The following is a 72,089-nucleotide window of genomic DNA, read 5'->3' as shown; positions in this document are numbered from 1 at the left end:
AGCATGTTTTCTCATGGTTTTGGGTCATTTTGCTTGTAAATATGTAAGTTCGAACAAGCTGCAGCGTTGCAAAGCGACCGCTCACCGAACCGAGCAAAACAGCCCCAAAACAGCCTAAAACAACTCCGTTTTCGCGTGCCGCGGGAGGTGAGCGGAGAGCTGCCTCCGCTCACCAAAATGTCAGCCATCTCAGACCCCAGGAACCCCCCGGGTGGCACATGGCTGGATGGGGCTTCGGTTATATACCGGGCGTTGAACACTCTTTCGCAAGTTCGCACGTGACCTTTACGGGAACTTGGTTTTGCGCCCGGGACCAGGTGAGCGGCTGTTTGTGGGCTTGCAGCTATTCGTTCATCCTTGAAAGCCTTGTTTTTCTCCCTCTCCCTCTTTTCTCTTGTGCACACAAGGTGTTCGACGAATTGCTTGTAAAGCTTCCTTTTTCGCGAGACTTCGGGACTTGTCCGTTGCTCGTTCTTTCGAACTAACTTCTTTCTCTTTTACAGGTCCTTCGGGACCTGCGAGAGGTTACAAAGTGGGCTGATCCTTGCGGAGCAAGATCGCAAGGGCGAAGCGCGACTTAGGCAATGCAAGCTAAGTTCGCGTCTTTGCCACAAGGGTGACTCGCGACTTAGGCAACGCAAGCTAAGTTCGCGTCTTTGGCCGCAAGGGTGCCGCACGCCTTAGACAATTCCAGCTAAGGTCGTGACATTGTGGTATCAGAGCGGGCAAGCTCTTCGATCGAACAGCGAACGAACTTCGCAACTTCGCCATGGCAAAGCATCGTGGCGAATCAAGCAAGACGGGGCAAGCTGGACCCTTGCCCCAAGCAGCCGCAGGTGGGCTGCATGTGCACACTCGCTCTCATGCTGTTGGAGCCGCTCACGAGGATCGCGGCAGCGAACAGGATGAGCGAGAAGTTGGCAACTCTCCGCGAGCGGAGGAAGCGCAATCTGGTGTGCTAACTGGGAAAAAGAGTCATAAGGAGAGACTCACGACGGCGGAAACCCGCTTGGATGTTCTGGAAGCGAGCATGGAGGAACTCTACCATGGCCAACAAAGACTTGTTGGGGTAGAGAGCTCGCAAGAGGAAGCGGAGTCCAGGATCGACAAGGTCGAGGCCCTAGTCGACCGACTGTCTGATGACACCAAGAACTCCGTGCAGCACTTACAGGATGTTGTGGCGGAACTCACTGCAAAGGTGGCTATGCTCACAAGAACGCTAAATGCGGGAGGAGGCAACACCCGCATTGCACCGCCACAAAACTTGAGGGCACCTGAGCCCCATGGATATGGAGGGGCCAGAGATGCCAAAGAGCTCGAGAACTTTCTGTTCGACATGGAGCAATACTTCCGAGCTACGAGGCCCGATTCTGAAGATACCAAAGTTTCTATAGCAATAATGTATCTGAACGGAGATGCGAAACTTTGGTGGCGAACTCGTTGGGAGGAGATCCAACAAGGTCGGTGTCGAGTCGACACATGGGAGGACTTGAAGCGGGAGTTGAGAACTCAGTTTCTACCAGAGAACACAGAGTTCGTCGCAAGAAGGAAGTTGAGACAACTCCGCCAAAGTACCACCATCCGAGACTATGTGAAGCAGTTTTCTGCACTAATGTTGGACATACAGGACATGTCCAAGAAGGACAAGTTGTTCAGCTTCCTTGATGGTTTGAAACCATGGGCTCAACAGGAGCTGAATCGAAGGAATGTTACCGATGTAGTCGGGGCAATTGCAGCTGCAGAAAGGCTCACCGACTTTGTTTCCTCTGAAGACCCAGCGAGAAGGAAACAATCTTCAAGCAATCGCCCTCCAAAACATTCTCGAGGGAAGGAGCTCGGGGGCGAACAGAAGAAGAAGAGCTCCCACAAAGGCCCGAACCCGAAAGGCAAGGCCTCAAAACCTGGAGGATGCTTCTTGTGCGGAGGACCGCACATGGTAAGGGAGTGCCCACAAAAACAAGCACTCAATGCTTTAACGGCTTCCATACACCCCCCCCCCCCCCCCCCCCGATCGGACAAGGGCAAAGCTGTTGCTCTTAGTTCGAGCAATTCAGAATCCAGCAGCGACGACAAGGAGTCGCAAGGACCCCGAATGGGAGCAATGCGTTTGTTGAACGCTATGCGGGGTCAAGTGGGGGAGAACATGAAGACAAAGGCACAAAAAGCAGGAAGCAGTGAACTGATGTATGTGGACATCAAGCTGAATGGCCAAACGACCCGTGCAATGGTGGACACGGGCGCTACCCACAACTTCATAGCCGATCGTGAAGCACAGCGACTTGGGTTGACATTAGAGAAGAGCCCAAGCCGAATGAAAGCGGTGAACTCGGAGGCCAGGCGAATCTCCGGGTTGGCGAAGGGAGTTCCCATCAAAATCGGAATATGGAGCGGGAACACCAACATGATGGTCGTGCCACTGGATGACTTCCAAGTGATTCTTGGAATGGAGTTTATGCACGCGGCGAAGTTGGTGCCGATGCCGTTCTTGAATTCCCTATGTATGATGGGAGGCGATGACCCCTGCGTGGTTCCCGTCTCTCGGAGAGGAACCAAGGAGCCCCAACACATTTCGGCATTACAATTGAAGAAAGGGGTGCGAAAAGGTGAACTAACATTCGTGGCTGCTATGAAGCTAGAGCCACTCAACGAGGAGGCCATTCAAGAACCTACTGTGGTGGCAAACGTCCTGAAAGAGTTCAAAGACGTCATGCCACCCGAGTTGCCAAAGACTCTTCCACCACGCAGAGGCGTGGATCACAGTATCGAGCTGGAGCCAGGAGTGAAGCCTCCAGCAAGACCACCCTATCGCATGCCTCCGCCAGAGTTGGCAGAACTCAGAAAGCAGTTAGGTGAACTGCTAAGCGGTGGTCTCATCCGCAGCTCAAAAGCACCTTTCGGAGCTCCAGTTCTCTTCCAGAAGAAACAAGATGGGAGCCTCCGATTATGCGTCGACTACCGAGCCCTCAACAAAGTAACAGTGAAGAACAAGTATCCCATCCCGCTCATTGCGGACTTGTTCGATCAATTGGGCAAGGCGAAGTATTTCTCAAAACTCGACCTTCGGTCGGGATATTGGCAGGTGCGCATTGCTGAAGGCGACGAAGCAAAGACTACTTGTGTGACTAGATATGGAGCGTTTGAGTTCTTGGTGATGCCTTTCGGCTTAACCAATGCTCCGGCCACATTCTGTACTCTCATGAACCAGCTATTCAAGGAGTATTTGGATAAGTTTGTGGTCGTCTACCTGGACGATATCGTCGTCTATAGCCAAACGCTCGAGGAGCACGTCAAGCACCTGCGGACGATTTTCAAGGTTCTCAGGGAGAACACCTTGTTCGTAAAAAGGGAGAAATGCTACTTTGCTCAAACTGAGATTCTATTCTTGGGGCATCGAATCGGTGATGGCTCCATTCGAATGGATAAGTCGAAGGTGCAAGCAGTTGCGGAATGGCGAACTCCAAAGAAGGTGCCAGAGTTGAGATCCTTCCTTGGTTTCGTCAACTACTATCGACGCTTCATTGCGGGATATTCGAAGCGGGCGACTCCACTGACGGAGTTGCTGAAGAAGGAGCAACCTTGGAAGTGGTCTGACAAATGTGAGATAGCATTCCAAGATCTGAAGGCTGCTGTTCTAGAAGAACCAGTGCTTAGATTGCCAAACTATGGAGAGCCCTTTGAAGTCCATACAGATGCTTCAGACTTCGCTATTGGGGGAGTACTCATGCAGGAAGGTCATCCGGTGGCCTACGAGAGCCGCAAACTCAACGAGACCGAGAGGCGGTATCCAGTGCATGAGAAAGAGATGACAGCAGTGATCCACTGTCTACGAGTTTGGCGACACTACCTCCTCGGGTCGTGATTTGTGCTAAGGACAGACAACATCGCCCTGAGCTATTTCCAAACTCAGAAGAAGCTCTCCCCAAAGCAGGCACGGTGGCAGGACTTTCTGCTGAATTTGATATGGCAATGGAGTACAAGCCTGGGAAGGCGAATGTCGTGGCTGATGCGCTGAGTCGGAAGGTGGAATGCGTGAATGCTGCACAACTGGAGAGCAGAGGCCAAGCAAGTCAGTTGCACTCCAACTTCCTTTCCCGAATCAAGGATGGACTGTATAGTGATCCCCAGGCAGTTATCCTGATGCAGCTCATCAAAGAAGGTAAGGCACGACGATTTTGGATCCAGGAGGGACTTGTTTACACAAAAGGGAATAGGGTCTATGTTCCCCGAGTGGACAATTTAAGGCGTGAACTCTTAAAAGAGTGTCACGATTCCCTTTGGGCTGGACACCCAGGCATTCACAGAACATTGGCTCTCGTAGAGAGGGCCTTCTACTGGCCGAAAATGGGGATTGATGTGGAAGAATATGTTCGAACATGCCTTACTTGCCAACAAGACAAGGTGGAGCAGCGGAAGCCGGTGGGACTTTTGGAGCCGTTGCCCGTACCAGAAAGGTCGTGGTAGAGCATTTCCTTAGACTTCATATCAAGCTTACCACCTGTAGGGGGACTCGGATCGATACTCGTAGTAGTCGATCGGTTTTCAAAGTATGCAACTTTCATTGCTGCTCCCCTACACTGTTCAACAGAGGAGGTGGCCAAGCTGATGATGAAGAATGTAGTGAAGTATTGGGGAGTCCCGCACAATATCATTAGCGATCGAGACGCTCGGTTCCTGGGACGATTTTGGACCGAGCTGTTCAAATTGTTGGGGTCAAAGTTATACTTCTCTACAAGCCTCCACCCCCAGACGGATGGCCAGACTGAAAGAATAAATTCGCTCTTGGAGCAATATCTTCGGCACTACGTGAGTGCCAACCAACAAGATTGGGTGAAGCTGTTGGACATTGCCCAATTCTCCTACAACTTGCAGCGGAGCTCTGCATCCAACAAGAGCCCCTTCGAGATTATCACAGGATAACAACCGTCGACTCCGCACACCATGGCAATTGGGTATACTGGGAGTAGTCCATCAGCCTATCATTTCGCAAAGGAGTGGCATCGAAATGCCGATATTGCGCGGGCTTACTTGGAGAAGGCGGCAAAAAGGATGAAGAAGTGGGCAGACTTGGGAAGGCGACTGCAAGAGTTCAAAGTTGGCGATTTGGTGTTGGTAAAGCTCCAACCAGTATCACTCCAATTCTTCAGGAACAGAGTTCACAAAGGATTGGTGCGTAAGTATGAAGGGCCCTTCCCAATTATCAGCAGGGTAGGCAATGTTTCTTATAAGTTGCAACTGCCGGCGTGGTTCAAAATTCACAACATTCTTCACACCAGCAACCTGAAGGCCTACCATTCGGATCCACAAGATGCTTCTCGAAGTGTTCCAACTCGGCTACCTCCCATCACAGCCTCCTACGAGAAGCGAGTGGAAACCATTCTGGCGGATCGCAAGATAAAGCTACCCAACGGAGCGGAGCAGACAGAGTACTTGGTGAAGTGGCGAAAGCTTCCCCGAACTGAAGCCAGTTGGGAGCCTTAAGACGCCCTGCGACATGAAGAAGAAGTCATCAACAACTACCAACAAGCGTCGACGAGGGCATCAACATTTTAAGTGGGCGAGAATGTCACGAACGGTCGTCGCGCACCCGCAACAACTTCGTTCAACGAACCGTTCGTTGCTCACACCCGCATGTACAGTTGCTTGACAGCATGTTTTCTCATGGTTTTGGGTCATTTTGCTTGTAAATATGTAAGTTTGAATAAGCTGCAGCGTTGCAAAGTGACCGCTCACCGAACCGAGCAAAACAACCCCAAAACAGCTCCGTTTTCGCGTGCCGCGGGAGGTGAGCGGAGAGCTGCCTCCGCTCACCAAAATGTCAGCCATCTCAGACCCCAGGAACCCCCCGGGTGGCACATGGCTGGATGGGGCTTCGGTTATATACCGGGCATTGAACACTCTTTCGCAAGTTCGCACGTGACCTTTACGGGAACTTGGTTTTGCGCTTGGGACCAGGTGAGCGGCTGTTTGTGGGCTTGCAGCTGTTCATTCATCCGTGAAAGCCTTGTTTTTCTCCCTCTCCCTCTTTTCTCTTGTGCACACAAGGTGTTCGACGAATTGCTTGTAAAGCTTCCCTTTTCGCGAGACTTCGGGACTTGTCCATTGCTCGTTCTTTCGAACTAACTTCTTTCTCTTTTACAGGTCCTTCGGGACCTGCGAGAGGTTACAAAGTGGGCTGATCCTTGCGGAGCAAGATCGCAAGGGCGAAGCGCGACTTAAGCAATGCAAGCTAAGTTCGCGTCTTTGCCACAAGGGTGACTCGCGACTTAGGCAACGCAAGCTAAGTTCGCGTCTTTGGCCGCAAGGGTGCCGCACGCCTTAGGCAATTCCAGCTAAGGTCGTGACAAGGCGGTGCCACCGCCTGGCTAGAGCGGTTGCACCTCCCAGTCTCGCTCGGAGACTGAGCCCAGGCGGTGCAACCTCCTGCCTTGGGTGGTTCAACCGCCTGGCAGAAATCAGGGTCCAAATGGGTTGATCCATTCGGCTCAATTTGGGTTTTTCAGGGGCCCAATTGCCCCAAGATTAAGTTAATGGGATCACCTCCCATTTACAACTTAATTATTGTGCTAACTACGATTTTTACTAAGACATTTACTGCAACTTGCTCCGGTGCGTCAATCGCTTCTTCCGGCGAGCTTCCGGCGAACTTCCGTCGATCATCCGATGATCCCTCGGTGATGCTCCTACGGACTTCCGGCAAACTCCTGGACTTGCGACGATTCACTTGGCAAGTTCCGACGAGCTTCTTTGGCAAGCTTATGGACTTCTCGGATTTGTTCCCGCAGAACCTCCGACGACTGTCCAAACTTCCGTCAAACTCTCGAACTCCCAACGTGATCATTGTCTTGACTCCGGCGCAACTCCTGCTGCATGTCTTACTTTCATCGTAGTTAATCCTGCACACTTATCTCAACATATAGATTAGATAACGAATGACAATTGACTTCATCATCAAAATCCGAGATTCAACAAGTACTACTAGAGCCACTTGGTTATGGTGATAATACCGTCCAATGTTGATGGTAGGATCGCTCATATCCCAAAATTTTAGGAATTTAAAATTTTGACTTTATTCTTGAAACCTATAAATACCTCACTCAAGCTTGGTTGATAGAGCATCTAAGCAAAAAAATATTATAAACTCTCATTTTGAGCACAGTTTGAGTCTCTTTCTCTTATTGATTTTAGTTATAATTCTAAGTTATAGGAGGTGAGAGATTTTATGTAAAAAGAGAATATGAAAGTTATCTCTTTAGCTTGAAAAAGAAGAAAGTTATAATAAGGGTAGTTGATTTTTGTCCATTGGAAAGAAGATCGATAGTAAAAATCGATGACCTCGGGGGAAGTGGAATCAGGAGTCGATATAGATCGAGAAAACCAAACCACTATAAATTGGTTTGACTCTCTTTACTTGCCCTTTACTTATCGTTTAATTTTATTCTCTTTACTTACAACTTTAACTTAATGAATCAAGTTTTCAAAATATGATGATTTATCGATCGAGTTTTTAAAATTGAATAAAAATCTTATTACACTAATATTATTGGAAGAATGGAATGATTTTAAAAAAATGAATTTTTGTTTAAATACTAAAGCTTTGAATGCTTTATTTTATACTTTAGATAAAAATAAATTTAATCGAGTTTCTACTTGTGACTTGACATATGATATATGCTACACACTTAAAATCACTCACAAAGGCATAAGTAGAGTAAAAGAATCCAAAATTAATCTTTTAGTTCATAGTTATGAATTATTTAAAATGAAGTCAAGCAAATCTATTGGTGACATGTATACCCATCCATTTTATGAATATTACCAATAGGTTAAAAGCTCTTAGTAAAACTTATACTAATCTTAAATTGATGAGTAAGTTCTAAAACTCTCTTCCTAAAAATTGAGATCCAAAAGTAACTACAATATAAGAAGCTAAAGACTTAAATAACCTTCCTCTTGAAAAACTCATAGCATCTTAATGACCTATGAAATGATATATAATGAAAAACATTCCAAAGAAAATGAATAATATTGCTCTCAAATCTAAAGAAGATTACTTGAGCAAAAGCTCAAGTGATGATGAAGACATGACACTTATTATAAAAATATTTAAAAAGTTCACGAGGAAAAATAAGATAAATCTAACAAAAAGAGAATGTAAGAATAAAAGTGAGCCTAAAAAGATGCAGTTCTATGCTATGAGTGCAAAAAATTGAGACACTTAAAAAATAAGTATTCATATTTGAAAAAGAAGAAGCAAGCACTCAAAACAATATGCGATAAATCAAGTGACTCAGAAGGAAAAGAACAAATCAATGAAGGAGAAGTGATAAATTATATCTTAGTGGCTTTCCATAATGAGGTAATAAATTCTCCTAAAACTTCTTTATCATATAAAAAATTATTTGAAGCATTTCATGATTTATATGATGAACTCAAAAAGATTAGTAAGAAATATAATTCACTAAAAAATAATCATGTATTACTTACTAATGAATTTGATATATTAAAATTATACAAGACAAATATACATCAACAACTTGTACTCTTTGCTCTAAATGTGAAGATTTAAAAGTATATAATCTTAAACTTAAAAATAAATTATTTTAAAAATCATATACTTTTAAATATATAAAAAATAATATGATTATCCTAAATGAGAAACTAAAACATTGCTTAAAAAATTAATTAATATTAATAATATAATAGAATCTCTTAAAAAGAAAAATATATTTCTACGACAAACATTAAAAATTTTAATTAAAAATAAGTCATTTAATATGATTTTTACTAAACAAAGTCGTGTATTTGAAAAACAAGGTATTGGTTTCCCAAGTAGTAGCACACATCAAAAGTCAACTAAATTTGTAAAAGGACCCCTACTACATATTTCTTTAAAAGTTAAATGTAACATTTGTGAAAAGTTTGGTCACTATACCTATAAATGCTCTCTTAAAAAATATCATCATTAAATTAGTTTGAGTTCTTAAAAAAATCATAAATGATTTAAAGCTAAAAGTAAAAGAGATAAATCTAACAATGAATGATTGAAAATTAAATAGGTATCCAAAACAAATATCACTTTTTTATAAGTATTTCTTCAAACAAGAGTTAGAAGTAAAGGATGATATCTTAATAATGGATATTCAAGGCACATGATCGAAAATTTTAAGAGCTTCTCAAAGCTCACTAGTTGAGATAGATGATATGTTACCTTCGATAATAACAATAAAAGAAAAACCATTGGCATTAGAAATATTGGTAATATTTTGAATCTTTTATTTAAAGATGTATTTTTCGTAGATGATTTGAAACATAACTTAATAAGCATTAGCCAACTTTGTGATAAGAGATATAATGTTAAATTTGAATATTATGCTTACAAATACCAAATAAGAATAAATCTTTGATAACTTTAAGAAGTGATAATATTTATACTATTGATCTTGATAATAATGGAAGGCTACGTAGGTCAATCTAATTGTCTCATGTTTTTCGACTTTATATTATTGAAAGAGGAGATTTTAATTCGATCTCATAATATTATGTTTCACACACATACATATTTAATACATATCTACATTGCATGCAAATATATATATATATATCTAGTATGTGTATAGATAATCACACATCAAATGAGCAATCACACCAAATGATCATGGACTATAGTCTAATATTCCATGATCAGGCCCAAGCTAGTGGACCAAATCACTCACATCACAATCTATATATGCAATAGCGTATCTCCATGCTATGTGATCATTTATCTCATCTTCATCTGTTTCATTGGCATTTCGACACATCTTCATGTGTCGTAATCATCCGTCGCAATCTCGTGAGTCCCATTGTCGCCTCCACACTCTCATCATATCTCTTCAACAATTACAACATAATCACAGGTATGCAGGCCAGACAATAAATAGAAAAAACTGGAGGCTCGTAGGCCCCAATAATAATAATCACAAACACACATAAATAACACATGTACATATCATTATATAGGACTACTAGATAAATAATAATAGTTAATTAAATCTTTTAATTAACTAATATTTTTTTGAAATTCAAGATTTATAAGGAGTTTTTTTTATTTTGAGAAGGGTATTTATGTAATTTAGACCAAAAAAAGACAAACCTTAAAAATTTTAAAATTAAGAGGGTAAAATTATCTTTTCATTCAAAAACCCTAATCCCCTTTTGCGTTGCGACCGTCGCCATCCCATCGACACAGCCTTGCACAGGCGGCCATCGCCTCACGTAGGGCCGGTAGCCTTGGACGCTAGCAGCACTACCCCTGTGCTAGTGCAGTGGTGCGACCATCGCCTTTCAGGCGGTTGCCACCTTGCACAGGCACCTTGCCCATAGGTGGCCTACGCATAGGCGGCTCACCCGTGGGCATTGTGCCCGCAGGCGCTGCCCCTGCCCGCAAGTGCAACCACTACTAGTAGATAGTTGCTAGCTACCTATGGCCCTTGCCTGTAGGTAGCTTGCACGCAAGTATCCTACTGCAGGTGGCTAGACCAAGAGCTCCCTTAAGAGCTCTCAACCAAGGCTACAAGCAACCTTTGGCCAACCTATAAGGGCAGTAATAGTTTTTGCCCTTTCTCCCCTTTTGCGTCAACAATTTTGACGTCAAAAGCCCTTTCTAAAAGACCTTTTAATAGAGGAAATAGGTGCAATCTAGATTTAAAAACTACGATGAAAAACCATAGCGATCACACAAAAATAGTTCTACGTGATTCAACATAACATCCGTAGTTTATAAACTGATTTTTCGCACGAGTAATCTGGCTCTGACACTAGTATTAGAAAATCTAAGGCAGCATCACATGCATAGTGGAAGAATAGAAAAATAAAATCCTAAAATTTTTCACAAAAAAAAAGATTTCATTGTCGTGCGAAGATTAGTGCGCAAAAACCTACAAAACCAAAAACTGCACATATAAGAAAAATGTGTTACCTAGGAAAATTGTATATCCCTAAAAATCTGCAGATCTATAGGAGAGGATGAAGGAGGTCAACTGTCCTCCTCTCTAGTGGTGATCCATATGGTAGAGGCTGCAAACATGCTTCTTAAATCATTGCTTAATCCTCCTTTCCATGCACACCACATGATCAAGAAGGGGTTGGCCCTTCTTGCTGCCCACATGCCCCAAGTAGGGACTATTGGATGAGAAGGAGAGGAGAGAGGAGTACAGGAGGTGGCAGCCAAAAAGGGTCTAGCCTATGTGTTACGACTAAGTTTGCACTAAGAGGAGGGGTGAATTAGTACTTTCATAAAAGTTACATCGATTTGAAAATCTCATTCAATAAAATCGTATCGGAAAGACATTTAAACTTAAAACATTTGCAAAGTAGTAATAAGTAGGCAAAGCAGTTGCAAAATAAGTAAACAAGCAGAGAAAGGGAGGCACACCGATTTTATAGTGGTTCGATCGTCGTGACTTACATCTACTCTCGATTCCTCTTCACTTAAGGTCATCGACTTTCACTACCGATCTTCTTTCCAATGGGCGAAGATCAACTACCCTTACACTCTTTCTCCTTTTCACAGGTTCTAAAGAGAACCTTTACACCCTTCTTTTATAAGTGTTTCCTCACACACCTCCCTTAGGACTATCACTAATTTCTTGGATGAGAGACTCTATACTAAAAGAGTTTACAACCTTGGAATCATAGAGATTTTGCTCTATTTTCATATATATTCCAAGTAGGAATTTGTGGGGTATTTATAGACCCCAAATGACTTCAAAACTTGGAGCCAAAATTTAAATCCCTAGGTTTTCGAGGTACTGGCGACACCACCGCTTGTCAGTCTGACATTGGGTGGTACCACCGCCTAGTCTAGCAATACTACTACTTAACACACAGACACTAGGTGGTATCATTGCCCAGTCTAATGGTACCACTACCTGACATAATCTGAAAACTATGTCTGGGTGGTACCATTGCCCAGTTTGGGCAGTACCTTTGCCAGACACTGTTACAGGACATTGAATGGGCTAAATAGCAAGCCCAAATCAGTCCTGATTCAGGCCCATTGGCCCCTAATCAAGTTGGTATAATTACACCTAAAACCAACTCAATTAAACCTAACTAACTCGATTTAGACACATGATTACAAGCATGAATCCTATGTTGTCCGGTGCTTCATACAATACACCAAACAAACTAGTATACTATATACTCGTCCATATGATGGAGGCGGCTAGTCTCATAGCTACTCATGTGGGGACACTAGGGATATAATGCATATACTCATTAGAGAATGAGTTCACTAATTGATCCACTCACGGAATGCTGAATGGTTAATGATGCCTTATTGTTAGACAATGATTATGTTGTCCCAGTAATGTATCTAGTCCTTAGACTTGAGATACCAAGGATATCCTGTATGAGTACTCTACTCTTTGATACTGGACTTTTAGGTCTGGAAGTTCTAGATCTAACACAACCGGATCGGGAGTGGCCACCAACCTTATGAGAGCTACTGAGTATCAATAGAAAATCATCCACCCTCGATGTCATGAGAGGAATATCCTATATGTTCTGGCTTAAGTAAATCCTTGACTAGAGTCATTCAAATCGAGAAAGAAATAGTTCTCCAGGAGAATCCGATTAGAACGAAACTCGAGTAGAAACCATATGGGTCTGACAGCACCATGCCAGTATATAGTCTTTAGGATATTACATAGATGAGTGATTATAGGTATATGATAGTTAAGGACAAATAGGTCCAATATATCAAATTCTCCTATATCGTCTGAGGACTACAGCGTAGTGGCCTAGTATATCCGTAGTCAATGAGTCAAGTGAATTATTATGGAGATAATAATTCACAAAGCCAGAAGGAGTTCTGACAGGTATGACTTATGACCAACTCGATTTTGGGCTTAAAGTGTCATACACATATGGTAGGTATTGCGACGAGTAGAGGTTCGAATATAAGATATTCGCTAAAGCCCCTATCTTATTGGATATCCAATAAGCCCCTAAATTATTGGATCCTATGAATAAGATCCAATAAGAGATTATTGGGTAGAGGCCTACTAATCTAAGAGGCTTGGGTAGTTGGATGGAGATCCAGTACCCAATATAGTATGATTCATTATGGTTAAGTTGACATAGGGCCTCTACAAATATAAAGGAACCAAAAGGTCATAGGCTAGGTTCTTTTAGCTACCACCTCCTATTCTCCTCTCTCCTTCTCCTCATCAACCTGCAACCCCTATTTAGGGCATGTGGACAATAAGAAGGGGCAGCCCCTTCTTCATCACATGGTGCGCGCAATGAGGAGGATTGTGTAATTATTTTAGGAGCATCTTCGTAGCCCCTGTAATGTGGATCACCATTAGAAAGGAGGACAGTTGGCCTCCTTCATCCTCTTCTACATATTTTCATGAATTCAGAGATATACGATCTCCCTAAGTAACACAATCTCTCTTATACGCTTAGTTTTTCAGTTTTACGAGTTTTTGCAAACCAATCTTTACACAACGATGAAACCTTATTTTCTATAGGAAATTTTAGGATTTTATTTTCTGTTCTTTCGTTGCGTATACGATATTACCCCAGATTTTCCAACACTCAATATTGATTGTAGTATTGTACGTACTCTAAATTTTGAGGATTTAAATTTTTGGCTCCATTCTTGAAGCCTTTTAGAGCCTATAAATACCCCAATTAGGTTTGATTGATGAAGCATATATTTCTAAGCAAAAAAGTATTATAAACTCTCATTTTGAGTATATTTTCAGCCTCCATCTCTTGAGTTGTAAGAGATGAGAGATCTTCTTTAATACAAGAGTCTGGTGATTCTCTCCTCAGCCTAAAAAGGAAGAAAGTTATAACAAGGATAGTTAATCTTCATCCATTGGAAAAAAGATCGATAATAAAAGTCGGTAGCCTCGAGGGAAGAAAAATCGAGAGTAGACATAGGTCGAGAAAATCGAACCACTATAAATTGGTTTACCTCCTTTTACTTGCCCTTTACTTATAACTTTAACTTTATCGTTCGAGTTTCTAAAAAATATTAATTTATTAATCAAGTTTTAAAATTGATTAAAAATATTATTACACTAATTCACACACCCCCACCCCCCTCTTAGTGTTATTAAGATTCTAACAAGATTTAGTTGAGGAAATCTATATTGAACAACCTAACGGATTCACAAAAAAGGAAAAAGAATTAGGCTTGCAAACTTAGAAAATCAATTTATAGCCTTAAATAAGTTTCCAAACAATGATATAGAAAGTTTTATGATATTATTATCTCCTTTGGATTTAAAAAAAATATTGTTAATCAGTGCATATATCTAAAGGTTAGTGAGAGTAAGTTTATTATATTGATCTTATATGTGGATGATATTTTGCTTGCTAGTAGTGACCTTATTTTATTTTATAAAATCAAGATGTTTCTCACCAAGAATTTTAATATTATTGATATGAATAAGATAATCTATATTATTAGTATTGAGATATTTAGAAATAGATCTAAAGGATTGCAAGGATTATCTTAGAGGTGAAAGATTCAATGGTGTTCGAAAAATTACTTAAAAATAAATTGCATGAAGGATTATGCATTCACAGTTAGAAGTCTATTATATGTTCAAACCTATACAAGACTATATATCAGTTCTACAATTATAATGCTAGGTAAATACTAGAGCAACCTAAGAATAGAATATTAAAAAACTGCAAAAAAAATAATTAGATCTCTATAGAGGATAAAAAGTTATGTACTCACATATTGATTTTGTAAATTACCTCAATAATAGGAAGTCCACTTTAAGATTTATATTCATGTTAGTTGGAGGAGTAACTTCTTAAAAAATTATAAAGCAATTGCTAATTACATCATCAACAATAGAAATTGAATTTATGATATGCTTTAAGGCCACAAATCAAGCTTTACGGTTACGAAATTTTATCTCAAGACTTGTATGGTTGACTCAATTATCAAGACACTAAAGATATTTTGTGATAACACTACAGTGGTTTTTTTTCTCTAAGAATAATAAATGCACTAGTGATTCTAAGCACATCAAGAAAAAAATACTTGGTGGTTAGAGAAAGCATCCAAAAACAACAAATCTTAATTGAAAACCTGAGCACCATCTTGATAATTACTAATCTATTTACTAAAGCTTTATAGTCAAATATTTAAAGAATATGTTCTTAGAACGAGACTTATAGCAAGCAATAAAAGATATGGTAATGTACGTTTAGGTGAATACGATTATTAATATTTTTTACTTAATTAAAGTTATTTATTTCTATTTATGTTTATGTATATTATAGTTTAATATAATAATAGGATTGGTTTGACATGATAAATTATAAGAGTTATTATGGACTACTATATTAGGAAAAGAGTGTTGTGGTATATAGAAGAGAATATAACATTGATGACATATAACCATTATAACATATATTGATAGTGTTATTATACTTATTAGACTTATTGGCTTATTTTAGAATCCATGACCATGTATGAAATACTTTTTAACTTTTTAAAAAAATTTAATTAGGTAAAATTATTTTTAAATAATTTTTATTTTTGTTTTGATTTTATATTTCTTTTATATCTAACCAATTAGTGGGCTAAGTGGAAGAATATTAGATTATGTGGGCCTATCTAATTATGTAAGATATATTATAGATCTGATTGAATTTTGATAATGGTTATTAGCCAATAGAAAGGAAGTTCAATTCTTGTAGAATTCCTTAGGAGATGATTTTAATGGGAATGACTCTTATAATTACTTATCTTAGACCATCTACTTTTGTTTATAAATAGATAGGACCTCCTAAGAATTAAAAATATAATATTTATATATGTGAATATGTGATATTATTGAGAGATTATAAATCTTATCTTACCCCCCCTTAGTCATGTGAGTCAGTCATTAAGAGATTACAAATCTTCTCTTATCTTTCTTTAGTCATATGAGCCGATCATTGAGAGAATATAGATCTTTTCTAATCTCTCCTTGTCCATAATCTATTGATCATAGTGGTCTTATGAATGATAGGAATAGAGGAGAAGATGAGCCTAGTTCTCCTTACATATCGATATCACTATGATTTTTGGATCTAAGAACGGTTCCCCTACATATTCAAATAAAGGTTTTTTTTATATAACATTGAAAGGTACACATTGTAAAACTGATCTATTGTTATTTGATTTCAATCCTAGCATTAAGTATTTTTACATAACAATAGCATATTATGATTTTTTTATGCTTATAGAATAGGCTCGGAGTTGCACTTCATTTGTGGGTGGCTCGACATTATGGGGACTAATAGGGTGGGTAGTAATTGATTGTTAAAGGAGCGAATATAATTCAAAGTAGTAATCTATTGGTAGAGGTCACATAAGGAAAGTTTATAATCCAAGTTTCCAACACCAAGATCATAGGACAATGGAGATGTCATTAGGAGGTGGCACAGAACATCAAATCATGATGGAACAATTAGAGGCAATATGAAACACCAATAAGTCTTGAGGGACAAACATTCATAGGGACGGTTGGAGTCATTGGGAGCTTCATTTCGATGAGCAACATAATAATAAGGACTATGAACTCAAAAGGTTAGTTCTATAGTATCAGAGAGATGAGTATTCGGTAAGTGCACTAAATTTGCATTAGATAGAAGCCTTGGACATTAGTGAATGGAGGAGTATTACCATAAAGGTGAAATTTGTAAGTGCATAATAGCAAGTCCTATAAGGAAGTTGATCGTACAAAGGTATGATCAAAGCTCTTTGATGTTGGACTTCTTCAAAACTTATATTTGCTCGAGGGAGCCCTGACACAATGAGTAGAAAGGGCTAGGTGAGTGAATATTACTATCGAGGGTACAACGAAGAATAGAATCCATATGACGCTTGCAACATGATAGTAGAAGTTATGTATAAAAGTTATAATATGTCTTTTATCAATTAAGCAATAGTTAAAATGAAGGTGAACTTAGAGGGAGTGTCACGATGCCACCGTAATGATAGATCTACAATCATAAAGATAAGAAAAGAGATATAGATGAAAGGTGACAAGTAGTAGAGTTGTGGGATAAGGGATTTATACGATACCGTAAAGATGAGACTTTCGAACAATCAACGATCCCTTGCTTTCTAGTGTGAAGAGCACAAAGGTCATGAAAGGGGGCTAAGGTAGTGAAGAATGTAGTAATAGACTCTGAATATTGGGATAAGACAAAAGAGCTATTGAGAGAGGTAAAGCTTTATAAGATATATTTCAAAGGATTTATTATTAAAGAATAGATGACAACAACGATGAAGAAGGTGGTACAACCCCAAAAGGATAGACAAATCTACCAATAGTTTGCTTCAATCAAGGCAAAGTTTTGCTTTTTTGGTGCAACACTTCTTGCATTATAAATGTGATAGTAAAGAGGAGTAGAAACTTTTGAATTAAGTTTCAACTAAGATTCCAATATTTTTAATGCTCTAAAAACATGAGAAAAGAGCAAACGAAGATTAGTCATTGTCTTGATGCATAGAGTGCAACACTCGGAGGCAGCAAAGACAAGTAACTTTGATCTTCTCAACTTTTCAAAGAATGGGTAGAATTGATTGCCCATTTCTCTCAATTATCTTATAGAATAGCTTTGTACACTTTTAAAGTCCCTTCAAGGAGTTCTTAGAATATGATAATAACTATCAAATCCTCACTAATGGTGATTAATTTAATCGAAAGTAGCTTATCCACTCCATCTTTCAATAAAGTGACATTGAAAAGCAAATGTGAAGTGAGCCTACTTAGAGGTGATAACTAGATAAAAGTAAACTTAATGGGTAAATTTTACGAGGATAAGACTTCAAATTTTACGAGGCGGTGCTCATTAAAAGTCCAAGCATCCATCTAGTTCACTCAAGGTAGGATATTTGAGGGATTAATATACGACAAATAAGATCCTTTTTTTTACTAAAAGGATACGTAGATACCATCGGAGATTATCACAACTCGATTGATGCCACATTAGAGTGAGTCACTAATGAGTTAAAACAACATTAGCAAATCAAAGTTTGACTACTCAATAATGATATTAAGAAAGTCGTTGGGAGTCAACAAGGCATGTTGCAACTAAAGAATGATTAAAGATGTAGTAAACTAGGAGTGTAGTGTTTGCAAATGCTTTAACGAAGATGTTTAAAGAATACATGAGAGATAGTGTCACATGCTATTCAAAGGTGTTTGATATGATGTTTGTGCTTTTCAATTTGTCCACGTCATATGCAACATGTAATAGACTTGTAGTAAGCTTGATAACCTCATTTTTATTTAGGTTCGATTGTCATTTTTGAATTGTAATCAAAGTTTACATGTAATCATCATGTAAATGTAAATATGTCCAAAAACAAAGCCTCCATCTTGCCATTTGTTATAATTTTCTAGAGCAAAGAAATATTGTAAAATGATAATCATCTCAGCGTCCTAGAACCTCATGGGTCACATTGGGTTAAACAGGAGTGTGAGGTAGTGTCTCAGTTTGGGCCATCACTTTGTTTTGCAACAGTATTGTTTGTCTGGGCATTTATGCAACATGATTGTGCACAACTTGTTGTCTTAGACCATTTGCTACACAATCGTTAATAGCCTTTATATTTTGTAGTGTCTATAAGTATGCCTAGATGTCAATCCCGAATTTATGCTACGACAAAGGGACGATGGTAGTTTGCTCATGCATCAATGTTAACTAATTTTTTTCTCTTATAGGTAGGTCCCTACGAGATTGCATGATGTTACGAGGAGACATATGGGTATTACAATGTGTCACATGGTTTAAGCAAAATCACTTTATTCTGACATATAATTAAGTTGAATAACTTTTTTAAAAACAAAAAAGTTTCCAAGCTAAATATTGGTAATACGGTTGTGGTGATAGAGAGAGAGTACATTCTTTTAGCCAAAAGTTAAGGGTTCAGAAACTGTAAGGTTGTTTCATGTGATCAAATTTTATTTCACTTACCTTTACCAAAAGAGAAAGAACTTGTTAGTCTGAAAGAGTACATCAAACAAGTCAATGGGGAGCATAATGGAGTGACAAGAATACTCTTTTTGTGGGGAATTCGTTTAAGCACCCCGTGAACTATAGTCACAAATAGATTCATTAATAATCGGCCTCCTGGCTTTTTCACTATTCAAGCATTTTAGTTACCTATGAATATCTGTTATATATCATGTATGATTATACTATACGTTCGTTTTGAATGCGACACTGAATTGATTCATTCATCACTAAGAAGAGAGATCGATGGGGCCTGAAACTTGTACGATTCGACATGGACTCTGAAAGCGCATCATCCTCTCTTCTCTCCAAAAGAAGACAGTAATGATTTGACATGGAGTTGGAATCCTAACACACAGCAATGCTACTTAAGGAGAAGATAAAAAAGAGATGATGGGGCAGCCGACTCCGCAACTGCAACGTGATTGAAGGGAATGAAAATGCAACCACGAATCAGAACATAAATCGAGCCAAAGAGGGTCAGCTCCGTGGGCTGACCTTCAACAATAAAGTAGTTGCTGCATCACTACCAGCAGCTTCCCTTTTATGCCACAGATAAATAGGATGGCTCTGCAATGTTTTCCCCCACATTTAAATAAAATGTGAAGAATAGCATATGCAAATACCATCAATGTCTGTTGTTGCTACACCCAAGTATAGAGTCTCCACCATTGCGATTCATGCCATGTTGATGGTATTAGAATCCTCATACACCTTATAAAGAAAAAGTAAATCTCTGATTGTCAACACAAAGACACACTTGGAGTAGATTCATGACGCAGATCATTAACTAAAGCCTCAGTTGCTTCAACAGAGACGTGTTGAACTTGGCAGCAAGCCTCACAATCAGCAAGAAGAGTAATTGATCACGCAGATCACTTGCAAAAAGTCCAACGAACTGAGTTTGTAAATTGGGTTAAAGAATGTGTCTCTGGGTGTCTCAGTGAAGCCCAAGACATGTGATGCCTCTTGAAGAGAACAGACACCATTTGATAATTTTATTCATGTGCAGAAATTAATTTTGCTCGAGTTGGAACACTCCGAACTTTGAAGACCCATCATCCGATGACTTTGAATCTGATACTTCCATGAAATATTTAGAACTTTTTCTGTGCTTCACAAGAGTAATCGTCTAATGTCACTAAAGTTCGATGCCAGAGCAGAAAGGAACTTACCTGCAAGCAGAAATAAAACAGAGAAAATTGGATCCAATTCCCTTTTATCAAAGAAGAAGAATAATGTGGAAACTTACTTCCCAACTGGCCATCAAAGATACGGTGATCAGCAGACAGCTTCAAGCTCATCTTTGTTATGACAGCAGGTTTCTCAACTCCTGAAAAAGAGTACAAAGCTCAATTAAAAAATTGCAAGTTTATCAAAGCAAATACTTAATTGAAATGGAGGACATACCATCAATCCCGATGACAGGTTCAACAACTTTGTTACCTTGACCAACAGCAAGAATACAAGCCTGAAAGAATTTGATACAATTTTGTGAAACTTCGCCATCTTAAAAAAAAAAAGTCCTGGTAGCAATTTATAAAAATACTTGGGCATGATACAAGAAATTTGTTGAGAACATTTAACTTAACACAAAACTTCTATTTTCTTGGTGACATAACATCAAAACAGACAAAAGGGTTCAGTCAAAAAAAGAACCAGCTTAATAGCACATTAAGTCATATGAAATATTGTCGTATTGGAGCTTATGATGATAATATCGAGTAAGGTCAATTGTTTCCCAAATCTACAAAGATGAGATTATATACTGAAAGTATCAATTCTACAACATGTTAGATCAATTAGTACAGAATTACAACCAATTCAAGAAAGAGCTTACTTACTCCAGATTCAGCTTAGTGATGGTTAGGTCATGTTGACTCTTTAACCGAACACAAGAATCAAGAGTTCTATGTATAATATATACAGTAAGTCCATTTTAATTTTTTTGTAGAAATTTTGCTATTATTATATTGTTTGTCATTAGGTTATATCTAATGTCCCTGAGTTGAGAGTCTTATCTTTGAGTAAAAAGTAGTGTTCAGGTGAAATAGGAATTATGTATGGAAGGCTAAATGTGCACTTACACAGACTGCCAATATGGCAGCACTGTTTTATGATTTACAAAGTTATGAAGGATATAGAATCTATAAGAAAAATTAGTTGAAAGAAATCGGGAAAGAAATAAAGCACTGGTTTTCTATATTCCTCAAATGGATAATCTTAATCATGTTTCTATCCTTATATAAAAGAACGTAAGTAGACCTGAAATTGAGGATTGTTCACAGTGAAATAAGAGTGACATGACCAGGGGAAACAAGAAACTAATCTGGTTTGATGCCTTATTGCCAATTCACTTTGGATGGTCTGATTGAATTATAGTGAATGCCACTTCCACAACCACCAAAATAAGCCTTACTCCCTGTGGTGCAGAATGCTTAATTTAACCAATGAAAACTTCTACAACATCAACCCTTCTGAAGGGGCTCCCATGAGGAACATTCTTTCTACTAACAACATCTCCCATCATTTTCATTATATAATTGAATGTGATGGCTCTTTTCACCCTTCTTCAAGTTTTGCAGGCTCAGGTTACATTATCAAAGGAGCCACAGGGGCCATCTTTGCTGCTGGCCTTCTGCATGGACTTCAAAGAGCCAAAAGAGAAGGACTCTCCACCATCTCTGAATTAGATCAGATGCTCAGGAGATCAGATGTACCAAGCTTCCTTTTTGATGAATTAATAGATAGATTTGTTTCTTTCAATAAAAATAGGGTTTGCTAGATCACAGCCAAAATTACACTCTCTTTTGCTGGCTTGTTGATATCACTTTGTTCTGACTCCTATTACATTATGAGAAATTTTTAACTCCCTCCTTTAAAATCCTAGTATTTCAGCAGAAGCTACAGCAACCATCATCTATTTCCTATTCCAACAACAGCTCACCAAAAGCTAAAACAAACTGTAAGAACCATCTTCAGTACTATCTTAGATTTCTAACAATTCTACAGTCATCTCGATAGTGCTTATTTGTTCAATCCTGAAATGGAAGAAGTATGTTAAAAAAACACATTCCATGTTCGCAAAGCTCCTGCAATATGGGTCTAGAATTGCAAAGTAATACCCTTATATACACCAAGGCTCCCCTTCTACATGGAATAAGTATATTACCAATCAAAAAGGTATATAGAAGAAGAATTTCAAGACTAAATTGTAAACCCGCCACATCTTTCCCAGGCCACATTAAATGTTGTTAGAGAAAATTGAATCATGAAAGCAGAAGAGGACAGAAACAGGTCTGGTACCCGAACCAGCGATCCATGGCTTATAGTAATTAAAGGTCCACTGGAAGCTCTGATGAGAATAACAAAAAAACGAGTGGATGCAGTAGATTGGAAGAATTATGAGATGATAAAATTGTGTACATAGACTTAGTACTTTAACACTATTGACAGTTTTAAACAAGGTCATTTGTCTAAGCCCATTGTATACGAGTTATTTAATAAGGCACTTGGATTATGACACATCTATTATCATGTTTCTTTCAATTTGATAGTTGAGAGATTTTACTATAAATGATATAGTTTTTGAATGGCAAATTAGGGAGGTTGCAAAATTATATTGGAGCATGTTACACCAGTTAAGTTTATACAGGTTAACTGTTACCATACTGCAAAACCCATGCTTATCTCTAAAAGGGTATCCTATTTTTAAGCCACTGGATTATTCTTGATTACAATAAGCTTAAATACATTAGGAATTCTCAATATCATTTTCTGGTTACTAACCTGGAAAAAAGCAGATTGTTCTTTATCATCTTTAAGCCAACCTCTTCAAGTTTGTCAACTTAGAATTGTATGATATAATGGTAAATATCAGAAACACATACAGAAGCAAGCATGTCAATTTCTCAGTTAATCTGCATCTATTAAAATAAATATCTTAAGATCCTTTATTTAATGAATGGAATTGGGGAAAATATGTTTAAGAAAAGACACTTGCAATTTTATTGCTTCTAAGGTGCTGATATTCGGAGTTTATCAAGTAATAAAGAGGAAATGCAGCATAGGCATACATATAGACATCACAAAAACATTGCAAACAGTCAAGAGGGAGGGGCATGCAGAGAGACCTGTGGAGGGTTTATAATTGCACAGAAATGGTCCACAGGAAACATTCCAAGATTTGAGATGCTGCAAAAGAAATAAACAATTAAAAATGAAAGTCTAAGAACCTAAAAATATCAGGAAAAAGTAGAAGTAAAATAAAAACAACTAGTATGACCATGATATTTTGGACACTCACCTAAAAGTCCCACCTTGGTACTGGTCAGGTTTAAGCTTTCCACCTCGTGCCTTCTCAGCCAATTCTTTGACCTAAGATCATTAGAACAAGTAATTGAGAGCTCATGTTTTTTTTGCTTGTTGAAGATAAAATACCAAATGTTTGAGAGAACTTGGAATTTTACAGCAAATGACATGAAAGCACAAAAGATAAATGATGAAAATCTTTATTTAATAAAATCAAATCTGGACTTGTAGACTGGTTCCATTACTTTCATCATCAGTTTATGATGCACAAGCTAAGATTGGCAAAAGGATTAATAAGTTGTGACTAATATCTTGATACAAAAATCAACAAGCTCATTGTAGCTTCCGCTATACAATTTAGTAAATATAAATTAACTTTCCAATCATATTGTCAAGAAAAGCACTAAACCATAAACCATTGAGGTCCTTCAATTAGTTATGATTGTAAGATACCACTGGACATACCAAATAATTTAAAACGGTAAAACCATAAAAGCACAAAAAAGTCAAAAAAAAAAAGATCATAAACTTAAATAAAAGCTAACATGAGAAATTACTCCTCAAGAACCACAATCCATAAGTAATTTTCAATGAGCATTTAACTAACATGGGTACATAACTGTACCACCATTGAGGTCCATATGATCTGAGATGGCATTTTTTCACATGATTAGGTCATTGGAAAGCAGATCAAAATGAATGACCCATTCCTAGGATTTAATGGGGAAATTGGATTCCAAATTCCATTCCCAAAGACAATAAATGAAAATAAATATCTAAATAAAACAGAAATTGAATAGGATAACTAATATACAAATAATATAATATAACAAACTATATACCATAATATATAAGAGTAAAATATTAAAAAATGTACTTGCTTGTTTCAAAACTTATTCTGGTATATTTGAAATTACATTCCAATTCTAATTTCAATGAAGCAGATGCCACCTTAAGTTGATACCATATGGAAAAACTGTGGAAAAGGAAAATCCTAGTTGGAAGTAAGCATCCAATAGCAGTTCATAAACAATATTTTGTTTTCTTTATTTCTTGAGAAGCAGGCATACTGAAAAAAAGGTTATTGTTATTATATAACATATTTAAATCCACTGAAACAATTCTTTTAGCCCCTCTGAGAATAACCAAACCAACAAGTTTACCACTAACAATCAGCTATTCACTCTACTCGCCCATGAAATAAAATTCAAACAGAATATTGTTTTGTTGAACTCTTTTAAAAAATGCAAGTTAAATATTGACTTCAGGGATTGGGATCCAAAGATCCAAGCCTCTTTTTTCTAGCCTTTGAATGTTACAAACATTACAGCGCAAACACTTTGAAAGGAAAGTCAGTAGGTTCTTTGAGTAATTCATCACAAGTAAATGATCACAAAGGGATTACTGACTACAGGTTCAATATAAGGCCTCTATGGAAGAGATCCAATTCTCAAAGATTTTTTTAAGTTCGATGATTTTGACAACTTTTGACAATTTTTAGCTGTTTCAAGAATGGTTTATCTTATCGGTCTGTACCGATTTACCAACTGGCCATCAATACGAAGTGTACCAAGCCGTGCTGACATATCGATATGGTACGATGGGACGTACCAACAATACCGATATATATTGCCCATATCGATCGTCTATCAAACTGATACATACCACCTGCAGTGAGTGGTATGCTATGATATAGTGAACCTTGGTTTGACGACAATTTAGATTATTTTAATTGATTTGAACCAAAATTTGATAATGCTAAAACAAAAATCATCAAAAACATATACTCAGACTCTTTTTCTTAATTAAAGGAAAAAATAACAGGATAATATTAGCAGTATCAGATAATATTACTAATCCACATTTCAGTTCCAGTGGTTTGGGTATATTTCAACAAATTCTGAAAATGACTAGGTCAGGATATGTTGATTCAATTGGATAATCTGGATCAGAAACATAAATATAACATAAACCTCAATTAAATAAAAAGACAGATTGCAACATGGAAACAGAGAATATCAGTTGTGATTCAATTTAATGAACTAGGTCGGGATTTTAAGAAAACTCCAAAAACAATAGTTAGGTAAGGCTATTTTGTTCCAATTAGCATGATCAGAACAGCATATCGTGCAATTCTTACAACTAGCTGCTTGATTTTATATCAACAGAAAGTTGCTTTACCTCCAAGGATATTGCTGAGAGTGATTTCTGATCTGCATTCCTTATGATCGGAGTCATCAAGCCCTGTAACTCAACAATGTTGATGGTGTAAATTTAACAGTATATCTATAACCATTTTAAAGAAGATAAAGAAGCACCTTCTCAGTTGCAACTGCTACTGATATATCAATTGAGTCACATAAAGCAGGTTCTCCTTTCTCATCATTCCAGCAAACTGCTCACGATGCATAATCAATAATCTTTCAATCAGATTGAAGATGATACAACTAGCATAACATGTGAATATTTAGCATAAATAACTGCTTGAGCAAAGCCACAGAAAGAACTCCCAAAAGAAAGTCAGAAGTTGAGAAATAAAACAATATTAATAGTTATAATGTTTCAATAGGGGCCTCACAAAGTACAAACAAATATGAGTTTTCATACATTTCACATAGTATTTCATGCAACACAATTTACAAATTATTATAAGCAGATAAAGAGAGTCAACAAAATGCAACAAATAGCTAAACCATGGGAATATATAATAAGATAAATGAACCATCAAACTGTTTATATCTGAGTAGAAAAAATTATCTTAAAACAACTAGAAAGGAGATGCAATTTTATTTGCAACTTCTTTGAAAAGAAAAGACCAACATATAGTTACAAGTTGGTGCTGCTTTGTGAAGGGTGTGCTCAGTTTCCAAACCAAAAGACCGACTGCTTTCTCAAAAGATCATATAAAGGTGACCACTTTCCTGCAGTTTTTGACCTTTAAAATTTGAGAAATATCATCTTTCAACAAGAAGTAGATTTTGAAGAAAATCTTATTTATCATTCATTATAACTTATAAAGATGATTTGTTAACCAGGGATATGCTTGATGGCATGCATAAGACATGCTACTGATGAAGAAAAGGATATGATACAGCTAGGTGATGGAAACTCATGTGGCATCTCAAAACAGAGCAAAAGGATCATTCAAAAGATATTTCAAAATACATCATATTAATGTGACAAACTTAATATGATGATACCTACTGTTACACTTTAAATCAAACTCATATAATAGTGTAAGAATCCTGTCAACATTTTTTTACAGTACCCTTGTGACACTGATACCCTATTCTTTTGCACATGCAAAGGGTGATAAATTTAGTAAAAACACTGAGGCGCACATGTTAAACCAAACACTGAGGAGAGAAATAACAAAAATGAGGTGGGCAGCAGGTGGACGGGCAGCAATGGACAGTGATCAGTGATGGTGATCGCATGATGAGGAGACAGAGAGGCTCACAATTTGCAACTCTAAAAAATTGTGACTTTTAAACTTAAGATGCCGATTTTTTCATCGAACAAGGCCACGCCTTACGAAATAGGGCAGTCCATGTAACAATTCACACCCGGATCCATATATACTGGTCTATACGAACCAGTCCGGGCAAAACTAAATTCCTTAAAACACACTTAAAATGCATCCAATCTGCTACACTTCAAAATCTATGCTGCAGAAAATTTCAGCCACATATTGTTGCCTTAACACATCTATTTGCAATCTTTTTTGAATGAAATTTCTTATACACTTCATAGATCATCTTGGCTTCCATCTAAGATTGATCTATTGAGGAATTCATCTCTAAAAACGATTTTATGTTGTTGCAAATTTTCATCGTAAACTGCTGAAATTTTTCGACGAGAATTCTGCTGACACTAGAAGTCATTTTAGGTATTCATATTTTGTAAAATTTGATAAATACCAAATTTTGTACTAGAAAAGTAGTGGCACTAGATTAGTAAGTCCAAATGTATTTACACTATGATGAATACCACCATAGTGTTATGTTCTATCATGGTTTGGCACTTTGGATACTAGACTCGTGTCGATCCCCGACTGGAACAATACAAGTCCCATATGTGCTGTATCGGCACATGATATGCAAGCTCGTGTTGTGGAATCTTTTATACGGTTTGACACTTTGGACACCAGACTTGTGTCAATCCCTGACTGGAACAATACAAGTCTTGTATGTGGTGTATCGGCACAAGTTTAGCAAAATCAATGTAAATTAAGTAAAAATAGTATCACATATCTTTTTCGAACTTTGAGGAATAGCCTTGTGCAAGGTTCGTATTTCGATCCATTACGGACTGTCCCTCTATAAAAATTAAAATATCTATAGAAAAATCATTTGAATTGTTAGATTATTTTGTTACAATATAAACTTTAAAATTCAAATGAATTAAATAATCACATATGTAGATATACCTGATTGTTGATTCTACCACCAAAACGAACAACGGGCCTCCAAGGGTGGTGGATCAGGGTCCTCGATCCTATACATATGCATATCAATATGATATGTTTATTGGACCCAATCATGAAATTGATCCTATGACATAGTGCATCGATACACCGTATACCATTGGTGCATCAATATGGTGATGATCGTAAGTTGATCGCCATGAATCACATTTGTCCGCGGCAGCTCCTGAGACATATACTGGTGAATGTCAGAGCTTCTACTTTCACTACTAATATGTTGCTCTATATCATACTATTGCTCTAAGAGGTATGACCAACTATTACCGTACTGCTATTGGCCATATGATTCTCCATAATACGACGGCTATGAATACGATGAGCTTCGTTCTGTGTCCACATCATGTAGGCTCCATCACATTTGCTCAAATTCATCCACTGTCTTCCCCTTCCCCTTCCGCGCATAAACTTAACCAGTACCTTGTCGATGTCCATGATCTGAATCTTGGGTGACATGTAAAATATTATTCCTCGATCCATGTGTAAAATAAATACCTCTTGATAAAAAGTTCTTCCTTTTAGATTTCTCAAATTAGCCTCGATTCAATTCACAAATCGCTGCTTTGTAGAGTCTAGGAGAGTAAAAATGTAAGAAAAAATGAGTTCGAGGTAATTTAAGAGAGTATGAGAGTGAAATAGAGTGAAATAAGGGAGAAGATGAGTTTAAAAACCCATGAGAAAGGGATCCAACGATCATTTACGAGTTGTGTCGGGCGATAATGGTCAAAATTTCAACCGTTACCACCCGATATACCCCGGTATCGTCTGATACAAGGCGTTATTGAGCATTCCGCCTGGTACCGGGCAATCCTCGTACCGATATGCTATCGTACCGATATGTACCTTTGAAATTAAAAACCCTAGTAATTAGATCTCATGTTATTCCCATCTTTCATATTTGTTTTTTTAGCTATTATAATACCTATCTTATAGAAGTTACATGATAATGGGACTACAATAAACTTAGTAAAAGACCAAATTAAGAAGTTAAAGTTTTATAACATCAAAAGGTGTTTACTAAATATAATAATGTTGTTACGATTAGTCATGCTCTAATCACCTGCTCATCTAAAGCCATAGATGCACTATTATGTACTTCATGTGGTGACACGGTGCAAATTCCTAAATCAACTATTTAGGAAATATCATTTCAAAGAGTATGTGACAAAAACCAATATAATTACCAAGTAGAAATTTCTATTTACCTTAAATGATTCAAAAGAAGGTCATCTAAACCAATAGAATACTTATGGATGACACTTGCATTAAAAAAAATAGTGGTATAATACATGAAGTGGTGTAAAACTTATGTTTTTTAATGATACAAAGTAGTTGGTCAAGCTAACAGTCACATCTCCTAACTGATGAGATCTTCTTACCTTCAGCAAATTGAACAGTGCAACTGTTCCATCGATCTATTCATCAAGCATGCCAGGCTCACATGAAAAATGGATAAATAAAGAGGGAAGGGATTTCAAGTCCATTGTTTAGAACACTTCAAATCAAAAGCAGTGATAGCTGACTTTTCAATTCACATTAAGTTGGATGGCTCGACTGAGGATAGCTTTTTAAAATTTAGATCCGTTAAAGAATATTTTCACATTTATGTATAAGGAAAATAACAAGTTATATGCAATGGTATTCTCCTATCAGATGACCAAGTTCAGATTTCAAACTTGAGGATCTTATACAAGCACAGATGGTTCAAACTCTTACCATTTACTTCAGGTACATTTCTCAATGCAAGTGCAACAGCTTTTATGACAATGTCATTTACTGAGACTTTGACATTATATTGCTCTGCATGTTGAGACAAAAAGAACTTATATTTATCAACCAAAAAAGCAGTATATCTCGAATACACTTAATGAGAATGGATATGGTTGCCAACCTTTAAGTTCCTTTCTGAAAGCAAGTAAAGGGTCCAATATGACATCTGAAAACATGTTAAACATATAATTACAATTAAAAGGTATGAGAAATGCTAATTGAAGAATGAAGATCCACCTGAGGACAGATATAAATGTGGAATGTGTTGTTTTGATTCCAGCAATCGTTTTGCAATAACCTAAATAAAACCATATCCGCCAAGATCATCAAAGGTGTACATGAAAAAAAGATAACATGGTAAAATAACAGTACAAATTCCAATAATTGTAGGTTTTATGTTAATTACAATGAACCAAAGCTCGTAATTTCCAAGTGTAGTATCATTCAAATTTTTACATGTAGTACAGTTCAAGTGTAGTTCCAAATATGGCACCATTCATATGACTCATTATATACCATGGAAATGCTGAAAATGGGGCACAGTATACACTTTGTGCCAGTTCAACTCATGCCTACCTTACATATATACATGCAACAGAATACAGAACAACATATTGCTACAGAGGATATAGCACATAATACCAATGCGGGCATGCTCACAAAACGTGGCTCAATACAAACTGCTCTAGCCACTAGTAGACAGACACCAAACATAATGTAAGTGCCGAGGTAAGTGTCAACATATCTCAGGTGTAACACTTGAAACATATTCTGAGAACCAAAAGAAAGAAGGCTTGGTAGCAAAACACGATGGTCTACATCATTTATATGGCCAAAAGCCACATAATAAGGGCAAACTGAACCAAGCCAATCCATTCAAATGGATTTGAAAGTTAGAACTTTTGTCTTTTTTATGTGGCTTAAAAGCCTTGTGCCTTTTCGCCGACCTGTCACGGACAAACTTCTAAACAAGATATTTGATGTAATGCTTATGTATGTCCGTGTCTTTTGGCATGTTCATGCCTTGTACAGCATGTAGAGGGGCGGCCGAAGGCTTAATAGTCCCATTTTAGTTAGGTTGGTGGCCTCTTTAGGCTTGTAAATAAAGGTTGTGTCATGTGGACACGTGTGAGAGATTTTTGGTCTGTAATGGACCATTTTACCCTTTGTTGTGCAACTATTCAGAGCTTGTAAAGTCTGTTTGTAATTTGCATTGTCTATGAAGTGTTTTTTTCGGAGATGTTTGCTTGTAGATCCTGATTGAGGCGTTCTCTCTAACCCGTTCTCTCTTTTGTTGGTCCTAAGGGACAATGGGAGGCTTCGGGGAGGCTGACCTTTGCGGACGGACACGCAAGGGTGCCGCACGACTTAAGCAAAACCAACTAAGTCTGTGACAGATGGTATCAGAGCGGGACAAGCACTCATAGAAACACTTAGCATGCAAACGTGGGGGACCTAGCGGGGCTGCGTTGAGGGCAGTCAGCACACGCGCGACCGTTTGGGGGAAAACGGGCATGGAGATGTAGGGAAAAGGAGTCGGTCGGAGGAGCGGGCATCTGACATTGGCATTCAGAGGAATGGCCAACCCTTCGCGCAAGAGGCACCACGAGAACAGGCAAGCTTGGAAGAATGCGGAGCGCACAAAGGTTGGGATGGTTGAGTTTGAGCTACGGCTCAACGTTGACAACTATACTTGATGGTGCTCAAGGCAAGCGAGGCGCTTGGTAAAGGATGAGACCATGCAAGGTAGAATGAGTTGCTCAGCGATCGAAAGAGTTATGCAAAGCTCACAGAGGTGAGGGGAATTGCTAACTCAAAGAATTCGGTACTCATGCATGGGCTTGTATGCGGACGATGGAATGTTCACGGCCATCCCAAGGCGACCGAAACTCGGCGCCATGGAGCATTGAAACTTTCTCTTCGGCATATGAAGGATACGTTCGTAGGAGGCTGAAGTGTGCAACGAGTTCAGCATGTTGCTAGGCCTTGAGTGGTGCAGCAGGGGCTGTATTAACGTGGAGTCCGCAATCTAGCAAGTGCGTTTGCAGGAGGCAGAACAATGCACAGTTTGTTCAGCAGATCGGAGTAGTCCAAGGGGATGGTGGTCTCCGAAACGAAGAGAGATGTTGCTCCAATGGGACAGTTATCCAAGAGGGATAAGTCCCGGCTCTCTAGAGGGAGGAATATGTGGGACGGACCTCACAAGTTGAGGAGGAGTACCTCAACAAACAACAACTCCACGAAGCTCAATGGACTGAGCAAGCGGGGAGGAGTTGTTGTATGATCTCGCTCGAGAGAATGCATTGGTGGATGCATTGCGAGATCAAGTGGGGGAGCGACCCAAAGCAACACAAATGAAGGCACACTTGGAGTCGATATGGAGATCGGACTCAAGGGAGGGCTGACCCGTGGAATGGTGGGCACGAGGGCCACCATCGACTCAATGCAAAAACGAGGAGCGGAGCAACTTGGGTGTAACTTGGCGAAGTACCCAAGCCGCATGAAGGGAGCCAGCATAGAAGTTGGAACATGGAGCGGAGGCACAGTGCTTTCCTTAAACAGAGGTCAAGGACATGAACTCTTGCAGAGGCAAGAGTAGAATCATGTTGTTCTATGGGTCCTTCATTCTGACGGAGTGGACTCATCTTGCATGGTGCCAAAGACGAAAGGAGCTTCTGGGCACATGCACCTTATCTCGGAGAAGCATTTGATGGAGGAACTAAGGCGACTCAATTTGCGGAGGCGAAATTGGGTTCAGAAGGCCTTAGCACGGGGCAAAGGACTCAGAGGTGGGTGCTCTTGAAGAATATGCCACAGTGTTGCCATTCAAGTTGCCATGAAGGAAGCAGTGCGCAGCGGAGATTGTGCTGGTAGGGGCAGAGGCCCAGGATCCAGACAATGGTGCACAAATTACAGTGAAGTCGGTGGACTTCGGGAGCTACTAGGCGACGGACTGTCCTAGAGCGGTGCTTCATCTAGGTGTGACCCAAGAGTGGGTGGATGAAGGTCGATTGCCAAAGGAGCGAACAAAATCGAAGGTGGAAGAGACCCTGCGATGTATTGGCAGAGGCCACACATGGAGGGTTCACAATTCGAGTTCATCCCACAAGGATCAGAATGCAATAGAGATGTCACCAGGAGGCGACATAGTGCAGCGGATCGTGGTGAAACAGTTCGTGGCAAATACGATACACACGATCTAGTCCCGTGAGGGACTAGATCATATGGAGGTATGATCGGGAGCTATTGGAAGCTCCACTTCGGTAAACAACACGACGGCAAGAAGGGCTATGGATTCAAGGAGTGAAGGCCATAGTACCGCAGAGGCGGGTCTTCCGTGCGTGCATCGAATTTTGTATCGGATGAAAGCCTTGGTCATCAGCATATGGGGGCTGTGTTCCACCAAGGGAAAAGTTCGAATGCAAGTACTAGTGAGTTCCATGGGAGGGACTTGATCATGCAGAAATATGATCGAAGCAGCTGGAGAGTTGGACTGCTCCAGAGCTCATATTCGCTTAAGGGAGCCCGGCAAGTCAGAGGACAAGGTCGAGTAAGCGAACGTTGCTACCAAGGAAGCTAAGGAGAACAGAATCGGTGCAAACCCTACAACGTGATGGCAGAGGCCATGCATGGGAGTTGCAGTCTGTCTTTCCATCGACCAGAGGGAGCTGCTTGGAGAACACAGAGGTGTTGAAGCAGGGGGTCGAAAGGGGCGAGGAAGCGACGACGAGTCCAGAGGGACTTAGCTACCCAAAATCAAGCATCAGTTAGAATGGAGGTGTACTCAGAGGAGTGCCACGGAGACATATCTACTGATCGTAAAGAAAAGGGATGCAGATGCGAGGCGACGGATAGTAGGGCCATGGGCATGGTAGCGCCATGGTACCGTAGAGACGGGACTTCCGTGAAAGTCATTGATCCCTTGCTCTCATGGAGGGAGAGCGCTTGGTCGTGAAAGAGGCCGAGGAGGTGGAACATGCAAAGGCAATCTCCAAGTACCGTGACAAGGTTGAAGGGCAGAGGCCAAGGAACTTCGTAAGACCGGTGTCAACGAGTTTCTCATCAAGATAGCCGAAAGTGAAGGACTTCGGGTCATGCAAGAGTGCACGACCAAGGAACGAAGCAGGCAGTACGTGGTACTGTATCTTCGCTACTCAGGGGAGTAGGCGGCAAGGTTGATGGAGAAGACGGTACAATCCCAGAGGCGACCTCATCTATTAGAGAATTACTCCAAGTTGGGGTGAAAACTTCCCGCATTCCAGAAGTTCGATGGCATTGAGAAGGTGAATCACAGTAGCTAACTCAACGCAAGGAGTGCAAACACTTCAAGTGCTTCAGAAGTGTAAGCAAAGAGCAAGCGAAGGCTAGTAACCAGCTCGATGCATGGAGTACAAACTCGAGGAGGCGGGCGAAGTCAAGTAACCTTTGCCTTCTCAACCCTTAAGAGAATGAGCGAAACCGAGTACCCCAATTCTCTTATCTATCCAGTAGTGGAGCCCTGCACAAGTTCAAAGGCCCTTCGAAGATAATGGAAGATAATAGTTGTCAAATCCTCACCAACGGTGATCAGTGCTACTGAGAGTAGATTGTCCGCTTCATTTCCCAACGAAATGCCAATCGAAAGCGGAAGTGATGCGAACCTACTTGGATGTGACAACTAAGTAAAAGAAGAGTCAATGAGCAAATTTTGTGGAGGAAGGACCCAAAACTTCAGAAGTTTACGAGATAATGCTCGTTAAAGCTCCAACAAACATCCACCCAGTTCAAGCAACATAAGGCATTTGAGAGACTGGCACAGTAAGGATGCTCTTTTCCTTCATTTGGAGGATCCGCAGGAATCAACAAGGATCAATACAACTCGGCCAACCCCACACCATAGTCAGAGTCATTGGTGAGTTGAAGCAGCATGGCGGATCAAAGGTTCGACTACTCAAAAAAAAAAAAAAAACCAGCAGCGGAGAGCAGCTGGGAGCCAAGAGGCGAATTGTAGCTGGAGCAGAAGATTGAAGACTCAGCAATTTTTTTATGAAAAAACAAATACCCCAAAGAACTCCTAAAATAAAAAACTACATAAGGACTCATTGTAGACTCAATGACACTAATATAGCACAAATTACAATTTAACTAATCTTAAGATAAATGTAACTTGAGCCAAAATGATGCAAGCATAGCAAGCACCAAAGTGGTCACTAATCAGCATGAGATGTTCTGACACAAAGCAATTCTTGCATGGTGAAGATTTAACAAGAACTGAAGGAAATTCCAAGGTTTCAATAAATAGTATGGACATAGTTATGATTTGCTGAAGAAATAACTTACTACGAAAAATTATCAGTATTATCTGACATCCATCGTAGGAAGGAGGCAAACCTAAAAGTCGGTTATGGAAATCTGCAGACAGTGATTAACAATACAGTCAGGACCATTAAGTTAAATGCAGGGTTCTCAATTTCAATACCGGTACACGAACTGCCCTCTATCGGGTGGTACCAATGTTTTGACCCCGTATCAGGCGATACATGGTTTGTACTGGGCGGTAACGGTCGAAATCCGATCGTTACCGAGGTGTATCGATCGGTACACCTCGGATTTCGACCATTACCGAGGTGTACCGGTCGGTATGCCCTGGATTTCGATCGTTACCTAGGCATACAGGTCGGTACGTCCCAAATTTCGACCATTACCGAGGCATACAGGTCGGTACACGTCCCGGATTTCGACCATTACCGAGGCATACAGGTCGGTACGCCTCGGTATTTTTGGAGGCTTTTTTAGCTCTTTTTGGGTATACCGTCAGTACGCCCCCGGCATACTGTCACGACTTAGGCAAAACCAGCTAAGTCCGTGACAGATGGTATCAGAGCGGGACAAGCACTCATAGAAACACTTGGCATACAAATGTGGGGGACCTAACGGGGCTGTGTTGAGGGTAGTCAGCACACGCACGACCGTTTGGGGGAAAACGAGCATGAAGATGTAGGGAAAAGGAGTTGCTCAGAGGAGCGGGCATTTGAGATTGGCATTCAGAGGAATGGCCAACCCTTCGCGAAAAAGGCACCATGAGAACAAGCAAGTTTGGAAGAATGCGTAGCGCACAAAGATTGGGATGGCTGAGTTCGAGCTATGGCTCGACGTTGACAACTATACTTGATGGTGCTCAAGGCAAGCGAGGCGCTTGGTAAAGGATGAGACCATGCAAGGTGGAATGAGTTGCTCAGCGACCGAAAGAGTTGTGCAAAGCTTACAGAGGTGGGGGGAATTGCTAACTCGAAGAATTCGGTACTCATGCATGGGCTTGTATGTGGACGATGGAATGTTTACGGCCATCCCAAGGCTACCGAAACTCGACGCCATGGAGTATTGAAGCTTTCTCTTCGGCATGTGAATGATACGTCCGTAGGAGGCTGAAGTGTGCAACGAGTTCAGCATGTTGCTAGGCCTTGAGTGGTGCAGCGGGGCCTGTATTGACGTGGAGTCGCAATCTAGCAAATGCATTTGCAGGAGGCAGAACAATGCACAGTTTGTTCAGCAAATCGAAATAGTCCAAGGGGATGGTGGTCTCCGAAACGAAGAGAGATGTTGCTCCAACGGGATAGATATCCAGGAGGGATAAGTCCTGGCTCTCCAGAGAAAGAATCATGTGCAACAGACCGCACATATTGAGAAGTACCTCAAAAAAAAACAACTCCACGAAGCTCAATGGACCGAGCGAGCGGCGAGGAGCCGTCGCATGATCTCGCTTGAGAGAATGCATTGGGGGATGCATTGCGAGATCAAGTGGGGGAGTGACCCAAAGCAACACAAATGAAAGCACACTTGGAGTTGATATAAAATCAGACTCAAGGGAGGGCTGACCCGTGGAATGGTGGACGCGAGGGCCACCATCAACTTAATGCAAAATGAGGAGCGGAGCAACTAGGGTGTAACTTGGCGAAGTACCCAAGCCGCATGAAGGGAGCCGGCATAGAAGATGGAACATGGAGTGGAGGCACAGAGCTTTCCTTGGACAGGGCCCAAGGACATGAACTATTGCAGAGGCAAGAGCGGGATCATGTCGTTCCATAGGTCCTTCATTTGGATGGAGCGGACTCATCTTGCAGAGTGCCAAAGACGATGGGAGATTCTGGGCACATGCACCTTATCTCGGAGAAGCATTTGATGGAGGAACTAAGGCGACTCAACTTGCGGAGGCGAAGTTGGGTTCAGAAGGCCTTGGCACGGGGCAAGAGGACGTAGAGGCGAGTACTCTTGAAGAATACGCCACAGTGTTGCCATTCAAGTTGCCATAAAGGAAGCGGTGCGCAGCGGAGATTGTGCTGGTAGGAGCAGAGGCCCAGGATCCAAACAATGGTGCACTAATTGTAGCGAAGTCGGTGGACTTCGGGAGCTACTAGGCGACGGACTGTCCTAGAGTGGTGCTTCATCTAGGTGTGACCCAAGAGTGGGTGGATGAAGGTCGATTGCCAAAGGAGTGAACAAAATCGAAGGTGGAAGAGACCCTGCGATGTATTGGCAGAGGCCACACATGGAGGGATCACAATTCGAGTTCATCCCACAAGGATCAGAATGCATTAGAGATGTCACCAGGAGGCGACATGGTGCAGCGGATCGTGGTGGAACAGTTCGTGGCAATGCGACACACACGACATAGTCCCGTGAGGGACTATATCATACGGAGGTATGATCTGGAGCTACTGGGAGCTCCACTTCGATGAACAACATGACGACAAGAAGGGCTATGGATTCAAGGAGTGAAGACTATGGTACCGCAGAGGCGGGTCTTCCGTGCGTGCATCGGATTTTGCATCGAATGAAAGCCTTGGTCATCAGCATATGAGGACTGTGTTCCACCAAGGAAAAAGTTCAAATGCAAGTACCAGTGAGTCCCATGGGAGGGACTTGATCATGCAGAGGTATGATCGAAGTAGCTGGAGAGTTGGACTGCTCCAGAGCCCATATTCGCTTAAAGGAGCCCAGCAAGTCAGAGGACAAGGTCGAGTAAGCGAACGTTGCTACCAAGGAAGCTAAGGAGAACAGAATCGGTGCAAACCCTACAACGTGATGGCAGAGGTCATGCATGGGAGTTATAGTCTGTCTTTCCATCGACTAAATGGATCTGCTTGGAGAACACAAAGGTGTTAAAGTAGGGGGTCGAAAGGGGCGAGGAAGCGACGACGAGTCCAGAGGGACTTAGCTACCCAAAATCAAGCATCAGTTAGAATGAAGGTGGACTCGGAGGAGTGCCACAGAGACATATCTACTGATCGTGAAGAAAAGGGATGCAGATGCGAGGCAACGGATAATAGGGCCACGGGCATAACAGCGTCATGGTACCGCAGAGGCGGGACTTCCGTGAAAGTCACTGATCCCTTGCTCTCATGGAGGAAGAGCGCTTGGTCGTGAAAGGGGCCGAGGAGGTGGAGAATGCAGAGGCAAACTCCAAGTACCAAGACAAGGCTGAAGGGCAGAGGCCAAGGAACTTCGTAAGACTGGTGTCAACGAGCTTCTCATCAAGATAGCCGAAAGTGAAGGACTTCGGGTCATGCAAGAGTGCACGACCAAGGAACGAAGCAGGCAATACGCGGTGTTGTACCTTTGCTACTCAGTGGAGTAGGCGACCGAGTTGATGGAGAAGACGATACAATCCCAGAGGCGACCAAAACTATTAGAGACTTACTCCAAGTTAGGGTGAAAACTTCCTGCATTCCAGAAGTTCGATGGCATTGAGAAGGTGAATCACAATAGCTAACTCAACGCAAGGAGTGCAAACACTTCGAGTGCTTCAGAAGTGTGAGCAAAGAGCAAGCGAAGGCCAGTAATCAGCTCGATGCATGGAGTACAACCCTTGAGGAGGCGGGCAAAGTCAAGTAACCATTGTCTTCTTAACTCTTAAGAGAATGGGCGAAACTGAGTACCCCAATTCTCTTATCTATCCAGCAAAGGAGCCCTGCACAGGTTCAAAGACCCTTCGAAGATATTAGAAGACAATAGTTATCAAATCCTCACCAATGGCGATTAGTACTACTGAGAGTAGATTATCCGTTTCATTTTCTAACAGAATGCCAATCGAAAGCGGAAGTGATGTGAATCTACTTGGAAGTGACAACTAAGTGAAAGAAGAGTCAATGGGCAAATTTTATGGAGGAAGGACCCAAAACTTCAGAAGTTTGCGAGGCGATGCTCGTTAAAGCTCCAACAAGATCTACCTAGTTCAAGCAGCATGAAGCATTTGAGAGACTGGCGCATAGTAAGGATGATCTTTTCCTTCATCTAGAGGATCCGCAGGAACCAACAGGGATCAACACAACTCAGCCAACCCCACACTAGAATCAGAGTCATTGGCGAGTTGAAGCAGCATGGCGGATCAAAGGTTCAACTACTCAAAAACAGTGGAGAGCAGTTGGGAGCCAAGAGGCGCATTGCAATTGGAGCAGAAGATTGAAGACTCAGCAAAGGCAAGGAGTTGTAGTGTCGGCAAAGGCTTCGACGAGGACGTCGAAGGAATAAGTGGGGGAGAATGTCACGGACAAAGTTCTAAACATGATGTTTGATGTAATACTTATGTATGTCCGTGTCTTTCTGTTTGTTCATGCTTTGCACAGCATATAGAGGAATGGTCGAAGGCTTAACAGTCCCATTTTAGTTGGGTTTGGTGGCCTTCTTAGGCTTGTAAATAAATGTTGTGTCATGTGGACACTTGTGAGAGATATTCGGTCTGTAGTGGACCATTTTGACCCTTTGTTGTGCAACCGTTCAGAGCTTGTAAAGTCTGTTTGTAATTTGCATTGTCTATGAAGTGTTTCCTGGAATGTTTGCTTGTGGATCCCGAGTGAGGCGCTTTCTCTAACCCGTTTTCTCTTTTGTAGGTCCTAAGGGACCATGGGAGGTTTCGGGAAGGCTGACCTTTGCGGACGGACACGCAAGGGTGCCGCACGACTTAGGCAAAACCAGCTAAGTCCGTGATAATACGATCGGTATGCCTCGGTACGTACCGTACCGCGCAGGGCTCGGTACACAGGTATGGACCACAATTGAGAACCTTGGTTAAATGTACCTTACAGCCCAGATTTTGATAACAGTTCTTTAATTTACTGATTATGGTACCCAGTTTTGACCAAACATTCAACTATACCACTGGTATATAGGGGCAATTTGCACCTCAGCCTTACAAAGTAAGCCAGCTAACCTGGTTTATTTAGTAGGCCCAGGCTGGACCAATCTAAAATTCCAACTTTAGGGCTCAAAACCTCAAAACCCATGGTGTCATGCTCATGTGCAACTTTGCTCCTATATGGAGAGGATAAAAGTGGAGTCCTTCACCAAAGAAGAGGAAGAAGAAAAGTTCGAAGTATTTTATATTCTTTTCCCATTTTTAATTTTTTTCTCAATGATATCGACTGGAGTGGTGTGCTATACTAGTCTATCTAACGAACCCATGGTGGTCCAGGTGCTGGCTGATATCCACTACTGTCTGGTATTTAAAATATAGTGTGCAGGTGAAAGAACCTTATATGAAATACTAAATATAATATTTACTTCTATAATGCCAAAATATATCAGATCAGTATAAAAACAATTCTTCTGCAAGTTCTTAAAGAAAATCAATTACCAGAATTTCACACTCCAAACTAGCATTTACTAGGAAAAGGTATGTTCCTCTAAACAAACACAACACGTACCTTACGAATTTGACTGTTTAGAAAATCTTCATGAGTGTCTGTATCATGTAAAGGGACTGCAGACTGAGACAACTGATGAACAGTTGGCTTCAAGGTACTTGTTGATGCAGCTACCAGCTCTTGGTCTGATTTGTGAGCTCCTGTAGACTGCACTCCAGACTTAATTGCTGCAAGTACATCCCCCTTCAAAAGAGTTCCACGAGGACCTGATGCCCATAGTGAAGATGGTTCTAAACCATGATGTGCAATTAGCAACTTTGCTGACGGGCTGATTCTGCTGAAATTTGCCTTTGGAATGCTCACTTTGTGTTCTGCAGTGTCAGTCCATTCCTTAGTCGATTCTTCCCCTTTGGCCTCGAATCCTTTGCATATATCAGCTGGTATGCTTTTAACATCATCTGGATTTTCAACCTTGAGAATAACAATGTTAGAAGACTCATCAACTAAACCTTCTTTAGACAATGTTGAGCAAGTAGCAAGCATGGGACCAAGAAAAGGATAACTGTCATCTAATAAAAATATTCTTAAAAATTCATAGAATAAAATAGATAACCCCATGGCCAACAAAATTACACATAGCCAACACTAAATGTTAAATTGGTTTATTTGTGTGAAACATCATACCGTAATTGCAATAGGTTGTCCCACAAGCACATCCTTTGAACCTTCAGGTGCTAATATCTTGGCCAAAAACCTACAGAGCATAATGCAACATAAAAACTGCATAGATAGAAGTTCTGCAAGTATGCTCATTGACTTCGCATCAATTTCTTTGGTCACTACTATCATCAGCAAAATTGCATGTACACACTTAAAAAAGCATATATATTTTAAGCAACAGATACAAGCACAGTAATGTAAAGTTGAAATTTGAAGTCTCAAAGCAACTCTATCAAAAACTATCTCAAAGAGATGCATGGCTAGCATGCCCTATGTTGTCCTCGACCGGAATCACACGGAACCCTTCCTTCTCTTGTCCTATGTTGGTTAATGGTGTAAACAAATATTGGGCTGTGGCTTATGGTCAGGCTTAAACAATTTTGAGAAAAAGGATTTATCGGGGTCAGAGCTCCACCAATTGCAGACAATTCTAGCTAGGTTCAAGTCAAAAGAAGACAACCACATAGAGGAATGCCACATTCATACCAACAAACAGATGAACACATATAGCAATGACATGTTATTTTGACAGACTACTTAGCTGGAAAGAAAGCACAGAGGAATGCCACGTCACGTTACCAAACAGGGAAGAAAACTTGGAGAATAGAACCATACTAGTATCAAGGTAAACAAGAAAACAAACAACATAAGACTCAATATCATTGCAAATAGAAGAATTTCTATAAGGGAAAATGCCAATTTTTCCACCAGACAAGACCTGAATTTTGCTTGCAGGAATGAAAATCACTAGTCAAAGGACATAGTGCTTAGACAATGATATTTTTTTATGACCAAGCATCAAGGTGCCACACGTTATTACATTATCTCTAATACTATGATTTTATTGTAATCTCACACATCCACCTGAACATTTTCATCTCGGTGCCATTAACTCATAGTAGGTGGATGTTATTTTTTAGCTGTCAACATTCTGACCCAAAAAACAAAACTAACTTTAAAACTATACATTTATTTAATCCAAATATGATCACAAAAGACTCTTAATGCCCCTCTCTATTTTAGCTATCATGCTCTAACTCTATGAACAATATCTTCACTGATTCCCCCTCTTGAATGATAGATCAAATATATTTAAATTTTCTATTTCAGGGAATTTCTAATCCATCTATTTTTAAAATACCATTGGTTCTTTCCATAACATTCGTAAAGTTGCATTGGACATTCATTCCTAACCTTGTTTAACTAAAACTTTAGTATTCTTAGGTTTGTTCCCATAAACTTAAACCTAGATGCAACAAGGCCATCGTCAATAGGGTATATCATCAAAGAACAACATGAACCATGAAAACTTAGCGCAAATAAGCTTAATAACTTTGTTCATTACTAGTCCTAAACACTCTTTTTATCCATTAGAGACTGATCCAATGTATATATCTTTTAATACTTTTAAATAACCACTAAATAACCCTTTTCTTTCTATAACATGGTGCTATATTTCTGCAACTCTGACAGAGTCCTTTTCTTAGTCATTGTACATTAGCAAGTTTATAACCACTAATATTTCTCTATACTTTTTAATACTTTTATGTAAAACTTTTTTCTTTCTACAACATCATCCTACATTTCTTTCTACTCTATATGCATTTCAATTAATTATCTCAACAAATAAATGCCATTTGTTTAAACATCCAGATATAATTGAACCAAGTTATAGAGATACTCATCTCATATCTAGTCCTTACTCAGCTGTCCTCTCATATAGTATCAGAGAATTGCTTATTAACTTAGCTTTTCACAGATAGGTATTGCAAAAGAAGAAATAGCACAAACTTGCTGGATGCTAGTAATTTGTGCCCAAGAAGAAAAAACTTAAACTAGTTCAAAACTCTCAATCCAACTATTGTAGTATTTCTGGAAGTCTTAACCTACATGCATATCAAGCTACTAAGTACTAACACTGCATACAAATAGAACTATCTGCTTTTTTTTTGGTAATAAAAAGAACTTTAAGTGCAATTGTGAAAAACAGCATATAAAAATTATAACATCATTTGCTTGACAATAAACTGGGATATTACCCCTCCTCAAGGCTTTCAAATTCAAGAGTTGCTTTATCTGTCTCTATTTCACATAAAACATCACCTACTTCAATCTGAATAAAAGATATAAGTTATTAGAATGAATCTGTCAAAGCAGTGGCAGGACAAACCAACAATTATCATAATATGATAGGCTCCTTAATAATTTTGTAAAGATGGCATCTCTAACCTTATCACCTTCGTTTTTCCTCCACCTTGCAATGTTACCTTGATTCTGAGAGAATAAGATTGAATCCTATCAATCCTCCTATCATGTTCTTAAGTATAAAAAATATAAATGGGACTGGATACATTCAAACAAGTGAAAATCTGTTCATGCATTACTCACCATTGTAGGGGACAGTGCTGGCATTCCAAGCACCATATGTGAAGGAAGTCCTGCATCAATAAAAATGATTAAATAAGAAGTATTTAAATTAGCCCCATGAGGTCCTATTGATTTACCTATCAATTCAAAAGGTAATGGTGAATGGATCAGCTGAACATCCCTCTCAAATTCCTTGTATAATTCATACTATTTGAGCATCTTCAAAATCTAAAGCAATAACCAAAAATACTGTACGGAGAGAGGTCATTCATTTGGGATGAGATGAGATATGAAAAGTTAAGTCGGAGGATAAAATTTCCATTCAGATAAGCTCCCTGATTAAAACCAGGGTCAACTAGATTCAGTTAGGCCGCCATTTAAGAAACAAAATGAGAGCTCCTTGAGCTTCAAAATTTATAGTTCAAGGACATAACTATTACGACTCAGTAGATAGAAGGTAACTCAAACAAAGGCATCCAACAGCCTATTGTACCTGTGGGAAAATCATAAACCAAAATGAAAACCATCACAAGTAACTCAAGTATTCACCTTATCTTATTTTTCTTCCTCATTTTGTTTAAGAAGCACTATTTGGAGAAGGGAATAGGGAAGTGCTTACGAGCTCATAAGTTTGAACCATAAATATTGTTGTCCAATCCAATTAAAACTTAATAGCTAGAAGGATTCAAATATCAATTTGTAACTAATACTGATCAAAATTGTACCAAAACTGATATTGGCTCATATTGTGTCAGTTTGGATCTGTACAAGCGTGACATCAATACCAAAATGGTCCTTTTTCTACATATTAGATCCCCATTTTTCGTAACGAGAAAGCCAGATGTCCAAAGATATCTGTAGCCAACTTGTATTGAGGAGGATTTCCAGTGCTGCTGCTGTTCTTGCATACCAACTTAGCTGCCCAGTGATCCCAATGCATGGCAATCAGTGCACCATAGGTTGACCCAAGCCAGTCCTCCTGTACTAAGGTTGCCTTGTTGTAGTTCTCTTAACACTAATACTAGATAGGAATCAAACTATTTAACGACGTTCTAAACCCAAATCGCGTACATGTTAGTCAGATTTTCTTCCCGTGTACATGTAACTTTTAGATGCTACTTTTGATTCTTATCTGACATATGTTTCAATTTGGTATTTTATAGTTTTCTAGATTAAAATCAATTTATTCTATACATTGACCAGCACTTACAGGTACTGATAGCAGCATCATGGCATCATCTAAAATAATAAATGGATCGTGTTGAGTCATAATGCATGTCAACAATATATTTATGTGACATCCAACTACACTAACACAAGGATATAAATGTAAAATCAACAAGGTAGTATCAGTATAGAGTAGTTCCATTTTGTAAAATAAGCATATACACTATCCGGTAAGAGCATGTCTACATTGAATTTCCACAAGAAGTCTGTTGTGTAACACCTGAAGATGCTGACAAGTCTGCTAAGATTCAATTGAACTATAGAAATCAGTTAAGATGCAACTAATTTCTAGAGAATAAAAAAATTTATATCATGATAAAGTTCATAAAGATCCCAACCTCGAATCCAATGGCTGATTAACAATCCCATTATGATCCAACTTATAAACAAATTATATTTTGGTAAAAGTTGGATTCAACTCCCAACTAACAACTACTTTGTTACAGTTATATAGTGTTTAGTTGAACTTCTAATAAAAAATAAAGTAATCATTTTTTTCATAAATACATAGCAGTGATTTAAAAACCGCTAGGCGCCAAGGTCCAAAAACGCCCGAGGCGCTCGCCCGAGCGAAGTGAGGCGCTAAAATATAAAAATATATAATATAATTAATAAATATAATTATTTAAAATTTTAAATAAAAATATGCTATTAAATTAAGAAAATCTAAGGTACAAAATCATAATGTCACATTAACAAAAAGTCTCAAAATTCAAAACAATAAAATTTTACATCAAAGTCATTCATCATAATCAATATTATCGTCATTTTCAAACAAATCATCTTCATTGAATTCGTCCTCTTCCTCTTGTCCTTCCTCTTCATCAAAATATGTTTCATTCTCTATGTCTTCAACAATAACAGGAGCCGAGCGTGATGCTTTTGCACTCATTTTTCTCTTTGTCATATGTTTTGTATATGTTTGTAATTCTCCAGCACCTGAAGCTCTTGCCACATCTCCTCATGTCAATCTATCATCTTCAAATACAAACTCGTCTTCGACATCTTGCAAGTTGGCACCCATTTCTCCCACCAACCATTCATTAGAATCATCAATATCTTGCAATGAGATTGGATCAATTCTATTTTGCAAATCACGGCGAGCCTTTAAAGCTTGATTATACTTTATGTAAACAAGATCGTGTAATCATTGATGTTCCAACCGATTTCTTCTCTTTGAGTCAATCTGTCATGTCATATAATTTAAAAATATATTAATACATCTATCTAAATTAATTAATTAATTAAAACAAAAATATTTAATGATCCTTACATGCTCAAAGGCACTCCAATTTCGCTCACAACCCGAAACACTACATGTCAAACTAAGTACTTTGATAGTAAATTGCTGTAAGTTCAGGGTAGAATTTCCATCTTTCGTCAATGATTGTAAAAATTTTCTCATATTTTTCTTCATTTTCATTAAAAGATATTTTAATCGTCTTCTTTGCTCTATCCATATCCTCATAAATATATCTTATTGCAGGCTTATTTTCATTATCCACCAACCGAAGGACTCGAACAAGAGGGCCCATTACCTTTAATATATAAACTACATGATTCCAAAACAATGGCATTAGATGATATCAGTAGCCCTCTTGCCTTTTGCTTCTTTTGCCTATTTGCTTGTCACCCATTTCTCAAAGGTAAACATGTTTCTCAGATTATGTTTTTGACGATGCACGCTCTGTAATGTCAAGAATGAAGTAGCAAATCGGGTGACACCATATCTTACTAATTATTTGTTCCCTGTGAATTCTCTCATCATATTCAAAGCCCCAATATGATTATAACGAAATCCAACAACAAAAATTACCCTTTCTAAGGTTTTCTTGATGTCTAAGATCTTTCCAATATCCTCCAACATTAAATTAATATAATGTGCCGCACATGGAGTCCAATATAAGTGGTCTTTTTGTTTCAAGCAATTTACTTGAGACAAAGGATAACAAAAATGATAAGACTTAAGAGTTTAACACATTTAATTGAAGATAAAATAATTAAAAAAATTAAAAAAATCAAAAGATGAATATTACTAGCTAATACATAGTTGCTTCCATTGTCGGTTATGATTTGAACGACATTTTGTTCTCCAATTTCTTCCACGAACTTGTCAAGTAAATTATATATCGTCTCCAGATTTTACAAAAGATGAAGCATCTATTGACTTCACAAACATAGTCCCTAAAGAATAGTTAACCATAAAATTAATTATACTCCTACGCCTCCTGTTAGTCCAAACATCTGACATAATAGAGCAATCATGTGTTACCTATGATCAAGGTTCGCAATACCGTACCGTACCGGAGTTTCGACCTGGGCTCGGTACCGGTACGGTACGGTATACCGCTCGGTACACCCAGGTGTACCGAGCAGTATATTCAGGCGTGCCGAGCACTGTAGCAGTGCTACAGTGCTACAGTACTACTACAGTACCGGACCGGTAACATGCGGTCCGCGTACCGGAAGCCTGTCGGACCGGTACTGCAAACCATGCCTATGATTCTTTATGACCCTTTAGTAAGTCATTTATATAATTTAACTCTTTTTGCAACAATGAAACTCGTATCTCATAATAACTTGGAGGTTTTAATCCCGCACCATATCTTCCAATAGCTTCAATCATTTTTTTAAAACTGTCTAAACGAGTTGTACTAAGGGGAAGACCAGCCTGATAAAAGAAGCGAGCAATGTGCTGAATTGTTCTTCCTCTTATTTCTTTATCACAAGCATCACTTATATTTGTTTGTCTAAATTTTGAGCCTCCTGCTTGCCTTTGTTGCTTTTGTAATCCTTGAAACATATATAGATTCATCGGTCCTTTTTTACCCTTCTTAGTACTCATAACTTCTTTTCCTTTTTTATCGTATACTTTTTTCCCACTTAGGTTAATACTCATAGAATAATCTTCTTCTTCATCCCTGAGATGTTCAAAAATGTCTTTTGGTAAATTCCCGTAAGATTCATTCTTTTGCGTCTTCTTTTCATTCATATAACTCAGCAACTCTTCTTTTACCTCAAGTGGACACTTTTTGCAAGCTGCTGCATTCTTGAAATTTCTTACTAGATGTTGTTTTGCACGAAAAATACCACCTCTAGTAGTCTTATCGCAAAACATGCAAGTCACTGCATTAGAATCTTTCGGATCCTTTAGATAATTATACTTCTATGCATGATCTTTTTTTGATGTCATTGGAGACTCTATTGAGTTGCTCTGTACACTTGCCATTTATCCTGAAACCTAAGAATAATTTCAAATAAATAAAAATTAATAGTATTAAAATTAAAATAATATATTATTAATCTAATAAATACAAATACTATTACTAGTATACAGTTAATAGTATACTGTATACTGTTAATAGTATACTATCGAAAGAGAAGAGAAGAGTGTAAGGGAAGACCGAGGGTGTTGACTGAGAAAAGCGAGAGCGGGAACGGCGAGCAACGACAGTGGCAGCGACAACGGTAGCAACGAGCAGCGGGAGTGAGAGCGGCGAGCGGCGACAGTGGCAGCGGCAGCGGTAGAAGCGAGCAGCAGCAGTGACAGTGAGAGTGGCAAGCGACGATAGTGGCAGCGGCAGCAGCGAGCAAGGTTATGGTTGGGGAAGTCGCGTTGATATCAGTGCTTTAATTGGTTCGATTGAACCAACTAAAGCACCGGAGACCGAACAAGACCTAAAACGCTGGTTCAGTCACTTGGTTTAACCCAAGCGCTCGCCCGAAGCGCCCGGCGCCTGGGCTCGGGCGAGCGCTCAGGCGACGCCTCTTTGAACAACAAATATTGCATTTCCTTAACCTCTCCTTAACAAGTTTCAAGAAATAGATCTAGAGTCTATTTTGTATGAGGAAATCAAAAGTTTCATGAAGGTATATGTAACACCCCAATTTAATCTCATGTCCGCCCGGTTGTGATCATATAGGAAACCATAATACGCATAGATATTAGTATATGATAAGCTTCAGAAGTTCAAATATATCAACTTATCAAGAAGGATATTAAGGCAATAAACAAAGAAGCAGTACCTGCAGATGAGAACAAATGAACTTGAACAAGCAACTGTGTCAAAAAAGAAAAGAAAACATAATTAAGGGCCCAGATCAGATGATGAACTTGTATATATATCACAACATGACTAACCTTTTTAGATAAAACATATAAAGAGCCACCACTGGGAGATGATACTGCACAATTCCTACAGATAAGTGTATTTAAAAAGCTTAAGAACAAAAAAAACTAAGGTACCAAAATTTTAATGTTCATTGCAATGCTTTCCTTTATAACCAAACATTTTAAAGTATATAATGAAGAATGAACTAACTACTAAGATCGTTGAAAATTGCAAATAATGTCTCTCTAGAAAGGAACACAACACTAATAAGCCAATACGCATCAGTGTTTGATTGTCATTTCAAGTACCGAACCTGTTTCGATGAACTGGCCGGACTGGTATATATAGTTACCAGTGTGTTGTGTGTTCGTACACCAGCATTTCGGAGAGAAAGAAAAAGAAGAAGAAGAAGAGGAAGGGGGTGGAGGAAGAAGAGAAAGAGGAAGGAAGAAGGAGAGGCACTGAAGGAAGAGGAGGAAGAAGAGGAAGTGGTGGAGGAGGAAGAAGACGAAGGAAGAAGAAGTGTTGGAGTCAAGGAGAAGGAAGAAGAGGAGGAGGAGAATAAGAGGTGGGACCGTGGGAGTACACCTAGGAGATAGATACTGGCGAATGGCAGCAACGACAACATCGAGCAGTGTGACGACGTAGAACAGCAACAGCATCACAAGATGATGGAAGCGGTGAGAAGAACGCTCGAAAAGTAGCAATGGCATCAGCATTGCAACACAAGGAGTCGTGCTAGTGAGCCCTAGTTGATATTTTAGGGTTTTTTTATTAATTACGGAGTTGGACGGCCCATCATTGTTTTAGATTTCATTTTTATTATTACATGAGTTGGACCGAAATGCCCGAAACGAGGGTGGTCGGCATACCAATCCATGCCCGGACCAAGTACATACCGCCCATTTCATACCATTTTGAGTGGTCCTTGATTATGTGAACTAACCACAATGGTAAAAATCAAGGCGTAGATCTCAATTAATTGGGGTGAGCCACATGGCTTTTCTCTAACCATTGATCTTTGTTTAAATGTGGTTAACATGCTCAAACTCAATAGCCACAAAAATCCTTTTCCCTATTGTTGCCAATGAAGATATCTCCTCTACCTCTCCTTAAACCACTCATTTGCACTAACTCACCTCCCTTTATTAGTGAATCTACATGTCCTTTGGCCATGTCTAAGATACCATTAAGACTTCCTTCAAGATATTTTATATCAGTACCGCCCCTAATTTTTAACAAATGCAAATTTATCTTGTTCAACCACCTTTTGCTAAACAAGTTTTTTTGTTTCTATAATACCACATATCTATACATATACATATCACAATTTACAACATTCACATCCCTATGACACTAACACTTTCGATATGTTTGTTTCATTCTCCCAAATATTCTTGCATGCAAACCATACCCACACAACTTTCTTAATCTAAGGAACACTAAACAAACACAACATCACATATTACCCTATCTACCTCAATCATTCCACTTCAGTTCTATAAGCAATATTTGCTTACAATTCCATTCAGATCAATAACGGTCTCATTAACTATTTCATAAAGGTAACAGCTTCTTTGCTTTGAGGGATAAAAATACCTACAAACTAGCAGAAATGAATATATTATGCTAAACTAACTATCATTATTGCAAGAAAGAAAGATCTCACATGTGCAAGAAACTTACAGGCTCTCAAGTTTGTAATTAAGCGAACTTCTGTGAAAAAACAAAAGGTCCATTTAGAAAATTTCATCACAATAAAAGAGATCATACAAGAACTAGCCCATACGTATGTATATCAAAAATAGAACTCTAAAGCATCAAGAAGATTTAAAATGACCATAAAACATCATATCGTAATCAAGATCATGGTTTAACGTTCCGCCTGATGTGGTAGCAATATGTATCGGTTCTTCAGCTGACTCATTCATGAACCAATCCACTTCGGATGGTACATTGTTAGGGGGACAGACCAGGTGGTACACCTCTTGTAGCACTCGACATAGTCGAAAATTGACCATTACCAATTGATAGCGATCGATAATAGTCGAATTTCATCCATATTGGTCTCCTCTCGGGTCAAACAGGGTCCCAACGATCAAATCGATCATTAAGTCCTGTTTTGACCCTTTAAATCCTCCTCAATCTCATTCTCACTCATTCAATTTTTCATCCAAAATTTTATATTCATTTATGGCTTAGATACACTTTATTCTTATCAAAATATGAATTATATACCAACAAATTAGAAGAGAAAATTCCAAAAATATGTCTGTTTTAATTTCAAGCTATTTTTCGGCCCTTTTTTCGAAGTTCTGGTATGTACCAGCAATCGATACAGACGACCGACATGAGACGGCATTCCTTGATCAAGTTAATCAAGTAAGAAAATAGGTAGCCTCCGTACCACCCATGGAAGCAATAATGGCATCATTTTCACATCTTACATCGGGCCATTTCTACATCTTTGGAAGAGACTTGACTAGGTATGAACAACCTTGTCGGTATTTTAGAAGCCACATCCCAAGGCAATCATCAGATATCATTGGTAATTGGTTAGGAAAAGATAGAATGCCTATTGCCTATAACTTTAAAAGGACCAAAATTACCCTCAATGAAAAGCTCATTAAAGTAGACACATTAGTGACTAACTGTCACTAACTATTTGTGCCACATAGCTGTGGTCTGCCAAGCAATCCTGCAACCCTTAACAAATAAATAAACTATTCTGTCCATTTCAGTAGGCAATATATGATGCTCTCTCAATGTGCACAAAAGGGTTTTCACAAGAAAATTTTCCAAGTAACAATCAAGTAAAACTATAGTTTGTTCAATAGCAAACATTATGTTAAAGAAAATGCAACATAGCTATCAAGAGATTATCTACATTATTCAAGTTTTAAAAAATATATAGTAGATAAGGCCACGTGATATTAATAAAGAAGGTAAGTATAGTATAATGGATGAATGTGCATACCTTGAATATTTACTACTACCAATACCAAAAAGAGAAGCACTTCGTGCCCGTGACAAACTACAAATGAAACAGTGGAAACAAAAAGCAACAAATAGTTAGGAATTTATGTAAGTAAGCTAAGGACAAAACAGTTACATAAGAAGACCAATTTAAATGGCTCCATTGATCAAGAGAAGTACTGTTAAGAACAAAATGCTTAAATACATATGAAGAAAAGAAAACCTTTATCACAAACATATATACATAATAACTTTGGCTGCCATATCTTTTGTACAAGTGCATTTACCAAGCAAAAATAAGAAACAAGGACATGAATGATAACACAGATATTAATATTATGAAGAATAAGAGTGATATGAAAAATAAATGATGAAAAAATCCAATAAAACATTGAAGGATTTAAGCAATATCAACAGATAAACAAATCTTGCCTCAAGCATGATAATGAAACATATCCTCTTTAAACTTGAATTTCAGCCAACTGCCAAATTATCTCCAAAAAAAGTGCTGAACCAACTAGCACTATCCTAATTATCAATTTTGATTTTTCATTCTAAAGCCTCGAGCTTTAGTCAACACACAAATATGGACAATCCATAATTTATTAAAAACAGCCACTCGATCTAGAAATTTGGGCTACATGGAGACTACACCAGATTGCACACCAAGGATGAACTACGCTCCTAATTATCTAAATATCAAGCTATATACAGGTTTGAAGAACCAAATTTAACCAAACTCGAAGCTGATTGACTAACTCTTTCAGTGGTACAAGTACATGGGAATTTATCAACTTGGTGCTGAATTCAGAATAATTCTCTGCTCCTAAATGCAACAAAATCACTCCAACATAAAATATGCAAAATGTTAACCACATTGTAGTTGACCTTCTAATCATAAGAAAACAATGATGCATAAATTTTACTATATGTTACTTCGTCCTCATAAATGTTAAATCCAGCTATATATGCACCCTTTATTTTTTCAGTGGCCAAAACTTAATCAATTCCTATGGCAACCTGTCGGAGATGAAATCAAAAACTAAGCTTATCTTCCTACCATCTTAATAAATCAAAATTTAACTTACCAACTAGACCAGCCAAAAAAACAACATCGACAAGAACTGCAACTCGTCCCAATCCACTTCTAAAAAGGAGATGCCAAGCCATCTCCAAATTGCATCATTAGTGAATATTCGCTTTCAATTTAAATCACATGCAAAGAGGCTCTAAAGAGGATTTCAAAATTCTCTTCCATTTAGGTATTCCGCTTTTTGCCCTTCAAGATGTAGTTGGAATATGACAAATAGGGACCTTGACATCCCTTAATTTCTGTAATTTCTCTTGCACCATATGTTACCACTTCAAGATCCATAAAACGAAGACTCATAACACCAACTGAATCACTCTAGACAAACAAAACTTGCGAGTTTCACATGCCTACAAGAGGTCATAAATCAAAGCATGAAACGCCATAGAAAGAGTTTACTATTGATTATTAATACAAATACAATTGTCAATGATGAAAAGAAAAAAGTGAGATTGAATGTCACCTACCCCAAGAGAAGTGAACGAAAATTTGCCATGAGCTTTTCTTGGAGGATGTTGAGTCCTCTTCTACCTAAAAGAACAAAATCAGACGCAGATGATGATTAAAAAACGAGGAGACAGATGCCAAGTGCTCCATGTGCTCGATTCATTAATGGTTACAGTTGCGGGAGGATAAAAATTATCGAGCAATATGAAATAGCAACTAAGATTCTAGTAGAGACATGATTATCAAATGTCAAACACTCAGTACTTGTGAGATCCATACGATATATAGCAAACAACAGGATTGAAGGCGTTACAAAATTACAAGGGGAATCCTACAGGGTATTCGAACAGGGAAACCAAATCTAACTTGTGAAATCGACGAAGCCAATAGGTAGTATGAGCAAAATCAAACGAAATCGGTAACAGTACCATTAAAGATTGGAGCACAAACGAACCCTAGATTCATGAAGGCCAATAGGAACACAAAGTTTAGAAACGAGGATAGAACTCGATGAGAAACATGGGAACAAATTTGCAAGAAGCTGGAGGGTGGAGAGGGAACAAAGACTCAGAACAACCTTTTTTGGAATTGCAAGGAGAGAAAAGGCTAAGGCGGCGGGGCAGCGGATGGAGCGGCCGGCTCCGCGTGGGGAGGAACCCTGGCGACGGATGAGAGATCGGTGGCGGGGTAGATCAAGTGCGGAGGATAGGATCGCCGCGGCGGAGGAAATCGAGCGGAAAGAAGGAACGTTGACCGGTAATTGTCTCGTGGGCACCTCGTCGCGAGTGCAAACGCAACGGAGGGGGTTGGGGGGGAGTTTGAGAAGAGGCGTCGAGTGGGGTTTGCAAATGCTCACTAATTCGTTTCCTTCAAGACGAAAAGAATTATCAGATTTCATGAACAACAATAAAAAGTTTACTTATAAGTGATTCAACAAAATATAAAACTTTTTTTTTAGTACAAACTAAATAAATTTATTTTATGTAAATAAAACTATTCTCGATGTCGAGTGGGAGAACGACTGCAGCAGCCCAACTCGAATCGGATTACCTAACGTGCTTTCCGATAAGGCATGTTTTGCCCTCATGACACATCATAGCTGATGTCACATGTCATGTCAGAACTCGTACCCCCAAGACTATTCGACATGCTTGGTCTCGACAATCTCGGGACGGTAACATCCCGCACATCGAGCCAGAATCCGTACTGATATCGTGATGTGTCCATCACGCTAATCCACGTACAACCGACCCTCTCACGACAGTATAAAAACCTCTATCCCGGCCTCCAAAAAAGGGGAGAGACTATGGACTTGCTCATCGAAGGGGCCATGGTCGGGTACCACCCGACGGAGGCCATTTTGTAGAAGGGCTACCACTCATCGACTGTAAGGGACTCGACACGGGAGCGCGACTCGCCCGGAACCAAGGAGTCGCCAATCAGTCCCGACCCCGACCAACGCCAACCAGCACTCCTTCCCGAGAGCTCGGGTACCTCATCCTCTGAATCATCCTACAAAAAGCTCCCAACATCAGCCCGTGGACCTAGTCGTGCTGACTCCCCAATCACGACACATTTGTTCACTAAGATTTTGGCGTTAGAAGGAGGGTCATGTCACAGGAGCATCCCGCGGGAGCTCTCCCCGAGGGAGAACCACCGGCCGGTCACCCTTCTATCAGGCCCGGAGATCAGCCCCTCCCCGTCCTTCGAGATGGGGGGGATCTCGGCCTCGACGCCGGATCGCTACTAGTGCCCGTTCAACGACCCGAGGTTATCACATCCCGGACTTACCACGGGACCCTCGGTCGTGTCACCCGAGGCGTTCCTCGGTTTGACCAAGCAAGTGCAAGCAATGACAGGGATGATGCAGATGCTCATCCCACTCATTCCTCGGAGCGTGCGGCTAGTAGCTCTCCCGACCGACCCAACCCGACAAAGACTGAGCAGGGAGTAGGTCGGGATGGGAGAAGTCCGAGACCAAACCACGGACCCGAGAGGTCCACCCGAGCAGAGCATACTCGCACCCTATCGAATCACACTGACCCACTCTGAGCCTGCCACCATATCGTTCGACTCGCCGGATGACTCATTCAGAATCCAACTGTCCTGGGTCAACCAATTCCTGGACGAGTTCCAACGCAAGTTCCAGAAGTTACGGAGCGAGTCGAACGAAGGCGACTTGGGTGACTCCCCTTTTACTCAGGAAATACAGGACAAGCCCGTACCCCTCAACTTCAGGCTGCCGGCATTGGAGACATATGATGGTGGCTTTGACCCCGCGGACCATGTCGCGGCGTTTCGGGCTTAGATGACCCTCTACGGCACCTCGGACGCCCTGATGTGTTGGGCGTTCCCGACCACCTTCAGAGGACCAGTACGAACATGGTTCAACCGACTGCGCCCACTCTCAGTCTCATCCTTCGACCAGCTCATAAGGGAGTTCGAGCAAAACTTCCTCACCAGTGTGTGACCCAAACCTTCCATCGCCACCCTGCTGGCATTATCTCAACACGAGGGCGAATCGCTCTCCCAATTCGTGGTGTGCTTTGCCGCGGAAATCCGAGGATTCCTGGACGCTCACCCTTCTGTAACCATGCAAGCATTCCTGAGGGGCTTGAGGCCCTCGAGGCTCTTTGGGTCACTCATCGAGAAGCCACATATGACCATCCCTGAGATGCTCCAGCGCGCCAATCAGTACATCGCTGCTGAAGCCCTAATGGCAAGAAGGCGCGAGGACAATAAGAGGCCGAGGATGGAGCAAGTCCGAGGAGCGGCTCCGGTGCCCCCATCGCAAGCTTGCAGGAGGCCCGATCGGCCCGAGTCAGAACCTAAGTTTGCCCAGTCAACACGCCACATGGTGCGATGGCACCGGTCATGACAAAGGGTCTCCCGCCGGTAGACCTAAGCCCGAGATCAACTACTCGACCAACGAGACCGGTCTCCTCTCGAGCCACACAGCTCGGTCCCCTGACCAGCGATTGGCCATTATCATCCTGGCATGATACCACCCCTCGAGGACCAGCCGCCACACCGGCACTACTTATGCCCGAGTCGCTCCATGTTGATCCTCGACTTGCGACTCGTCGGCCTAGCTCTGCACGAGTCGCTCCAGATTGATCCCCGACTTGCCACTCGTCGGCCCTGCTTCTGCCCGAGTCACTCTATGTCGATCCCCAACTTGCAACTCGCCGACCCAGCTTCTGCCCAAGTCGCTCCATGTCGATCCCTCACTTGCGACTCGCCGGCCTAGCTTCTGCCCGAGTCGCTCCATGTCGATCCCCGACTTGCGACTCGTCGGCCCTGCTTCTGCCCGAGTCGCTCCATGTTGGTCCCCGACTTGTGACTCATCGGCCCAACTCTTGCCCGAATCACTCTAGATCGATCCCTGACTTGCGACTTGTCGGCCTAGTTTCTGCCCGAGTCGCTCCGTGTCGATCCCCGACTTGTGACTCGCCGGCCTAGCTTCTGCCCGAGTCGCTCCATGTCGATCCCCGACTTGCGACTCGCCGGCCCAGCTTCTGCCCGAGTCGCTCCATGTCAATCCCCGACTTGCGACTCGTCGACCCAGCTCTTGCCCGAGTCGCTCCAGTTCGATCCCTGACTTGCGACTCGTCGGCCCAGCTTCTGCCCGAGTCGCTCTGTGTCGATCCCCGACTTGCGACTCGCCAGCCCTACTTTTGCCCAAGTCGCTCCAGATCGCCCCTGACTTGCGACTCGTCGGCCCAGCTTCTGCCCGAGTCGCTCCATGTCGATCCCCGACTTGCGACTCGTCGGCCCAGCTCTGCCCGAGTCGTTCCATGTAGATCCTCGACTTGCGACTCACCGGCCCTGCTTCTGCCCGAGTCACTCCATGTCAATCCTTGACTTACAACTCGCCGGCCCAGCTCTGCCCAAGTCGCTCCATGTCGATCCCCGACTTGCGACTTGCCGGCCCTGCTTCTGCCCGAGTCGCTCCATGTCGATCCCCGACTTATGACTCGCCGGCCCTGCTTCTGCCCGAGTCGCTCCATGTCGATCCCTGACTTACGACTCGTCGGCCCAGCTCTTGCCCGAGTCGCTCCATATCGATCCCTGACTTGCGACTCGTCGGCCCAGCTTCTGCCCGAGTCGCTCCGTGTTGATCCCCGACTTGCGACTCGACGGCCTAACTTCTGCCCGAGTCGCTCCATGTCGATCCCCGACTTGCGACTCACCGGCCCTACTTTTGCCCGAGTTGGTCCAGATCGCCCCCGACTTGTGACTCGCCGACACCAAGCCTGAGCACAGGATTAATCCCTTGGCCCACTGTTCCAATCCTGCCCGAGTCACTCCAGATCGCCCCCGACTTGCGATTCACCGACACCAGGCCTGACCCTGGGATTAATCCCTCGGCCCACAGTTCCAATCTTGCCCGGGTCGCTCTAGATCGCCCCCGACTTGTGACCCGTCAGCCCCAAAACCTAAGCCTGAGTATAATCACTCGGCTCGCAGGCCCAGCCTCCAAACCGAGTCGCTCTAGCTCGATCCTCGATTCGCGACTCACTAGTCCTTCGCCAAATCGCCATATCACGTCCCACGATTTACGACTCGTCAGTGCCAACTCCAAGCACGCCTCTCAGCCAGTCTAATGCCCGAGCCGCATCTCGGCCAATCCAACGCTCGAGTCATGCTTCGCGGCCAGTCGCCTCTCGGCCAGTCCAATGTGCGAGCCACATCTCGTCGGCCTAGTCCGTCGTCCAAGTCACTCCACGTCGATCTCCGGCTCGCAGCTCATCAAATCTCTAACTGAGTCGCTCCAGCTCACAACTCGGTGGTCGTAACTCCGAGCCGCGCCAAACCAGTTATCTGACCTACGACACTTTGGTCTCGCCTCGTCTAGCCCCGGCTACCCGATCAGCAGAGCCAATCCTTCCCGAGGCCCGAGGCACCGCCCCTCTAAATCGCCCCTCAACGAGCTGATCCAGATCCCATTCACAAGCAAACCGACGCAGTCACACCACTCCAACCCCAGCATGCCTCTCGGCCCTTCCAGGACCCCACGACGCGCCATGTCGGGGGGGAGAAGTGGTAAGCCATGTTTTACCCCCAGGACACGTCATAGCTGATGCCACACGCCATATCAGAACTCGTACCCCCAAGACTGTTCGACATGGCTGGTTCCGGCAATCCCGGGACAGCAACGCCCCACACACCGAGCTAGAATCCGTACTGATGTCGTGCTATGTCTACCACGCCAATCCACGTATGACTGACCCTCTCACGGTAGTATGAAGACCTCTATCCCGGCCTCTAAAAAAGGGGAGAGACTACGGACTTGCTCGTCGGAGGGGCCACGACCGAGTACCACCCGGCGGAGGCCATTTTGCAGGAGGGCTACTATTCATCGACTGTGAGGGACTCAGCAAGGGAGCGCAACTCGCCCGACACCAAGGAGTCGCTAATCAATCCTGACTCCGACCAACGCCAACCAGCACTCCTTCCCGAGAGCTCGGGTACCTCATCATCCGAATCAACCTGCAGAAAGCTCCTGACATCAGCTCGTGGACCTAGCCATGTTGACTCTCCAGCCACGACACATTTGTTCACTAACACTTTCGATGCCCAAAATGGATCCTAGTTGTGTTGGAGATCGATGTGATCTCTCAATGTGATACCTAAATTAAATTTAGGTTTGAGAATATGAAAGGTTAGACCTATGGTTGCTGGCCACCTGAGGAGATATTTCGTAATATTAAATAATTAACTTAATCTTTTTTTTCCACAGATGCTGATGTGACGATTGACGATTGATTGATTGTTGAAGGGTTCCTTTTTTTTTTTTTTCTTTAATCTTCTTCTTCTGTTAACTAAGGATAGCATTAAGGATAGCATTAACATCTCAACATTTGTGGGATATTAATATAATCTTTTAAATTCTAAAAATACCCTATTACATTATCTAAAATTATAAGATTATCAAAATGATTTAGTGAAAACCCAACATAATTTATATTTTCTATAAGGTGATATTTTATTTATGTATTTTTAAAAGTTATCTTATATCTATTTATATGATTATATTTTTTTTATCATATATTTGGGCCACATGAAATCTTTTATGAGATTACATATTTATTTATTTTATTTGCTTATTTACTTAAATAAAAATATGTATTTATTTTTGAATAAATATTAAAGATATTAGAAGGGCAAATTTATCACAAAATATTCAATAACTTTTGAAATATAATTTCACAAGAGAACACTTATATCAATGTATATTTAAGATGTAGTTTTTATATATTGTTTATTAAACACTTCAAAATTTTCATAATTACATATTTATTTAAATTTTTTTCTTCAACCGCATATTAAAAATGCAAATGTGTTCTCAAACGTGGGAGAGGAAGACTGAGATAGAGAATGTGCCACTCTTAGAATATTTTTCTTGAAAGCTTTTGTTTGTCAAGGTTATGAAAGGAAAGAGAGATGTGAGAGGCTTTAATTGGTTAAAAAGAAAAAAAGAAGAGGAAGAAAGATAAAAACGACTGCTGTTCTCAGGCACTTGTTCTTCTCCTTTTTGAAATTTTGCTCTTTGTTCTAGTATCACTTCCAAGCTTGTTGAACAAAATCTCGTGTTTATGTGTGTGGTCCACAAAAGAAGCATGTTCTCCTAAATCCTGATTCAGAAAACTAGCAAAGTAGAACGATGAGATCAATAGCTGTAAAGCTCCTGTGTTCCTATCACTAGAAAGAATGAATTTGCAGTTCAAGAAATCTCAGCTCCGGAAACACAAATGTTTATTTATTGTTTCAATATTAAACAGAAGCCAAGGTATTCGTTAACATTACAAACTGCAGATGCAAATTGACTATTACTTCTGCTCCTTGTTCCACATCCCTCTGATTCTTCTAAGGACATAGTTTTTCTTCTTCCTCGAGGATTCCTCACCAATGTCATCGGAGAGGCGTAAGCTCATCAACTTCCCTTCAGCAGATTTGCGCTCGGAATCCACAGCTCCGGAAAATTTCCCATTGTTGTCAGCCGTAAGCATCATAATGGCAGTTTCAGCTGCCTTCCTCCACTGTTCCGCTTGCACCTTGAGCTTCCTCAGTTCAGCTTCCATTTCAGACTTCACCGCTTGAACTGCCTCCAGCTCTTCAGCCACCCTTGTAGCCCTTCGGTTGTTCTTCTCAGCTTTGTCGGAAATGGATCCTAGCTTCATCAGTGCCTCCTCCTCCGCAGCCTTAGCCGACTTCATCTCGGCTATTGCTTCTTCACAAGCTTTATGGTTCTCTGTTTCAGTCCTCCTCAGCTCGGATTTTAGTTGCTCGTTCTCTTCAGATAGTCTCTGTAGATCTATCACCAAATTTGTTAGTTTAGACTTTAAATCCTTAGCATCAGCAATTGATTTTGTTAGCTTTAAACCAAGTTCGGATTCAATTTGATTTTCTCGTGCTTCCTCGCTGTCTGCAAGCAGCTTCTTGTTCATATCTGAGATTCTCTGTAGCTCCTCTTCCTTGTCAAACAGATTGGACTTGAGCACAGTAACCTCTGATTCAGTATCAATTAGTCGCAATTCTAGTTCAGATTCTCTTAGTCTGGAGTCAGTACTCATTTTCTCCATCATTTCACGAGTGCACTGGATCTTCACTGTTCTCTCGATCTGCTCTTGCTGATTCTTGATCCAAGCATCTTCTAGTGCTGACATCAACTGTTCCACTTCAGAGTCTAAAGAACCGAAGCAGATCTTTTTTGGATTGCCAAAACCAGCTAAGGCTTGGAGATGAGCAGTGAACCGCTCTTCCTGCAGTCTCTTCACAGTTTCTTCAAGTGACTTGACTCGTGATCTGGATTCTTTTAGTTCGGTAGCTACGATACTGAAGGATTCCATGAGTTTTGACCCATCAGTAAGGAGAGCTTCAATTGTACTCTGTGCAACTTCCAGTTGTTTCCTTGTCTCAGCAAGCGTGGATTTTGCTTCGGCTTCAGCTTTTTCACTACTTATGAGCTGAAGTTTTAGGTTTTCAATGGAGAATGACACCTCCGCGAGATCTCTTTTTGAAGACTGCATCTCTATGTGTTCAACTTCAGACTTCTTTGTAAGTGCAGCCTCGGATCGAAGGACCATCTCGAGCTGAAGCCTCAGCCTTCGTATCTCGTTCATGGCGGATGCCAGTGCTGCAGTATCAATGGAGTGCTGGTTCTGGATGGCTTCCAGCTCAGACTGCCATGCTCGATCACGTTCCTGAGAGATCTTTCTTAATTCTTGAATCCGTGACTCTTCTGCTGCTGATAGCTCCATCATCTGGCTTTTGGAATCTTCGAGCTTTAGAGCCACGACTAAAAGCTGTTTCTTGGCCTCCTCTGATTCCTGCTGGGCTCGTCTCTTCCATGACTCGGTACAATTCAGCTGATCCCTTGTCTTCTTCAGATCGTCCTGGAGCTGAGCGATCTGACATTCCAACTCGGTGACCCTGCCTGAGCCTCTCTTCTGGATCAGAAGTGAAGTAGGCTATCAATTGGTAATATCCACCTATTCTAGTATGGAGTCGAAAGATCACTTAAAAGAGGAAAGCATAGTTGCATTGAACTGGTTACTGAACTTCCTTACGCACTTAATAGTACCATCTAAGAATCACATAAACTGCTGAATTTACTGAGATGCAGAAGGCTTAGCTTATGAACACAGGCATGGCATAAACACAGAGTCTGTCAAAGATCAGTATGAGCACACTTGGGCTGAAATTGTTAGATTTTCTAATCTCAGATCATATAAAATAAAACTTCAGAAGAGAGTAGAGATGGAAGGAGAAACTAAAAGGCAGAAACTTTATTAGTTGGACAAAACAGCGACTAGGTATATATGACAGCAAAACCTCAAAGGAAATTATTCTGATCCTTCTCTAGATAAACTCAACTCTATCTTCTAATTAAATTTAAATTACATGTCCTAACAGGAATGAGAGGAAGCATGCAAGTATATTGCTAATATTCTAAACTTGAGGATTGTTCAGTCAACCAGATGCCCCACCCACTTCAAATTTCTTCATCTGTAATCCAATATTGATGCGCATGGATTTCTTTGTATGATATTTCAACCAAGATAACTAAATTCGAGATCTTTTTTTCTTTTCCTATATTCTCAGTCTTTTCTGAGAGAAACTATCTATCTGTGCCTTTTCACTTGTCAGACTTGAGCATAAAACAACCGCAGCATTACTTATCTTTCCTTTTTTCTTTAATTTTTTGAATTATTTTAAGCTAAGCTTGCCAAAATAGCATGGTTTTAACTAACTTTTAAGGCGGCCTACGATGTAATGTCTCTTCTTCTAAGAGAGCAGCTCTCGGTGATCAAGATTGTAGACATAGTATGGTGTCTTGCGTATCTCTACAATGTAATGGCTAGATTGAGTACCTCAGTCTCCATGGTTTTAGCTGTGCGGCATTCGATCTTGGGACTTCTATCAGCGAGAAGTTTGGATGAATTTGTAGAAGAAGTATTCAATTCCGATCCAGTCACCTTTGTGGGACATTTCGATTTAAGCGTCAGCATAGAATTCTTGCCTGGAACTTCTGATGATCCATTCCTGCTTGAAGTGAAAAAGTTCACAGACAAAAGAGGATAGCAACGAACATAGATTGCTATGATTTAAGTTCCAAATCAAATAGAAAAAAAATGACTGAACCACTCTATTCCTCGACTCATCTGACAGATCTCTAGCTGACCTTGAAGAGTTGGCATCACAAAAAGGAACTAGGTAAAATTTTCAGAGAACGTTTCTCACTCTGCATCCGAGAGATGTATTACTAGATAAACCAGTTGTTGGTTCAATTACCATAGACAGCTTGGTAATGATATATCATACAATGCGTGTCTTATTTTAGGACAAACCAATCCCTCAGCATGGCAACTTTGTTTGCAGGCCTTCCGGCTCAAATAAATGAACAGGAAAAAGAAGTTAAAACCAAAATCCAATAGCACCAGATGCAATGAAACGAAGCACAGGGAAGAAGCCTTCACTGACAGAGAGGGCCTACAGCTCGGAAGAAAGAAGACAAACATGAAGGAAGTCACAGAAAAATCAAACAAGATTAGAGGAAGCCATGAAATGGTAAACGAACAAGTGTCTAAAGTGGATTTTCCTAACACATGGGCCGTCACGGGAGCTGAAATGTTACCACGACAAGAATCCGAGTAGAATCAGAATCACATGGTTAGGATGTCAACTGCAGTGTGCCTTTTGGTTCCTCTTCGTTCTGATACAGTTTCTTGGATCCCCAGAAGACATAATTAATTGGATAAATCGCACACCAAGTCAGTGTTATACCTTGTTTTGGGTATCTGCATGTTGGTAACTCTCGGTTGTATGTTCTGACAGGCCTACCCTGCAAAGTCAGAAGAACACAGAGACATCATTGTGAGAGAATCATGTGCATGTGACCGTGTTAGTCTTCTTCTTCTTCTTCACTACATTTTTTTGCTAACCCCAAACGGGAGGGTTTAGAACAACAACGGAGAGGAACGACAGCTCCGGAAGTCCCTTTACACTTAATCAGGTACTCATTCTCGACGAGCACCAAACGTAGAAATCGAGGCAAGGATTCGAGCAGAACTGCTGCTTTTCCCTTTACCTCTGCTCCATTTTTCTCAGTGCAGATAGCAGCTGCTTGAAACAACGAGTCAAAAGGTGATCACTTGCAGAAGGAATCCAGTCTACACACTACTCGTCGAACGCCTTTAAAGATCTCTGACCCGAAACAACAACATTAAGAATGACAGGGAAGAAGAATAAAGCACTCATATTTACATTTTTTGTGTATACGATGTCGAAAGCTCCCCGAGTGGAACTCAAAGCGGAGGAGAAATGGTAGTGGGAAGGGGAAGTGACTGAAAGAGAAAGAGACTCACCGGGTTTTGATTGGTCAACTCGCCTCCTCCTTGCGGTTCCCAGGCAGGGCCTCTGCTACTGCTGTGTCTTTGTTCTCGCAGCAGCTCTTTGCGTTCCTGTCAAGCCAAGAGACGAACAATGAGAACGGGCTTAAAATATGAAACGTCGAATGTAGAACGTGCACATCCTATCCGACGGTCGGGAGCGATGTATAGTATTCTGTTGCATATTTTCTATCAAAAGGGCAACCGGAGTTAATGGAGTGACGAGGATGCCGTCGAGATGTGATCGAGTGGCATCTATTCTTTCATATCGTTTGTCTCTTCTTCACGTTATACTTGATACGAAGTAAAATAGGAAGACGATATATACTTGTTTCGGATTGTCGGAGTGATGATTCGACGGACCGCGCAAACGTTGAAGATAGGGTAATAGATTGATTCATCACGATCATAATAATATTAAGCAGCGATCGTCATTCATGTGCTTTGTATGTATGTTAATGGGATGGATGTCTTATCCTCCGATCGATCGTGTGTAGGTTCGTATTAGGTCACTTGGGGATAAGAAGTTCGAGCAGCTATGAGATCTGTGACCAAGTGGAGCATCATGCAATTGGCAGGGCCTTGTGACGCTGTTTTGTTTTATTTGGTCTCGGGGACACAACATGACAGTCTTATGACCCATTGCCTCACGTGAACCCAAACGCACAGGAATCCGAGAAATATTGGTTGGTTGATATTATTACTAGCGTTTATGTTTATAATGATGGTTGATATTATTTTTATATAATTTTTTTTAATTTTGTTAGATTTTATTATGTAAAATTTATATTATGTAATATTTTTTTTAAAAAAATTAAAATTAAACATAGCAGTTGACCCTCCCATTCGACCACTGATCGAATAGCCCAAGAGCTTGATCGGATCGTTTTACAAGTTGATTTTAATAACTAGATTGAAATTAAGGTTTATCGTATGTTTTTAGTACGGGAACTATCTTAATAATCTTTTAAATCGATACATATCGATTAGTACTAATATAATACGTGTATCGATATTTTAATAAGAAAAAAAATAAAAAAAGGAAGAAGAGAAAGTGAGGAAGAAAAAGAAAAAAAAAAGGAAGATATTTGGGAAGCAAACGATAGCATTGAGTTCGATAGGACTCCGTAATTTTTCTGTTATTTTAGAGTTTGTAAAGATGGATGTGTAAGAATTTAAAAGCGTAGAAAGTAGCCGCTAAGTCGGAAAGCACGGCTTGTTTGGGCTTCATTAAACTCTTTCATGTGAGGAGGCAAAAGCATCAATGCTAAATGATGTGTATTTACGAAGAAAGCAACAGTCTATGCCTTTTAAGCCTCGGCAAGTCAAAATTTTGAGAGGTGGCTTTGTCCAATGAGAATCAGGAAAGGGAGTCATTAAAGCAAAAGCCAACTCCACTTAGTCCCAAGATTTTGGATTGCTTTGTCCACTTTGGTAAAGTCGATTGGGACCGGTGGCAACTCTTGGTGTTGCTATTAGTTATCGAGTTGAAATCCTTCACTCTTATTTAGTAAATTGATATAGACATAATTTTAATTAAGAAGTTTGATAAAACTTCTTATTTAGAGATTCTATATAAAAAAATATGATAAATAACATGATAATAATCACCGATAGACGATATATAAATAATCAAATAATCAATCATAAGCTATTTTAAGTCATAAGAAATCATTTATAGTATCTATGAATGTTGCCATAGTGCTTTTGTTCGGATACGGAAAACACCATGACTATGTTCAAAACACTATAAATGAGTAATAATGCACTTCTTGTGATTTTCTTCGTTGCATACAATGTTAATGAATATTTATTCATTATTTTCATTGAGGAGTTTTAAAGGAGAATAAGTTTAATCACTCCACAATTGTACTCTCGTGAGAGATATATTGAGATGAAAATTTCAATAAATCCCACGTTTATGGATGAGATTTTATCTTAAAACAATATTTACTTAATATTGATAATATCAATAATATTCTGATCTAATTCTTTTTACACTTTTAACTTTTAAATTGTTATTTTAATTTTTTTCTTAATTACTTGGTTTCTTTTCTCTCAATAACAATATTTTTATGGTAGTTCTTTGAGAAGAAATAATCATTCTTTGTATATTTTTATGCTATAATATTATCTTTATTAGATTATATGGTCTTATTTAATTATTAAGTTATATTATAGATATGATTGGAATCTGATTATGGTTATTGACCAATAGAAAAAAAGTTCATGTTATAATAGGATTCTTTATGAGATACCCTTGATAGGAGAAACTTTACTAATAACTTATATTATACCCTTTGTTCTCACCTATAAAGAGATAGGACCTCTAAGGGACTTATAAAGAGACATGACCTCTAAGAGCTAAAGAGACACATCTGAATACAATTGAGATATCAAGGTTTTTCTCTCAATCTCCCTAATCCATCAATCTAAGTGGCCCTGTAAAAGGATAGAAAAAGATGAGAAGGATCTAGTTTTCCTTGCAAATTGATATCTCAGATCCGACGATGATGCACCTATAGATCATATAAGGTTTATTCTTATGAACAACAATAAAAGGTATGCATCGTAATATTATTTGATCTAATTTTATTTGATTTCAATCCTAGCATAAAAGTTTTTCTACATTAGAGATAGCATAATTACATATTTTATGCTAACAATTGGTATCAAAGTCAGGTTCTTGAGATCAAATATATTAGATCTATTATTTTTATTTACGATACATGAATGATCTATACTCTCTAATGATCGCGAAGTAGCAATGATCGTCGTCGACCTTGCTGTGTACAACTAGCGAATATGCTACGTTGGGCAACGTTCATGTTGCAGCGCAACAGACAATGACTGCATGCGAGCAGCACCACGCCGATATAGCAGTCACACGTGGGCAGCATCACACCCATGCGGCGGCCACGTGAGGGCAAACAACCGCCCAGGCGATGGTCACGCACGTGCAAGAGCCATGACTAAGCAGCAATCATGCCCAGGCGATAGCCACACGCGGGCATAGGCTACACCTAGGTGGCGGCCACGCACTGGTAGAAGCCGTGCATTAGCGACGGCCACGCGCGGGTAGGAGTCGTGCACTGGCGGCGGCCACACGTTGCAGGAACCACGACGGTGGTAGCGACAGCGACCGCGCGCGAGTAGTGGGAGCCACGAACGCGCAGGCGATAGGGGTGCAGGCAAGGGATTGCCTTTTGACATATTTACAATTTTTCCTTGAGGCTAGGGTTTTTATCAAATTATAGTTTTGCCCTTTATAAATTTCGTAATTCTAATTTATGTCCTATCAACATATTTATAATTTTACCCCTATGAAATTGAGAATTATAATTTATATTCTCAATTATAAATTTAATAAATATGATTTATTATAATTATAATTATATTTTTGATTATTTGATTGGATTTAATTTTTTGATTAAAAAACTATAAATTACAGTTTACTTTTATAGTTTTCTCATATGACTTATTGATTATATTTTAACATATGGTAAATAAAATCTAATTATTGTTCTTAGATATTCATTTGGTTATTCATATGTATATATTTAAAATTATGAAATAATATTTATTTTTTAATTGAAGGCATGATTTATATATTATCATGATTATCATATGAATTTTTTTTTTTGTTGATTAATGTTCAATAATTATTATAGTTGTTATTCTATTATTAAACTGCTTCAGCATGAATCAAGATAAATAAATTTATGAATATTATTTATAATTTATCTTCCTAAATTTTATTTGACCAATAGTTACCAAAGTAGCTTGGGATGATAGATTTATGAGATATGAATTAAAATAAAGTTCTTGTCGTTCATGAGATATTTTAGACTGTATTTTATCTTTTTAAATTGGCCCTACAGCCACCAAAGTGACCTTGACCAATAATCTATAAAATACATTATGAAATTGATCCTAAATGATATTAAATAAAATAATATTCATGATGACATATATAATTAGGAGATTTAGATAATCGAAAAGGAGAATCTATTTCAAATAGTTATGTGATTGGATAGGATGATACTATTTTTGGATATCCTTATAGTTTATGGTTGGTTGTATACCCAAAGGTAACAATACTATTCCATAAGGATGGTATCAGTCCTCCATAAATGATCTTGAGTAAACACTAGATATGTCAATATTTCACCCAAAGGTGAAATATAGATGATATCAATAGCTCATCATATTTTGAAAATTCAAAGCATTAATGTTATATTATTATTACAGTGGTACTTTCTTCATTGTATTTTTGTAAATGTCTCTATACCTTTTGAAATAAATGGTTTGAGTATATACAAGTTGTATTGAGTGAGTAAGACCTTGATCAGTTTAATTAAACAAAATACAAACTTAATTACTAAAAGTTCTATGGAATAAATAATTAAGGTGATTGATCAGGAAAGGTACGAAAGACTCAATTTTATGATACTTATACTTTAGTACAATTTATAACTAGCATATGAGGATATCTAAGGATCAATTTAAATTTTTTGATAAGTTATTAGTTGACACCTTAAAATGATAGTATTTGAGAAATTCAAGATTATATCCTCAATATAAATGATAAAGTTGTAAGCTCAAGACTCATAATATTTTGAGTACTACTTAGGGAGTCGGTAATACTAAATAAGAATGAAGTGTAAGTCACCAGAGTTTATAATTACTATATACACTCATAAAAGAATATCTTCATAATAAAGTATTTCTTCTATACCAAAGAAAGTTATGTAAAGAAAAAAAAATGATTTGAAATGAAAAGGTATAAATATAACATTTATATGGTTCAAATCTATAATAGATATTATTGATAGATTAATTTGATGCTTCAACATATGTTACCAATAATAGATATTCATTAAAAAAAATAAAAGGGATAAAACTAAAAGAGAATGAGATATTCATCATTATAGAAAATCATCTTAAAGTGAAAGCGATATTAGTTTATATTTATCACCACATCTAAAGATGATTCATTTGATAGATCTTGAGGATCCATGTTATGTTCTTATAATTCTGGAAATTTGGATACTTTATCTAGAATTGTTAGAATATTATTTCCCTTTTGATGGTTGTAAACTTACTGTAATTTAATAAAAATTAATATTTAAATTCTGTATAATAATCTATACATAATTAATATGAATCTTAAGTTTACAATTGTCTTATAAGTAAATATTAAAATAAAATATAGTTTTATAAACTCCTTGATATTATGCTTATATCTGTGGGTCACTCTATGTTTTTATCTTATTAAAGAGAGACATTTTATCATCGTATAGATAACCTATTGAGATATGATTATATATATCTCTAATTCATGTAAAGTCTATGACCGTTCACACTCTTGAAGTGTACATAAATAAAATCGATAGACAATTAGATAGAAAAGTCAAGATCATCAGATAAGGGTGATGAATTTTATGGTATTTATGATGAACCTAATTATAATTCTAATTCTTTTGTTAAATTTTTTTTTTAAAAAAGGTATATGATTTACTAGATGTATTACAGCAAAATATGATTGATGAAAAATATAATTATATATATAGTTAGGAGCATGATAGGTTATTATTCGTTTGTACCAAAATGAGAAGAAACTCCAAGGATAACTATGCATTTCTTGAATGGTGTTCCTAGTAAGTAAATTACATGACTTCTTTTAAGTTATGAAATGATAGGAAACCTAACTTAAGATATTTACATATTTGAGATTGTCCTATAGAGATAAGGATCTTCAACTCATATAAAAGAAAATTAGATTTAATAACTATTTCTGAATATTTTATTATCTATTCAAAAAAAGTTTAAAGGGGTACATATCTTATTGCTTCAATCATAGTACGAAAACAATTAAATATGGTAATATAATATTCCTATAAAATAGCAAATCAATAGGAGTGAAAATCTTGAAATTCAATTTTGATATAGAGGAGATATAAGTTGATACTTCTTTATTATTCGAGAGATTATTGTTGCTCAAATCATTAAATGATTTGATAAAAGTGAACAATAAAATAACATTACTAAACTCCCACATTATATTTATATCAATATTAATGGTCTTATAGAATAATCATAATTGACAACCTTGAGAATATCTCAAAGGGAAAGGAATCTTGCCATTTATGATTATTATGTTACATATCTACAAGAATTATATTATGATATAAGAATCAGAATGGATCTCTTATTATTTTCATAGGTCATGAAAAGTAATAATTTAAAAAAATAATATGATGCAATAAAAGAAGAGTTAAAATCAATAACTAGAATAGTGTCAGATAAATTTGTCGAATTATCCAATAATTGTAAAAAAGTCTATTGTATAAATATGACTCAAAGAATAATGTCGAACGATATAATTGTCAGACTTGTAGTTAAAAGTTTTACTCATAAAGAATGTATCGACCATAATGAGATATTTAGTTTTTAATGAACTTGTTAATAATCATCGTGACATTAGTGACTCATTATGAATTTGAGTTATATCATAACGATATGAAAATAATTTTTTTAAAGATCTAGCTTTATTTGGGTTACTCTAAACGATTTACAAAAAAAATGAAAGAAATATAAAGTTTGGTATACAAATTCAGGAGTCCATTTATGACCTTAAACAAACTTCAAGATAATGATATATAAAGGTTCTTGATATCATTATTTTTAGATTTAAGGAAAAAACTATTGATCAGTATTTATATTAGTGATAGCAAGTTTATTATATTGGTCTTATATATGGATAATATTTTGCCTTACCTAGTGATCTTGGTTTATTATACTAAATCAAGAAATTTGTCACTAAGAGTTTTAAGATGATTGATATGAATGAGACATCTTATATTATTAACATTGAGTGATTCAAGGATAGATCTCAGTGGTTGTGAAGACTATCTTAGAAAGGATATATCAATCGAGTCTTCAAAAGATTTAATATACAACTTTGTTTAGTAAATCATAAAAATAAAATTTTAGTTAATAGTAAATGCTTTAAAATGACTTGAAAAGAACCAGATAAAGAAAATATTCTTTGTATATGCGTAGTTGGAAGTATGTGCTCAAGCTTGTGTCGAAACATATATAAATTTTACAATTAAAAAGTTGGGTATATATTGGAGTTACCTAGAAGTAAAAACACTAAAGGACTATAAAGAAAGTAATAAGAAATCCGGAAGAGACAGAGGATTATATGCTCATAAATATGAAATTATATCAATTTGAAATGATGCTATTTTTCAGATGTTGATTGTATAAATTACCTTAATAATAGGAAGTCCACCTTATAGTTAATACCTATATTAATTAGAGGGATAATTTATTATTATTAATAATAAAAGTTGATTTTGTGGCTTGAGACATCAAATTTTTTTACTGCAAAATTTTATCTCAGGACTTTGTGTAGTTAGATTTAATTGCCAAGTCATTGAAGATATTTTGTGATATTGTAGTAGTTTTCTTCTCTAAGAATGACAAATATTATTGTATCTCTATGCATTATGGTATAAAGTACTTGATGGTTAGAGAAAAGAAGTCTAGAAATATCCAACATCAATTAATTACTTGAGTTCCACTATAATGATTGCTGGTCCATTTACTTAGGATTTATAGTCTAAAGTATTTTGAAAGAACATGTTCTTATGATTGGGTTTGTGAGCAACCCATAAAGAATATGGTAATGCATATTTGAGTGAATGCTATAATTGGCATTCTTGCTTACGTACTTAGTTATTTATTTCTGTTATCTTGTTCACAATTATGTATATATATATTATGGTTGAATGTGATGACATGACTGTCTTAATAAGATAAATTATAAGGGTCATTTTAGACTATATTAGGAAAGTCTAACAATATTGTAGTACATAGAAGGAAGTGTGATACTGATGACATACAACCGCTATGACTCATATTGTTAGTCTGACTTAATATAGTATTATTATATTTATTGGACTTATTGATTTATTTTTTAAAAATTCACGCGTGTGTATATAGTTTTACTAAAATTTTAGAATCTAATTGGGT

General features: G+C 39.3%; 2 protein-coding genes across 7 annotated transcripts; both read right to left on the bottom strand.

Annotated features, from left to right (window-relative positions):
• Positions 1-19,686: 19,686 nt before the first annotated feature.
• Positions 19,687-54,007, bottom strand: LOC135645622 (dihydrolipoyllysine-residue acetyltransferase component 1 of pyruvate dehydrogenase complex, mitochondrial-like). 3 transcript variants are annotated; one of them, XM_065164194.1, is made up of 21 exons: positions 53,729-54,007; positions 53,172-53,235; positions 51,616-51,672; positions 50,325-50,354; positions 48,668-48,722; positions 48,553-48,586; positions 43,321-43,370; positions 43,162-43,206; positions 42,972-43,045; positions 40,897-40,966; positions 40,273-40,683; positions 29,831-29,891; positions 29,715-29,759; positions 29,540-29,623; positions 25,659-25,735; positions 25,522-25,584; positions 23,336-23,406; positions 23,163-23,223; positions 20,440-20,500; positions 20,282-20,362; positions 19,687-20,204 (listed from the first exon to the last, which is right to left on the bottom strand). In XM_065164194.1, the coding sequence occupies exons 2-21, from the start codon at positions 53,198-53,200 to the stop codon at positions 20,146-20,148; spliced, it is 1,518 nt and encodes a 505-aa protein (XP_065020266.1). In that variant the 5' UTR covers positions 53,201-53,235; positions 53,729-54,007; the 3' UTR covers positions 19,687-20,145. The 3 variants fall into 3 exon arrangements, with proteins under 3 accessions (XP_065020266.1, XP_065020267.1, XP_065020268.1); XM_065164195.1 differs by lacking the exon at positions 50,325-50,354 and having other exon boundaries at positions 53,729-54,006; XM_065164196.1 differs by lacking the exons at positions 51,616-51,672; positions 53,172-53,235; positions 53,729-54,007 and having other exon boundaries at positions 50,308-50,354.
• A 5,890-nt stretch (positions 54,008-59,897) lies between these two features.
• On the bottom strand, positions 59,898-64,175 carry LOC135645367 (interactor of constitutive active ROPs 3-like). Of its 4 annotated transcripts, none has more exons than XM_065163685.1 (4): positions 64,023-64,175; positions 63,442-63,499; positions 62,529-62,700; positions 59,898-61,601 (listed from the first exon to the last, which is right to left on the bottom strand). In XM_065163685.1, the coding sequence occupies exons 2-4, from the start codon at positions 63,459-63,461 to the stop codon at positions 59,985-59,987; spliced, it is 1,809 nt and encodes a 602-aa protein (XP_065019757.1). In that variant the 5' UTR covers positions 63,462-63,499; positions 64,023-64,175; the 3' UTR covers positions 59,898-59,984. The 4 variants fall into 4 exon arrangements, with proteins under 4 accessions (XP_065019757.1, XP_065019755.1, XP_065019758.1 ...); XM_065163683.1 differs by having other exon boundaries at positions 59,898-61,604; positions 64,023-64,174; XM_065163686.1 differs by lacking the exon at positions 63,442-63,499 and having other exon boundaries at positions 59,898-61,604; positions 64,023-64,149.
• Between the last annotated feature and the right edge of the window lie 7,914 nt (positions 64,176-72,089).

Source organism: Musa acuminata, chromosome BXJ3-8 (genome assembly GCF_036884655.1).
Source record: "Musa acuminata AAA Group cultivar baxijiao chromosome BXJ3-8, Cavendish_Baxijiao_AAA, whole genome shotgun sequence".
Lineage (NCBI taxonomy): Eukaryota > Viridiplantae > Streptophyta > Magnoliopsida > Zingiberales > Musaceae > Musa > Musa acuminata.
This window is presented reverse-complemented; position numbering and strand designations above follow the sequence as displayed.

Bases quoted from the DNA above. Each gene is read 5' to 3' on its own strand.
- LOC135645622 (XM_065164194.1), bottom strand. From the start codon at position 53,200: ATGGCAAATTTTCGTTCACTTCTCTTGGG. The intron at 43,371-48,552 runs GTACTGCTTCTT...TTATTGATGCAG, and splicing joins TCATTTGTTCTCATCTGCAG to GACTTCCTTCACATATGGTG. The intron at 25,585-25,658 runs GTGCTTCTTTAT...GTTGAGTTACAG, and splicing joins TAGCAGTTGCAACTGAGAAG to GGCTTGATGACTCCGATCAT.
- LOC135645367 (XM_065163683.1), bottom strand. From the start codon at position 63,461: ATGCAGATACCCAAAACAAG. The intron at 62,701-63,441 runs GTATAACACTGA...CACTTCAAGCAG, and splicing joins ATGCAGATACCCAAAACAAG to GAATGGATCATCAGAAGTTC. The intron at 61,605-62,528 runs GTACTCAATCTA...CTTCTGATCCAG, and splicing joins CTAAAACCATGGAGACTGAG to AAGAGAGGCTCAGGCAGGGT.